The sequence below is a fragment of the Portunus trituberculatus genome, chromosome 27 (genome assembly GCF_017591435.1).
Source record: "Portunus trituberculatus isolate SZX2019 chromosome 27, ASM1759143v1, whole genome shotgun sequence".
In the NCBI taxonomy this organism is placed as follows: Eukaryota; Metazoa; Arthropoda; class Malacostraca; order Decapoda; family Portunidae; genus Portunus; species Portunus trituberculatus.
In genome coordinates this window covers 6,410,801-6,468,300 of record NC_059281.1, presented here as the reverse complement: position 1 = coordinate 6,468,300, position 57,500 = coordinate 6,410,801, and the positions used below count along the sequence as shown (strand labels likewise).

Here is a 57,500-nt window from a genome sequence, read left to right as displayed (position 1 = left end):
TCTCTCTCTCTCTCTCTCTCTCTCTCTCTCTATCTATCTATCTATCTATCTATCTATCTATCTATCTATCTCACCTGGCAGATAAACACTCCCTGATCCTCTGCGTCAGGTACGAGGGGCAGGGGTCTTGATGCCTCGTCAAGCAGAGACAGATCGTACTTGGCCCACGGCCCCATGAAGTCCCAGTTATTAATCCCATCCACGAAATTAGTCAAGTCCAGGTAGGGAGAGAAGCTGGAGGAGTTCCTGAGTCCTCCTCCATTTCCTTCTTCTCCTCCTCCTCCTCCTCCTCCTTCGGCGTCAGGTAGGGTCGTGGTGTTGATTGTGGTGGTGGTCTCGTCCTCCGCCGTGGTGAAGTGAAGAAGAGTCGTCGTGAGGGTAAGGATAAGGAAAATGGTTCTCTCTCTTCTCTTTCTCACCCATAACCACGTCATTTTTTCTGAGTCTTTCTCCTTCTCCCCTTTTTTTACTTCTTTTCTTTTCCTTTTCACAGGTTACGAGATTTTTTCTTTTTGTGTCCTTTTTTCTGTGGGTTTTTTCTTTTCTTTTTGTTTCTTACGTGGAAAGGTAAGGTGTGAGTATCTGGTTCACCTTAATTGGTTCACCTGTCCTTCTTTCTTTCCTTCCTTCCTTCCTTCCTTTCTTCCTTCCGTTTTTCCTTCCTTCCTAAACTTTTCTCTATTTTATTCCTTTTTTTTCCTTCTGCAATTAACCTCTGAAATAAAGACGAGTGATTAAGGATGGTGTGTGTGTGTGTGTGTGTGTAGCAGAGATCCCGAACGACACACACACACACACACACACACACACGATGCCTAACAAGCAGGGCGGTTCGACATTTACGTTTTCAATCCTCATTTAATTGTCTCCCTTCTCTTTTTTTTTTTGCATCTTTAACGAGGAACACATTTTTTCTCTCTTTTTGAATAAGAATCAAGAAAAGTTCATATAGAAGGAAATATCAGGAGACTTTTTCCTTCTTTGTTCATTTTCATTTTTATTCTGTCTTTGTTGGCTTCACTTAATACGAGTTAGTTTAAGTTTATTTCTTTTTCTTTCATTTTGTCACTTACTCCATTTTTCTTTTCTTTTTTTTATTTGCAACACAACCTCGAATATCACAATCTCTCTCTCTCTCTCTCTCTCTCTCTCTCTCTCTCTCTCTCTCTCTCTCTCTCTCTCTCTCTCTCTAATCAGGCTTAACAGCTTAGCGACACTTTGCAATTCGTTTGACATTTCGCACACCAAACTCTCTTTCAACGCTAAATTCAATGCGAACTGGAGCTGTATTTCCTTTTTTCCTTCCTCTTTTCCACTAAATTCCTGATGCATGAACGAGTCTACGATTTATATTGTGGTTGTATTTGACTATATTTAAGTTTTTTCATCACCTTTTTTTCTTTCACTTTTTTTTCCTTAATAATCGCTTTCTTTTTCTTTTCAAGTTATATTTTCCTTTCTTTTCTTCTATATTAAAGGATAATCTTTTTTGTTCTTCTTTTTCATTTTCATCGCACAGTTTTTTCCGTATTTTCTTTTCTTTCCTTTTAGAGATGCTGGTAGTTATCTTTTTCTGTTATTTTCTCCAACTTTATTTCCACTGATACTCGATTTCTTTTAGTCATTGAGTTTCTTTTCCTCTATTTTCATTTATTTTTCCGGTGTTAGTCAAGTTGTACCTGTTTCCAGAATAAACGAATGACAGTGATCGAGACTTTTCTAAACATAAGAGTATTTAAATCAACTTTTTCCTTCGTTGTCTTATGTCTCTCTCTATCTCTGTCCATCTCTTTCTCTTCTTTATCTCCTTGCACTCATTCTCTTCCTCCCTCACTTTCCATCTCTTTCTCTTTGCATTTTATAACTTCTCTCTTCATTTTTTCCCCCATTTTTTTATACTTCTTTCACTCCTCACGCTTCTGTCTCCCTCCTCTCTCAATCTTTCAAAATCTTCCCTCCCACTTCTTTTCACTCTCTCGCACCTTCGTAGAAAATACAAATAAATTTCGATTCCTCCTTCACTCGACGAGCGCGTGCGTGTGTCTGTCAGTGTGTACGAGGGTCTGTATGAGTGGCGCTGTGAGTGTGTATGTAGTCTTCCTCACATACACGTACACACACACTCACACACACCCGCACATCACCACCATCACCCCCTAAACCCCTCCTTCTCCCCTCCTACCACATGAAGTCTGCCACCTTTCCACCTTCCTCCATCTCCCCACACTCATTTCTTTACCTTCATCTATACATCTACCCTTTCCTCTTCCCTTCTTCCCCCATCACGGTACCAGTATCTCCCCCTCCCCCCTCCCCTTGAACTAGTGATCAGCTGTAAATACCTCTAGATAATATAGAATCGAGAAGGCAAAGGTTAATCAGGCAAGATAGATAGAGTTATGGACACACACACACACACACACACACACACACACACACACACACACACACACAGCAGTGCACAAGTGTGAGGAACATCTGTATGATCGCCACGATACCCCCACTCCACCTTCACCTCCGCCCGCCCCTTTAACCACCATTTACCCCTCCCGTGACGTCATTGACCCCCTCCCCCCACCTCTCCCCTAACCTTCATAAGCTGTTTCAGACATCTAGCTTCCTCACCCCCATTTTCGTTGTTTTTGTTTGTTTGTTTTTTTCCTATTTTCTTTATTTCTTTATTTCTGTGTATTGAAGGTGACGGTGGTACTGGTGGTGGTGGTAGTAGTAGTAGTAGTAGTAGTAGTAGTAGTAGTAGAAGTAGTAGTAGTAGTTATTGTAGTTGTTGTTGTTGTTGTTGTTGTTGTTGTAATAAATTTCTTAGAATAATGATAATAACAGAAATAATCATAATAGTAATAGCAGTAAGTAATAAACGTAATAATAACACAAAACACTTAATCCTCACCGAACAGTAACAATAAAGTCAAACACCTGTCACTAATTACCACCACCACCACCACCACCACCACCACCACCACCACCACCACCTACACAAAGTACTCACATAATCAGATCAACTCGAGAAGGAAAAACACACACACACACACACACACACACATACACAAAGACCACAAAAGTAGCATTCAAGAGCCGCCACTGGATTCTAAGTAGCAAAGAGGCCCCTTAACTGTCCAACTGCCTAATTGCCTCGGGGAAGACACGCACACACGCACACACACCAGACTAATTACCACTCAGTCTTCAAAGGATCCTGCAAACTGATCATAAAGGGGAAAGGAAAAGTCCACATTTGCATTTTAATTACTCGTGAAAGATGAAGAGGAAAGTTTTTTTTTTTTTTTGAGATCCTATGTCTTTATTTATTTATTATTTTTTCCCTCCTGTTGTGTTTATGTGCTCTCTCTCTCTCTCTCTCTCTCTCTCTCTCTCTCTCTCTCTCTCTCTCTCTCTCTGTCGTGTCCGTTCATTTTTTCCCATTGTTCTTTGAGTAAGCGTATTTTTTTCCTCTTCAGTTGTTTTTCTACTTTCGTCTTGCTTTCTGAATAATAATAATAATAATAATAATAATAATAATAATAATAATAATAATAATAATAATATAATAATAATAATAATAATAATAAACAAATAAATATCAAGTAGAAAAAATAACCAACAAATAATTTCCTTTTGTGTTTCTTATTCAATTAATTTATTTATTTGATTTTTTTTTAAAACCTTATCTCTTTTTTCTCCTATTCCTCTCCCTGCTTTTTTTTCCTCGCATTTATTCTTTCCTTTTCTATCTATTCACTTTTCTTAACGTTATAATTCTTGTCCTTTCTCTCCCGTATATTCTCATAATTTTCTTACCTTCCCCTTCGCTTCAGTTCAATTTTCTCTTTTCCATAACTTTACTTTCCTCCCGTTCTCTCCCCTCCTCTATTTCATTCCTTCACTCCTTCTATGCACCTCAACTTTCCTTCACTCTCTCTCTCTCTCTCTCTCTCTCTCTCTCTCTCTCTCTCTCTCTCTCTCTCTCTTTTGACACTTCTCACACCCCAACTCCCAAATCCTCCCCAACCTCGTCCCCACCGTCACAGTATCACGTCCACCTGCCCTAATGAGGATTACTAAAGGGGAACGTGTGTGTGTGTGTGTGTGTGTGTGTGTGTGTGTGTGTGTGTGTGTGTGTGTGTGTGTGTGTGTGTGTGTGTTTCACCTGACTAAAAATGAGCAAAAATGACAAAGTGAAATGATAGATTCTTTAAAGCATTTTTCTCTTCCGCTCATTATTATTTTTTTTTACTTTCTAGCATATTATTCGTTATTGTTATTACTGTTTTTGTTGTTATTATCATTATTATTATTATTATTATCATAATCGTTATCATCATCGTTCCACGCAAATTTTCACATTTTTCATCATTATTTTACTTCCTTCTTTAATAAACTTGTCAATATATTTCTCGCTTTCAAAAAAAATAAGAAATTGATAAAAAAAGTAAGCCTAATTCGAATCACATAATCAAAGAGAGAGAGAGAGAGAGAGAGAGAGAGAGAGAGAGAACCAAGGGCACTGAATATGTCTTCATGCCCCTGACACACATTCACGACCTTGCAGGCACCTCCCTCCTACATTCCCTCCTCCTGCTCTACTTTGATCGCCCACCTCATCACTCTCTAGATGATGATGGTACAGACGGCTGGCTGCCTACTTAATGAAGCAGCCTACCTACCTTTACTTACCTAGAGAGACACGTCAACTCACGGGACTTCAATAGGTAAATATCTCTGACCAGAAGTCGTGACTTATATCAAGCCACACCTTTCTTAACCCTACTTCATGTCCGCCTCCCCATCCTCACTCCTCACTCCACATTCCTCATACTCCCTCCCTATAATGTCCTTTTAACAACTCTCTCTCTCTCTCTCTCTCTCTCTCTCTCTCTCTCTCTCTCTCTCTCCTCAAAATGTCCCCAAATACACCTAAAACTCACTATAAACACCCAGTATACACCAAAATCACCCCGAACCACCCAAATATACACGTACACAAACCACTTACAACACTCAAAACTAACCCAAAACACACTCATAAAACCAAGCACACCTCAAAAGGCACCAGAACACACACAACACTCTCTAGAAACACCATTATACGCCAAAATCACTCTCACACACACCCAAGCCATTTAAAACACTCAAAACTATCATACAACACATTCAAAACACCATGCAACACCTCAAAATGCACCAAGACACACTTAAAACTCATTAGAAACACCCAATATAAATTAAAATTACCCCCACACAACCAAACCTCTTACAACACTCAATATCATCCCTTACCACACTGAAAAAGCCATGCAACCCCTCAAAATGCCCCCAAACATACCTTAAACTCACTAGAAACACCAAAAATATACCCAAATCATCTCAACACACATCCAAAAGATTCCTAACATGCACCCACACAGATTAAAACACTCAAAACACCATACATGGTACGTGGTACCAGGTGAGTAAACCAAATGAGTAAAATATGCCTAAAAAGCACAAAATACAATAAAAACACACAAAAACATACTCATAACATCCTGCAACACTATTGAACACACTTGAAACACCCCAAATATACCCCAAAACCAACAGTATGCATTATAAAGAACGTTAAGATTAAAAGGGATACTTACTTAAATATTACACCTTGGCTCCTTCTCCTATTCCGTTTCTATTTTTCATTTCTTCTTCATCTTCCTTCATTGTTTCTCCTTCATCTTCCTTCTATTACTTCTCTTTACATTCCTGAGCCTAGAAACACATCAAAACACTAGATATTAGACAAAATATTGAGGAAATGAAGGGTGACTTAAGTATTGTGGCTTGGCTGCTCTCCTCTTCCTCCTCCCTTTCTCCTTCTTTCTTCCTTATCCTCCTTTATTTCTCCTTTCTTCCTCCTTCTGCTACCAATATCTATACACCTAAACTTAGAAACACATGAAAACACGTAGAAATCACTAGATATTAGGCAAAATATTGATGATTCACCACCTGGGCTGTGATCATCGGAGAGAACGGGAATGGGGCTGACTCGGCTAAATTACGTAAATAATTTTATTTCAAAAATGACTTTCAGAAAAAACGAAGCCACGGCCGAATGCATGATATTTTATGACGTGATAAATATTTAAACTAGTTTTCAAAATATAAAAATATCTCCAGCTCAACTAGTTTTTTTTTAAATGTCTAAATTAATTACGTTAAAGGTATAAAATATTTTCAGCAATAACTTTCCTAAAACGTCTTGGAAAGTCAATCCATTTTCACTTGGCGAGTATTTTACCGCATTTCACGGAGTCTGAGCTATCTTTTAAGGCATTCTACAGCGAGTTAGTCCGAGAAGCAGAAACGTGAGCAAATAAAACAAAGAAAAATAAGACTTCTGTTCAACAGCACCAAACACCATTTCAAAGTCCGCATATTTCTCTCAATAGATTGATTTCACACTTGAAAGAGGACAGGCGATTCTTTTATACCATGAAGGCTCACTTATACCTTCAAATGAAAAACATCAAAATGGGAAATTGAAAATTTTGACCGTTAAAAAGCCTTTAACATACTCCATAAAACACCACTAAACGCCACATATTTACCAAATACAGGCGCGAAAAACACTTCAAACCCAACGAAACATTTATAGAAACCATAAAAACATACCATGGAAGCGTAATATTACCGTTGAGAAATATTTGAAAAAAGAAAGTATTTGACCCAGCAGGCTGCTGGGGGCTAGCTGATGGATGGGGGACAGCGGGGCGGAGGGGGAAGGCGGCCCGGAGGCAACACCTGGAACAGCGGTGATGGACCTCGTTGTCTTTATCATCTCACCAAGCCAAAATTAAGCCATATATAGGGAACTTTTGACTATGGGATATGAAATGGTAGATTGGTGCCTGCATTCTGACACAGATTTGGCTTACGGTAAGTGAAGGAAGCAAATATTAGATATTAATACTGACGCCTTGCTACTATAATGATTGTTACACCTATCACCTTTTAATATTTGCGTACTGTTTTCACTCTCATATGTAAAGGAAACCTAAAAATAAGTGAATGACCTTTAATAACTGTTACTACCACCGCCGCCACCACAAGACCACTACTGCCGTTTTAACCAGTAGAAGGTATGTCTGTGAAGGCACTATGAGTGTATAATAGTATGAATGTCTATAATAACTATCTATTACTAAATCTGTCATCAGTAAGATACTATACTTGTAAAAATATCGCATAATGATTTGATGGTTACTGTGACATCTTTCTCTTCGTTATCGTGTCCAGCTTTGGTTATTTGTCAAAGCAGTATATATCAAACTGTATCTAGTTGTACAGCGAATGTTGGCAGCTCCCGCAGGACAAGAAACGAGGTGCTTAAAAGGCAGACTATTTAATTTCTCTCATTCTCTATTTCTATCGATAGACTGATGATTTACCTGACTGAGACCAATTTAATCAGAGTTGTGATTTATGTGTATATATTTATTTTGCACTATGAAAATTTCGACAATATTATGTATGTAAATAAAACTGTGAAAGTGTGTATGATTTCAGTTTTGCGTGATGTGATGTGAATGTTTTCCCTCTTCATGTATATGTGCAATACGTAGTGATGCTACATAGCCACCCTGAGTGCTTGTGAGTTATCCCTCCCTCCCCCATGCCCTGACAAAGGACAATAGTTCTGAGATAGGAGTGGGATCCCTGTGTGAATGAAGCGTGTATGAGAACCTGAGTGTGTATTATAAAGTTTATATTTGAAAAAAAAAAAAATATATATATATATATATATATATATATATATATATATATATATATATATATATATATATATAGATAGATAGATAGATAGATAGATAGATAGATAGATAGATAGATATAGATAGATAGATAGATAGATAGATAAATAAAATAAAAAATAATTGTTTATAGAAATCCAAGAAACTTTAAATTTTAAAAGAATAAATAAATCAATGAAAAATGACCTAATACCCATGCTAGGGTAATGGCAAAAAAAAAAAAAAAAGACGTCATAAGAGCTAAGCCTGCCGAACTGCGAGTGGGACCCGCAGCCGTCATTCTCATGATTAAATGAAAAACATAATTTGCCTACACACACATAATTCATTATTTGGTGATTATATCATAACTTTTTCTATCGAATCATAACAATTATTTTTCCAGGCACCAAAGATTTTTCTAGAACATTGTGTTAAAGGTGTATATATCCTCGAGATAATACCTAAATTTGCGGTATTAGAAAAAAATATTTATCACATTCAAATCTACTAAGACAATGACATCGAAGCGATATAGGACAGCTCAAGCATGTATATTATTAAAGGAATCCATTGTGAGATAAGAGTATATCATTAGCTGAACAGTGCATCCATTTACATTCACTGTCATTCTGTATTCATCACAGATAATTATAAGTCTCTTAGGACCGGGAGTCAGTACTTTGTATTCTAAAATCATCCCAGCCAGTAATCTAGATGAATCCTGGGACACTACACCCTTCCCTGGTAACCGTCAAGCAATGCGCTGGGGATTCAGACTCTGGTATTCACTAGCCGTGCTCTACCACAAAGAACCGGTTCCGACGGTTCCACCCGCTCAAGGAACCGGTTCCTTGAAAACTTGAGTTTACGGTTCCTGACCACCACTACTACACACCCACAAAGATAACTGCCGTGTGTGTGTGTGTGTGTCACACATGTGTAGGAATCAAGAGACCAGTCACAAAGCAGTATAATTGGTGTTTAACTCTTAACTACCACCTGGAGAGAGAGAGAGAGAGAGAGAGAGAGCGGAAGGCAGACGTACGATATACATCAGAGGCAGGTTAAGCTTTGACCCAGGACAGCTACCATGACAGAAAAATATGACTTGTTACTTTTGTAAGAATTAAAGGTAAGAAAACTGCTTCATCGAGTAGAAAGGCGATTGTAGATGGGTGTTCTCCCAACAATAGTAGAAGGGTGATGATGATGGTGATAGTGAAGAGGTAGAAAAGTAGTGATAAAGGTGAAGATGGGAAAATTGAAATGGAGGTGATGGTGGTAAAGAGATGGGAAAATAGTGGTTATAGTGATGATGGTGATCAAGGTGGTGGTGGTATTAAAGGATGAGAAAGAATAGTGAAGATAATGATGACAATGGTGGTAAAGAAATAAAACTCAAAAGCTGAATGAGAAGTAATCATGAGCAACTCCCCAGAGAGAGAGAGAGAGAGAGAGAGAGAGAGAGAGAGAGAGAGAGAGAGAGAGAGAGAGAGAGAGAAATCTTACCAATCAATAACCAATATACAACACTTTCCTTCCTGTGATAAGCAAAGTCTGATATTTGTAAGACACTTTCCTTCTCACACATACTCAATATTTCCCTACCAGCTTCATGTCCAACCTCACACAGAGACTCAAAGAAATAGAAAGTCAAAGAAATCTAAGCCACTAAAAAGAGATGAATATAATAGACCAGTGTAATGAAATGAAACAAGAAATCTTGTATTACTATATTGTTATTTGTCCTAAGATCACATTTCACAGAGCATGTCTTTCTCTTTCACTTCTCTTAAGAGCTTTGGCTTTTGGTCCACAATTGCCACTCACCACCACACAATGCATTCTTAAAGCAATAAATCTCCATTTCTTGAGACTTGCAAAATAAAACCTCTAATTCAAAGACCTCTCCTTCACCAACTACCCTGAGCCTGGCAAGAGAATACTTATATATCAACAGTATTTTATGTACATTGCACATACAACAAAAAAGTTACACCAGATGAATTGAGAGAAGAAAGATCAATAACAAAGATTCTGAATGATGCTGTGCACTTATCACCTGTCATGGGGAGCTGCACTTGGCACACCTGGGAACACCTGGGCCATGGCGGGCATCTTACTGATACTGTCACCATAACATGAATGATACAAATTAAACATACACAGATCAGGAAAGAGGGTCATGATATTTCTTGCTACTGTACAAGGGAAAGACAAGTGCTCATCAACTGAGTGTAATTACTGAAATAAATGGATAAATCTGTAATTGGGTTGTTGGTGCTGAGTTAATAGGGAGCTTCAAAAGATTAAGTGTCTTTATGGATACAGATGATGAGTGGATTTAGGCATATGTGTATGGTTTTATAGACCTAATGACCATGCAGCTTCCCTTTACTTATTTCTATATGAGACAAAGTGGAAAATGTTAAAGCTATCAGGGTTATCAAGTGTTCTCATCATTCTAATAGTTTAACAAGGTTTCTCCATCAATAATTTTTAAAAAGCATTCATGAGAACTAACATGTGTGGCCTTTCACAATCAATGACAGATCAAAGTATCAAAGGCTCTTGTGATTGGTAATGAATGAAGTGGTCAAGAAAGGCTCGGTTAAATATAAATAATACACTGATTTGATGACAAAACAGCAAAAATAAAACAGAAAAGTGAACAATATGTGTACAGCTTTCCACATCTCATCACAGTCCTGTCACTTATATAAGGATGCTGGTGTTTCCTGTCATATCACTGCTGTGTCATCACTATCCATTCTGCCCCTAATGTAATAGAAATACTGTACATCTTCTACCATTACTAATAAGACTGTCACTACTACTATCCAATCTTTGCTACAAATATTTCTGTGATATAAAAAGAACCTTAAATTGACATTCTCACTTTCTCATTTTAGCACCAGTTTCTCTCTGCTCCACACACTGAAGTGAGGCAGAGCAGGATCTGACCCACCAACGTCTTCACTCAGCACACACCACCTCACACACCAAGCAAACCCCAAATATTCCAATTCCCTCACCACATAACCTAATTAGTGTGGCTTCATAAAAGTCAACCTACACATCAGAACCTCTCATCAAACACTTGCACTTAAACATCCATCCAAATATCAGATCCTAAATAAATGCACAGGAAGCATCTTTTGAGATAACTGTCTAAGTGTGAATCAAAAAATATTATCTGACTGCCAATTTCTCAATACCATGAACACAGTTTTCAAATTCATACACATCTAAGAGTAATTTTCAAGGGACTTTCCCTGGTAATAGCCCAGGAACTATACTTTAGTGTTTGTTTATCAATATCATGGTTTCAGCTTTTAAGTTTAATATCTAATGTATAGCTATTAAAAATCTTAAGTACTCATGAAAATCCAAGACATGAATGGACTACGAACAAAATTATGAGTAAAGACTTATACTACATAATTTAATAACCTTTTAATCTCTCCTTCCCCTGTCCTCTATTTCTCTCAACAACTTCTTTAGTATACATCATCTCCTCTCCTGCTGTGACATCTCCCCTGCCTCCCTCAGCTCTGTCATGCAGCCACAGGTATCACAGTGAAGCCCAAACACTGCCTCCCTGGTCATGGCACTCCTTCAGGCTCCTTCATAGAGGCTGGCCAGCAATTCCATAATCTTGTATCCCAGTGGAGGAATAAGGCAAGTCACTCAGTACCATAAAATAATGAAACAATACCCATGAACACCAAAGACACCTGGAACCATCAAACATATACAGATTAATTGTAATAATAGAACAAGCATGAACACACAAATGCACATGCACAAACACACACACACACACACACACACACACACACACACACACACACACACACACATGTATACATATATAAATCAATATACATAGACATACAAACAGGTACAGAAATAACTTTTGTATACACACACACACACACACACACACACACACACACACACACACACACACACAAAAGCATTAACCATCTCCCTGTTAACAAAAATAATACATATACACACAAACACACAAAAAACAGTACCACCATAAATAAGTGTCAACATTTCAACAACAAATATTTGTATACGGAAGAAAACAAGCAGAAGACAACCATCCTCTAGGTCTTCCCTCCAGACAGCAGCAGAAGCACCTCAGATGTTCCACCTGCCTCTTGGGGGGGTTAGCTGAGGAACAGTGGAACCTTAGACTCTGCCTCTCCCACCGTCCCATTTACTGATATGCCATTGCCTTCCTCATTGTCAATCTGTGAACACATGAAAAAGAATGTGAGAGGCAAATTTAGCACATTCTCTCTCTCTCTCTCTCTCTCTCTCTCTGTGTGAACGTAAGTCTTAACATGTTACCCGCGTCGTGGTACACCAGTGTACCAATGATTATATTTTTTCATGGAGAAGTGGTACACTGGTGGCACAAATGAGATTAAACAAAAGAATATATTTATAGATTTTTTTCCCATTTGTAAATAATGATTGGTTATTTCTCAGTGTTTCATACAGTAACAAAGGGTGTAGAGAAGTGGGAACAGAATCAAAGTCAAACACTAATTTGTATTTCAATATATTTTCAAAACAATATGTTGAGACTCAAAAACTCAATATAAAGTATGTTTTTTTCATAAGAATAGTAAGAAATTGTGGAAAAAAAAAATAAAAAAAATATAAGGTCCTATGCAGAACTTGAAATGTGAAATTGAAAAACATATATAATTATGAATTATATATATGAAAAAAAGTGAATTATGGCACTGAATTACTTTCAATAACATTCAAAGACAATTAATAAGAAAAATATAATTTTTCCATGTAAAACTGAAAATGCGACAAAAAAAAAAAAAAAACAAATAATGATAAATGCTACATCCATATGAAAAAATGCATTATGTCACTCAAATTTTTCCAATGATATCCAAAAGATAATTCATAAAAAAATACAATCTCCCGACGCTGAACGGGAAATGTGAATAAAAAACAAGACTAATGATACATATGAAAAAAAAAACACTATGCCACTGAAATCCTTTCAATAACATTCAAAGATATTGCAATATGTAGACTCAAAAAAACAATAATTTTTAGTACAGTAACATATATCCTGAAAATTTTTTTTTTTCCTTACAGGGAAAAGAAAGACATGTATTTTATGTATCATGCTTCTCTGCAAAGCATGTAATACATAGGTGTGGCTTATCCTCACACTCAGAGCAGAATGTGTTTACCCTTCTCACTTTATTTCTAGCTTCCTTGAAGCCTTCAGAAAGAAAGATCTTTTCATAGCAGCCACAACACCTTTTTCTTGTGTTTCTCTTAGGCCCATCTTTCTCAGTCAGTCTATGAGGATTTCTTTTTCTTGATATGACTCCAGGACTTTTTCCAGGTCTAATGTTATTAGGCTCTTCTCCAATGAGGGAATACAATAAAGACTCGAAATTGCAGCTGACTCATCTTAGCCCTAGGGAAGTACTGGCAATGGAGAACCCAAGCATTTACAACTGTTAATCCAGTGAGCAGTTCAAAGGCCAACTTTCTGTACCATTTTTTGCCTTTTCTTAGCAGACTGTAGTAGGATGTGTACTGGTCAAATACATCCACACCTTTCTTTGCCTTGTTGTATGCCATTACACTTTGTGGTTTGAAAACCTCTTCTCTACATCTGTTTACCTTGCCACTGGGAACTAGTTGATCACTGTGTTCAGAGACAGTTGAGATAGTCAGGACATTTCTTTTATCCCTCCATTTGAAAACTTTGACGCCATTGCTGTTCTCCCGTCCTTTCATTTCATTTTTTTTTTTTTTACTTTCAGTTACTTCCTTGGGAAGGTACTGTCTTGTGCTGCTTAGGGTTCCACAAAGGTAAGTTTTCTTTTTCAACAGGTATTCTGCTAGTGTCAATGAGCAATAGTAGTTATCAGCATAAAGAGTGGCGCCCATATCTAATAGTTCTTCACATAGTTCTACTGTTAGGCTTTCAGTGGAGTTTAGTCCCTGATGCTTTGTTTGACTGCCTGAATGAATCTTGAAATTCCATGTATACCCACTTGGAGTACACACCTTGTACAACTTGAAGCCATATTTATGTGCTTTCCCAGGAATATACTGCCTAACCTTACTTCTGCCTCTGAAGGGTACCATACTCTCATCAATCACAACCATGGGACCTGGCTTGTAAACAGCCTGGCAGCAGTCTCTAATGGCTGTGACCAAGGGTCTGACTTTGAATAATGGATCAAGTGGATCATCAACATCAGAATTATCCCTGAAATGTATACACCTAAGAAGGATTTCAAACTTCTCTCTTGTCATCACACTGCTAATATAAGAGCCAGCATACAACTTGCTTTTACTCCAATAGGAAGAAATCTCTGGCATACCAACAATTCCCATGTAAAGTATTATACCTAGGAATTTTTTTTATTTCATTCCTTGTTGTGGGTTTCCATGAAATGAGCCTTGACCTCCTTGTCAGTGGTGCTGCATTTATTTTTTGCTGGGCATATATATTTGTCTGACTGACTATTGTGTCCAGAAGATCATCGGTTATGAATAATGCATACATATCAATAGGCTCTGGTTTTCCTGTGACTGGGTTTACATGAGGCAAGATTACCAGTTCTTCTGTACCACTGAAGGCATAAGGACGCTGTTTGGAAGAAACAGGCCCCCATCCCTGTACAGGTGCAAGCCTACTGGTAGATGCAGATTCCTCATCATCTGTTTCTCCTAGTTCATCTGCTCCATTATTTTCTGTCTCTCCTGCTTCATCACTTTCTTCACTGCTACTCGAGTTGCTTACAATGGTGAGAGTAAAATCTTTATCAGAGGTGTCTTGGTCATCATGACTACCATAGAATAACGAAGGATCCATAGTCTGCAGACATAAAAATATCAGTAAATCAATCTAATGAAAACAACATAATTGCTTAGTACTTTCATAAATATCGTATGTGGTCCAATTTTTTTACTAGTCAACATATATTCTTATAATCATTTGCCCATTTACTTAAAATTAAGTAGTACACTAGTGGCACAAGACGCAACAGAAGACCAACATATTCCAATGTGGCAAATTGGGCCACTGGTGGTACAAAAGTTGAGTGGTGCACTGGTGGCTCAAGACACAATAGGGAAAGAAAATATTGTAGCACTGCGTGTTGGGCCACTGGTGAGACACAAATTTTATCAGTGCATACGAGTCATTGGGACGGAGCGAAGGTACCTACGCGATTTCTCTCTCATAGCTGCACTGTGACTGGCGGGAGAGTGGTCTGAAGGTTGCCGCAATTTTCGCAAGTGTTGGGTGTTGCCATATCGCGGGTAACGTGTTAATCATATTTTTTCAGCTCTCAAATTCATCATATTATTTTAGCCAATTATCTGGCCTCTCTCTCTCTCTCTCTCTCTCTCTCTCTCTCTCTCTCTCTCTCTCTCTCTCTCCTCCTAAATCTTCTCAAAAGTTTAACCGCATTTTGACAACAAAGTATCAAGATATCACAACTACACAGTACCACACAACATTCATTCTTTTCCTTGTTTTTCAACCTCTTAGCTAGAACATCCTGACAATGAAAAAATCTACTTCCACCTGATCCACCTCCCAGACAAGACATACCTGCAAGGAGCTGCCACAGGCAGGCAGTGGGCGGGACACTAGTGCTGTAGACTCGGGGATGATAGCGTCGTGCATGGCGTATGTCCAGGTCCACCACTTTGCCACTCCCTCAAATTGCTTCTTGTTGGACTCATACAGCTGTCCTATCTCAGGCTCCATACACACCTGTCAATGCATGTGTGTATATGAACTTGCTCCCTCTTCCTCCACTCTCCCTTTGTTCCCATTTCCTCACTCTCTTTTTCACTTTCCTTCTAATTTCCTTTGAGTTGCCCTTGGCCAGACCCTCTCTTATATGAAAAAAATAATAAATAGATAAATTAACTAAAAGGACATGAAAAAAATAAACATATGTGAATCAAAAGAAGTGAATGTGCAAGATGTATTTAGAAAACAAAACATCACAAGCATGACTCTGCACACACACACACACACACACACACACACACACACACACAATAAAATTACACACTAAAGTAGAAAAAAAAAAAAAATACAGAAATCACAATAAAACCACAAGAACAAATAAAAACATCATAACCAAAAGAGTAAGAAAACATTAAGAAAAGAATAACAAATGAAGAAAACCTGTTGAAATTTTCACAAACACACATAAAAAAAACACAATAGGGAAACAAAGTCCAACCTATGAAAAAAAATTAGTAAATTTACACCACCACAAACCGCCGTGGTACAGTGGAACCATGCGTGCTTTGGGATCCGAGGGGTCTCCAAGCGCACGGGTTCGAATCCTGTCCACGGTCTGAGTGCAGGTTGGGCTTCCTCACTCAGGGTAACGGTTTCCTAGCGGGTGGGCTTTGAGATAGGAGGTACCCTAAAAAGTATCCCCTTTAGCCCATAAATTCCCGTGAAAAGCCCACATGGTATAAATAAAAAAAAACACATCCCATCACCACCAACCCCACCACCACCACCAGCCTACCTTGGTGTATGGGTCAGTGAGGAGTGACTGGATGGAAATGAGGACTTTGGAGATGGTGAGAGCCAGTGACCAATTGTGCTGGATGGAGTCAATGCCAATGTCCCCATGACGTGACACATTGGGGTGGAAGATCTTGGTGATGAAGCACACGATGGGAGGACACAAGGGGTAGCTGATGGCAGAAGAGGAAGAAGTGAATAAAAGAAGAGACAAAGCATTATTAGATGATGAAGTACACTAATTAGGGGTGGAGTACCTTGTTAATGAAGTGAATTACAGGAGGACACAAGGAGTAGAAGGTAAAAGAGGAGGAGGATGGGAATCAAAATGGAGGCAAAATATTATTATATCAAGTACACTTTAAATTGAATTGCACTGATGGGATACCTTGTTAAAGAAGTGCATGATGAGAGGACACAAAGGGTACATGGTGAAGGAAGAGTAGGAAGGGAATGAAATGGACACAAAACATAAGAGGATAAAATACATTGAAGGAATTGAGATGCATTGATGGCAAGACACAGAGGGTAACTGGTAGAGGAGGAGAAGGGAATGAAGATAAGAGACAAAGAATTATCGGATGATCAAATACACTGAAATCATATAATTGTAATATGCAATAGAAATCATTCAAAATTTTACATGCTATGTATAGAGAGTTGATAGCATTCATGTGTACAAAATCCCACATATATTGCCTGCACTAATGTAGCAAATATTTGACATAACAAAAGCTTAAAGTCTACCAAATAAACCTCAAATTTAGCAGTCTCTTGATCATAATAAGAAATAAATATAATAATTGCCCAAACCCTTTTAAACTGTCATTGCAGAAAGGAAGTTAATTGTCACTAAATGCAACCAGAATAACAAGTCTGAACGCCAATTACCAAACAACTCCACTTCTATAACTTAGTCCACCATAAGACCTCAATATAAGCCATCAGACAGAGACCATTTTCAGATAACTAGCCTTCCCCTAAATAATCAATTACACAGAATCCTTTCTATAGTTCTCTGTATCAATAAAAACCCAGCACTGGCTCCTCCCATACTATTTAGTGATCCACAGGAAGGCAAACATTTACTTTCCTCATCCCCTCACTTACTTGAGATACTACTATCTGTACTCACCTGTGTGGTATCTGAATGTAGAGGAAGAAGGTGCCCCCCTCATAAGGAGAGCCAGCTGGACCCCTGATGGAAGCCTGCCAATGCACCGACAACTCATCCAAGGGACATGCCTGAATGCCCTCAGGTGGGTCTGATCTCAGCGCTGCAAGAATGACAGAAGCTAGACAGTATACATGTGGTGTGATATTAGTGAGGTTATTTAGAGTGTGAAATGTGAAATGGTTAAAATGTCACATTAGAGAGAGAAAAAGTGTGAGATGAATAGTGATATAGGCTATGAAGGTAAATGAGGCAAAAGGGCATAAAGGCAGTCTGTGATGGAGGGAAAGTACTACACTAAAATAGCAAGTACAAGGTGTTAATCAAGAGAAAAATCACTTTATGAATGGAGGAAAAGACAGATCCATCTTTTCTGCTCCATTTACAAATTTCAAGAGACAAACTCATACTACCATTCAGACACACTATACTCTTTCCTTTCCTAGTAAAAAAAAACACCATATATTTGACTGTAATACACATCATCACTGCCAGAGAAATGCAACTAGGGTGACAGTGAAAAGTATGACTCTGAGGGCTTCAAGGGGTGACAGGAGAGGAGCAGCAGCCATGACAGACAAGGGGACTCACATCTTAGTTCGTTGCGCAGGCGATTCTTCCTCCACGAGTTTTCATTGTTGAGTGGCTGAGTGAGCAGAGACATCTTGTGGAGGCACATGAAACATGGGGCACTCTCAGTCCTGCAGCACAAGATAGATGATGTTGTGTGAGTGAATCTTGGGCATGTCTGGGGTGTCATGGTTGTGAGTTTAGGGTACAGAATAGAAGAGGACATACTTACCACCACCTTCTTCTCAGATATGGATGACGAGGAAAAAGCATTCATCCTTTCCTCCTCTTCCTCCATCTCCCTCTCCTCATCTAATGTTATGTCCCCTCCCCTCTCCCACACCACACCTGTTCTACTGAGCATGCTATGAATTATATGTTAAGTTATTGCTATTTTTCTTTTATCAAGTGACTTATATTAACTTTTCAATAATCAACAGTAAACTTATTCATTGTTTGTTATTGTATCTTTGCACTCTCTCGTCATGCAACCCTGCCTTTTATTACAATTCGTCACCTGATGACACAGTGCAATCTTTCCATTAATCTAACATCACCTTCAAAATAAAACACATAATACATAATTAAATCAACTAAATTCACACCAAACAACGTGAAGTATTTTTGACTTGTATGACAGATAAACTGCAATATTTGGCAACCTGACAGTAAAGTCACACAAACAAAACACACACACACACACACACACACACACACACACACACACACACACACACACACACACACACACACTGGCGCTGGCTTCACAAGCCAGATGACTGGGGTTCGATTCCCCGGCCGGGTGGAGATATTTGGGTGTGTCTCCTTTCACGTGTAGCCCCTGTTCACCTAGCAGTGAGTAGGTACGGGATGTAAATCAAGGAGTTGTGACCTTGTTGTCCCAGTGTGTGGTGTGTGCCTGGTCTCAGACCTATCCCAAGATCGGAAATAATGAGCTCTGAGCTCGTTCCGTAGGGTAACGTCTGGCTGTCTCGTCAGAGACTGCAGCAGATCAAACAGTGAATTACACACACACACACACACACACACACACACACACACACAGTGTACATGTGGTGTGAATTACACACACCGCGTAGTGTAGTGGTTAGCACGCTCAACTCACAATCAAGAGGGCCTGGTTCGAGTCCCAGTAAGCGGCGAGGCAAATGGCCAAGCCCCTTAATGTGTGGCCCCTGTTCACCTAGCAGTAAATAGGTATGGGATGTAACTTGAGGGGTTGTGGCCTTGCTTTCCCGGTGTGTGTTGTGTGTTGATGTGGTCTCTGTCCTACCCAAAGATCAGTCTATGAGCTCTGAGCTCGCTCCGTAATGGGGAAGATTGGCTGGGTGACCAGCAGGCGACAGAGGTGAATTACACACACATACACACACACACACACACACACACACACACACACACACACACACACACACACACACACACACACACACACACACACACACTCGGGTTCAAGTTTTGGGAAGCGGCGAGGCAAATGGGCAAGCCTCTTAATGTGTAGCCCCTGTTCACCTAGCAGTAAATAGGTACGGGATGTAACTCAACAGGTTGTGGCCTCGCTTTCCCGGTGTGTGGAGTGTGTTGTGGTCTCAGTCCTTTCCAAAGATTGGTCTATGAGTTCTGAGCTCACTCCATAATGGGGAAGACTGACTGGGTGACAAGCAGATGACCCTGGTGGTCACACACACACACACACACACACACACACACACACACACACACACACACACACACACACACACACACACACACACACAAAACAAACATTCCAATACAATATTTCAGCCACACTTAAACATCTGTTCCCTTTCTTCACCAGCAGTGCAGCAGACAGGCAGCACTCACAGTTTGGTATAGATGCTCTGCCAGGGCACATTGGAGTACAAGCTGGAGAAGAGTGGCCAACGGCGGCGGGTGTAATGCTGCCACTGCTCCTCAGACACATAGCGCTGCACCAGCTGACTCCACCGCCGGCACACTTGACCCACCGCCCACAGCGTCATGTCGTCCAGGAAGTTGAATACCAACATCCACACTAAGGGAGTAGAAGTGGATGATGTTTTTATTTTCTTCTATTGATTTTTCTACTTTTTTATTTATTTATTTATTTATTTTATTTATCTATTTTTTTGTAGGAGCAGTACAGTCCAAGGGAAATATAAATTAGGTAAAAAAAAATTACCACTGAGCTGCTAGTCCCTATGTAAAAAGGTTTGTGTTTGTCTTATTCTTTAACATTGTATCCATGTTTATCTGCATCTATTTGTGTATTTGTTCTGTTTATTTTATAGTTTCATTTCTTTCTTGCACACACACACACACACACACACACACACACACACACACACACACACACACACACACACACACACACACACACACACCGGTAGCTCAGTGGTTAGAGCGCTGGCTTCACTAGCCAGAGGACCGGGGTTCGATTCCCCGGCCGGGTGGAGATATTTGGGTGTGTCTCCTTTCACGTGTAGCCCCTGTTCACCTAGCAGTGAGTAGGTACGGGATGTAAATCAAGGAGTTGTGACCTTGTTGTCCCGGTATGTGGTGTGTGCATGGTCTCAGGCCTATCCGAAGATCAGAAATAATGAGCTCTGAGCTCGTTCTGTAGGGTAACGTCTGGCTGTCTCATCAGAGACTGCAGCAGATCAAACAGTGAAACACACACATACACATACATATTCACAGCAAATTAAGATATACATGACAAAGTAACTTAGAAAAAAAAATGACATTAAGAGCTCTACTCAATCTGGTAAAAACACAATCAAATAAGAACAATTGGGTAAAAAACAGAAACACACACACATACACACTCACAAAACATACAACACACACAAGGAAACAAATAAAAAACTATCACCATATCTATCATCTTAACATTAGTAAGAGCTCCAGCCACCACCACCTCACCATAAACAGACACACAGCCTCACCTTCAGGAGGCATGCGGTGGATCAGCGTGGGGTCGAGGTTCTCAATGGGCCGAGGACTTGTGAGACGGGTGATCTGTTCCTGTAGTGCAGGCTGAACCAAGGCTCGGCCCTCAACACTCCTCACCGTTGCCACCCTAGCCTTCGCCACCCTGACACTGCCCCCTGCCGCCCCTTCCCTCCCAGCACCCCCTCGCCTGCAGCCATCCCGTCCCCCTATCAATAACCCATTCCCAGGTGACCCTGCACCACCAGACACACCACCACACACCCTAAGAAGATTCAGACCTCCACCAGCACCCCCAGAGATGTCTATTGCTACCCCAGACACCCCTTCCCCACTACTTCCCCCGCCAAGGCCTCCATCCACCCCTGCCTCCACTGCAACTTCCATGTACTCAAATTCATCGTGGTCCATTGCGGATGCTTCCTCCTGAAAGGCCTTGGGGTCCATGCCATGCTGAGGGAAGGCCTGGGGGGCTGCCTCAGGGGGAAGCTGCTCCTGTGTCTGGTAATAGTCACTTGGTTCTCTTGGTTCCTCGTTGCCCGAATCACCATCATCTGTTTTCTGCGGGTGTTGGGAAGGAGTGACTTGTTTGTCTTGGTGAAGGAAAGGAAAGACAATGAATGTACAAGAAGAGAATTATCAGTGATACAAAACACACTGACACACACTCACAAACTCACACACATGACAAATAAGTGAAAAGCATGATTAGAGAAAGTTTTGTGTAAGAAATTATACTTCAGGTTTAGAAAAGAAATAAAATAGCATGATATAAAAAAAAAAACAGGACATTACAAGCTTGACTTGATCCTGTAAAAATGTAAATCCTGGATAGATTCCCATACACACACACACACAAACACACACACACACCGCGTAGTGTAGTGGTTAGCACATTCGACTCACAATCAAGAGGGCCGGGTTCGACTCCTGGAAAGCGGCGAGGAAAATAGGCAAGTCTCTCCCCTGTTCACCTAGCAGTAAATAGGTACGGGACGTAACTCGAGGGGTTGTGGCCTCGCTTTCCCAGTGTGTGGAGCGTGTTGTGGTCTCAGTCCTACCCAAAGATCGGTCTATGAGCTCTGAGCTCGCTCCATAATAGGGAACACTGGCTGGGTGACCAGCAGGCGACCGAGGTGAATTACACGTGCACACACATAATTCACACACACACACACACACACACACACACACACACACACACACACACACACACACACACACATGGAAAAAAAGAAAAGAGGAAATAGAAAATCATAATATGAATCAGTGAAAAATTAACAGATCCAAGAACCCAGTCACTGAAAACACACACACACTCACTTACCTCATGGTAGGGGCGCACACTGGCCTGCTTAGAGGGATCATCAGGATACAGGAAGACATGGCAGGTGGCACAAAGCGGCTGGCAGAAGTTTGGGCCATAGTAACCATTGCACTGGAAACATGCCTTGTGCTGCAGTGGGGAGGAAAGGATGCCAGTGAGGTAGAATGTATGGTGACTCAAACTTACTGACAGAATCCTCCTAACATTGTAAATTTCTTTTATTTTTTAAAGCGAGAGGGGAAAACTGGTAAAGGCTAACAAAAACAATCAAACAAAGTGGCCCACTGAGATGCCAGTCCTCGAGGTGTCAAAAGAGTTAGCTAAAAGAATGGGATCAATATCTTCAAACCTACTTCTTAAATGTGCTCAGATAATATAATGGAATACGGAAGAAACAGAAGTAAAGATGCCAATAAACCCAAGTATTATTCTTAACTCTTGGACTGTTAAGCAGGAGTAAATGTGTCAGTACCATTATTCCTAACACTTAAATTGTGACACATGTAAAGGTGTCAATCAACTTAACCATTATTCTACCACATATATATATAAATACACGGACAATTTACAGTTTCACCCAACCAACGATTTTCTGATGTGGCTTATGTGTTTCTGGTGAGATATGTAGTGAATTGATTGATGTTCTACATCACTTCCGTCGCAAATGCTTAGTTTTCAAGTTATGACTTTTTCAACTTATGCCTACCTCTCATCCCCAACGATCTTGGGGGACCTGTGGGAAATCGAGGTTTTTGGGTGGGGGAGCATTAAAACGAGTAACACGCGTTGCAAAACAGGTCCAAAATCAACAAACTCACACCAAAAATCTGTAAAAATACATAAATTACACCTTTGATGGCGGGAGAGGCAGCGGCGCTGGCAGCTGACATGAGCCTTGCTGTGTTATTGTTAAGCAGCATTGCCAACGATTCGCTACATTTCTGGCTCTATCCGCTACATTTAGCAAAGCCCCCCCACCACCCCCACTGCAGGTACTGTATAAATGTGTGTTTAGCACGGTGTTGTGAGTGTTATCAGTCTAAATGCATGTTTAGCACGGTGTTGTGTGTGTTATCAGTATAAATGTGTGTTTAGCAGTGTTGTGTGTGTTATCAGTATAAATGCGTGTTTAGCCCAGTGTTGTGTGTGTTATCAGTATAAATGTGTTTAGCACAGTGTCTATGTTATCAGTATAAAATACATGTTTACCTATTATAACCTAAAACAAAATCATAACCAGATTTTCCCTAAATTAAACCAAAAACCACAATAATCGCATTCTTCCCAAAACCCCCTATTCCCCACAGTCCCCCAAGCTTGTTGGGGGAGAGAAGGGGGAAGGGGAGAAAAAAGGGGGGGAGCAGTGGTTCTGTAGTTTTATCATTACACTGCCTTCTTTTCTTTGTCTTAACTATTTTGGTCCAACGGCCACAATACCAAGAATGCCTGTCTTCCCTATAAGTACAGGGAACTTTACAGGATGGACACTGTACTTGTAAAGGAAGGACACCGTGACTTCTTAAAAAGTGGACTGCAGCTTTGTCGTCCAGATAGAACTCCTTGATAAACTTCCAGTAGTTGTAGGAACATCCACCACACAACGTAGCCATTCTGATACTGACTGGTAATGGGAAAGCCTAAACGAAGCAAATTATTACTGTACCGAAATTTTGAAACATGTATGAAGCTCTAAGCGAGTAGATGTTAATTTATTTAATTCCCGATGTCCCAAACTTCAACTCCAAGACTTAACTACTGAATAATTTTCACAGAAATTATCCTAATCTAACATAATAAATAACCTGCTTAGCCGGGGGGATACGCCGCCCGGACCCCCTAACCTATTATCAGTAACGGGCATAACAGTAACAATAATAATAATAACCGGAAGTTACTGATGCATTATTATATACTTTAATATATATATATATATATATATATATATATATATATATATATATATATATATATATATATATATATATATATATATATATATATATATATATATATATATATATATATATATATATATATATATATATATATATATATATATATATATATATATATATATATATATATATATATATATATATATATATATATATATATATATATATATATATATATATATATATATATATATATATATGATATATACATCATCATATATATATTACATATGATATGCAGTGTTATGCCCGTTACTGATAATAGGGGATGGGGGATTTCGCTAAATGTAGCGGATAGAGCCAGAAATGTAGCGAATCGTTGGCAATGCTGCTCAACAATAACACAGCAAAGCTCGCGTCAGCCGCCACCGCCGCCGCCTCTCCCACCGTCAAAGGTGTAATTTATGTATTTTTACAGATTTTTGGTGTGAGTTTGTTGATTTTGGACCTGTTTTGCAATGCGCGTTACTCGTTTTAATGCTCCCCCACCCAAAAACCCCGATTTCCCACAGGTCCCCCAAGATCGTTGGGGATGAGAGGTAGGCATAAGTTGAAAAAGTCATAACTTGAAAACTAAGCATTTGCGACGGAAGTGATGTAGAACATCAATCAATTCACTACATATCTCACCAGAAACACATAAGCCACATCAGAAAATCGTTGGTTGGGTGAAACTGCAAATTGACCAAATACACTTTAGGGGAATTATTGCAGTTTCAACCAATACACCACACATAACTATACACATTTTCATGGTCTAGATCACACTTCTACGAGCATTTTTAACCCCATTTTACCCTATCAGAAAATGGGGTTAGGTTTAGATTATGTTAAAACCCGCTTTACAAGGAGGTCCCCAAGCTTGTTAGACATAAGGAAAAAGAAATATAAGATAGGGTATATTGGTTAAAACTACAAATTTACCACTTTAGGATAATGCTAAACTCCTGTTATTTTGTTTTCTCATTAAATAATAACATATACTTGACTCTCAGGGTGAAAAGGGTCAAGATTCCATTCAAGGTTGATATTCTCTTTTACGTTCTAGCTTTCCCTTCCCTGAGACTAAAAAAGCCTTCCCACCACGACCCAAATTTAATAAAGAAACGAAAAGTAGATGAAAACACATGACGCAGCAGCTTTAGTGAATTACAACACCTATGACACCTGCGATTAACTGAACCAATGGCACTGTACCAATGAGATGCAATAACACCAACCAACACTGACACAGAAAGAGTGAGAATATGGACGAGACACACAAAGAAGAAGAAGAAGAAGAAGAAGAAGAAGAAGAAGAAGAAGAAGAAGAAGAAGAGGAAGAAGAAGAAGAACCACACGCACTAATAATACACCCTGGCTAACACTGAACAAATACACCTCTCATAGACAACACAGGCACGCACGCACAACACCCCCACCACAATGGTAACCTCCCCATAGCTCCACATTACCGCCTTAACACGCCTCCACACCCACGCCCACGCCTCCCCCATTATCTTACCGAATGGGTGAACTCCTCAGTAAACTCCGTCATCAGGAACAGTGGTCGGGAAGTGCCTCAGAATCCCATGCACGTAATTATTATCAAGACAGCGTCCAGCGATAAGTAACTGTGACTGTTGCCACCACCGCCTCTCATGCAAACCCCTTGTCCAATACCACAAATACCACCTTTACTTCAACAACGCACTGTTTCACTGGGTTTCATTGAAGGTTTTTAATGTTTTAATTTCCCATTGGTCTTTGTTTTGCACTAGAAATATTTGACTATACTGTGGGTTGCGGGCGATATGATGTTATATTTTCTGTCCTCATAACTGTATGCGTCTTACCTATTATTTTTTTTTCCTGAATTGTTTCGATGGAATATAGCATTAGAAAATATTTGCTATTTATTTTGCACTAGAAATATCTAAGTTATGCTATGCGATACAAGCACAATTAATTTTTTAGGTCAAGGTCAATCTGGTAACATTGCCATAGGACCATAACAACAACATCATCATCATCATCATCAATTCCAAAGCCCCATTTCACGTGTTCTATATATTTAAATCATTATATATATGTTAAATGATAAAATATGAATATAAAAACACTAATGGGATATCCTGTTCATCTTTGTGCCATACAAAACCTAATCTTCAACACGAGCTAAAATTAACAATGATCGAAGTACGTGTGGCAAGGCAAATATAGTCTATTATACGTTTGAAATTTCAAGGAATTTATGCTTGAGATACAAATAGGTACATACATGGATAGAACAATCGAGAGAAATGCATAGAAAGTATCAAATCAAAGGAACACAATATCAAGAGTGCTTTATTAACACCAATTAAACATTTGCAAGATGAAAGGAACAAGAGTAAGAGGAACATTTCAAAAGGAATAAGCGGATAAAATATATATAAATGAAAGCAACACAACAACAAATATGTTCAGTATTATAAACAAACCACAATGAAAACAAGCATAGGGTAAGAGGAATAAAATAGGAGCATCAAAGATAAAAACATATGGAGAATACGGAGAACAAGAGGAGAATGGGCATGTAAGAAGAGCAATAAATGTGTGAAGGGGATTATTATAACTAGGAGAGTAAGTAGCAGCATCCTAGAGTAACGTACATCTAAGAGGAGGCAAGGCAGGCGTCCCAATCTGGCCAGAGCCTCTCTTTAATCCTCTTGACGTAGCATACCAGGTTAGGGAACTCATCTGCGGAGAGAGAGAGAGAGAGAGAGAGAGAGAGAGAGAGAGAGAGAGAGAGAGAGAGAGAGAATCCAAATGCAGAAAATACAAATATAATCGAATAAACAATTATAAAAGTAGTAGTAGTAGTAGTAGTAGTAGTAGTAGTAGTAGTAGCAGCAGTAGCAGTAGTAGTAGAAGCAATAGTACAAATAACAGTACAAGTAGTAGTAGTAGTAGAAATAAATAAAAGTAGCAATAGTGATAATGATAAATAAACACATATCATGATGCACGTAACATACATGATTACCTGTGTGTGTGTGTGTGTGTGTGTGTGTGTGTGTGTGTCTCACCTGTCAGCATGGCGTGGTAAGGTGACCGCTTGTAGTTGCATAAAATATTCACCATCTGAGCAAACACTGTGCAGTCAACCTCGGTCATCTCCTCGCCCACCAGGAAACTCTTCTCACCTGTCATTACAAACGTGCAACAAATAATAACGACAGGTAATAGATATGCAACATCATTCTTATGAATACTTCGACACTTTCTCTCGACTAATTTTCATCATATTCTAGTGAAAGTTATTGGGGTTTTAGTGTGTGTGTGTGTGTGTGTGTGTGTGTGTGTGTGTGTGTGTGTGTGTGTGTGTGTGTTGGGGGGGGGTGGATCGTGATTGCTCTCAAGTCAAAGTCAAATGTTACATCAGCGAGGTTTCTACCGTAACGAAGTATAGTTTCGCTACCATTGTCCGTCGATTTTAGCTAAGTTTAGCCTAAATTAATTTTACTCCTAGAATTGCCTTCATGATCAACATATGACTTTATTAAGATTTTATTTGAGGAAAATGGCACCAAAAACATTTAGAAGATAATTCATTACATAAAGACAAAGAAACTTGACAGAAAGATGAAACTAATGATGATATTGACACACACACACACACACACACACACCTAAGTAATCAGATAGAGCTTGCAGGTCACGCCAGGTAAGCTTCCTAACTTGCAGGTGTGGCAGGCGACCTATTCCCTGGTGCCAGAGTGTGTTAGTTCGCATCCATGCATACACACGCAGTCCTGCCCGCATGTACCAAGGTGGCGGACTGGCACCCTCAAACAGATTCCGCCCACCGTCTATCTTGATCCGCCACTCACGAAGACACCTATTGGAGAGTACATAGGGACGGGAGGAGAAAGGAGGAGTAGGGAGAAAGAAAGAAGCACAGTGAAATCTTGAGGAAGAAATGGTGGATGAATTAGGAAGAGACATAACATTAATTATTTTGTCCCTCCTTTTTTTTTTTTTTTTTTTTTCTCCTCCACTTCATCCTCCTCCGCCACGTACCACCACCGCCATCACCATTACCACAACACTCATTAACAAGAACAAAAGATTCACATTCTTAATTTTCTTTAAAACTGCCACTCGTTCTCCTCCTCCTCCTCCTCCTCCTCCTCCTCGTCCACTTCTTTCTAATCCACTACCACCACCATCACCACAACACTCACTAACAAGAAAAAATCCCTTATAATTTTTTTAGAGGCCTCGTGCCCATCCTCCACCACCGCCACCACCACACTCACCAACATAAATGTTCCTCCACCAGCACAGTGAATGTTCTCGCCACCGCTTGTTCCACCGCAGTGAGGCTCGAACCAAGATCCAGGTTGAGTCTTCGCCGCAGCTCCTGTATCACTATGCCAGAGTCCGCCACCTCCTCTCCGTCCTCCATAGTGACCCAGGGAGTAAGCCAGGACGCTCCCAGTGGCTCGGAGTGATCCAGCTGGGAGAGAGGAGTAAAGGGAGTAAATGACAGGGAAAAAAGAGTGGGAAAGGACATGAAAACACCTATAAAAGCCTCAGTAACTTCCACTGAAGTCTGTTAATAGTACAGGAACCTTCTCAAACTATAACTGAAACCATGAAAACGTCCTTAATTATAAATCTCATTAACTCCCACTAGAGTTTGAAAAAATAGTAGCTGACTTCTTTTCAAGCTACCACAGAAACCATGAAATTACTCTGAAAACCACCCACTATATAACTTCCACGAGAGCTTGAAAGAGGATAGAATTTATGACAAACTATCAGTGAAACCATAAAAAAATCTCTTTTAAAACCCTCATAACTTCCAATAGAAGGTGACAAAGAAGAGGGCAAGATAATGATGAGGAGGAGGAGAGAATTAAAATGAGGAGTAGAGGGAAAGAAGTGTAGAGAAAAGTAAATGGATCGAAGGAAAGTAAGTGGAGATAGTGAGTGAAGAGGAGTTGGGATCGGTGTGGAAGTGGAGGAAATGTGGAAGAAGTAGTAAAAAGAGGAGGGTTTAGGAGAAATTGGGAAATGAAGAAACAGTTTAGGGAAGAGAATTAGGTGGCGAAAATTGAAATCGAGTTAACAGAGAAGTGGTAAGGGAAGTGAAAAGAAAATAATGAATAGATAAATAATGGTCGAGGAAGTTGAATGAGAGTGGGAGAGCTGACTGACTGACTGACTAATTGAATCATTGATTAACTGACTGACTGGCTGACTGACTGATGGATTGATTGGCTAGATTAAGGCCTCAAAAGAGAGAGAGAGAGAGAGAGAGAGAGAGAGAGAGAGAGAGCATCTCACCTGGTAGGGTATCTTGGCCAGTCTAAGGAAGGTGAGGAGTTTCAAAACGAAGGGAGAGATCGAGGGGGTCAGCGCCCCTGGTGGTGGGCAGTGAACTACCACGCAGCGCGCCTCAGCCCACACACGCCTGAATGGTAGTAGTAGTAGTAGTAGTAGTAAAGGTGACAATAGAAATGGTTGTTGGGGGAGTTAATAAGATGGATAAAAAATATTTCACCACCAACACAAACATCTCCTCCTCTTCCTTCTCTTTTTCTTGACATCAGTAGTCACACCTACCTCCTCCTCCTCTTAGCCAGGTGCACATACAGGTAAATAGCGGCGCCACACATTGTTACCACGCTGACGAGGAGCAGCACCACCGTCGTTACCACACCGGCCCCTCCGCTACTGCTGTCACCCCCTGCCATCTGCTGAATGATATAACATCTATTACTACTACTACTACTACTACTACTACTACTACTACTACTACAGATACTGGTGTCAGAAAGTGCTTTACGTACCCTGTGGGCTGCAGAAGCCGTGGAGACTGGCAATGTGTGTGTGTGCGTGTATCACTTGAGATTTGAGAGTAAGTAAGAGTATTTATCTTCTGACTCCTCTTATCTCTCTCTGGTTAAAGGTGTGTGTGTGTGTGTGTGTGTGTGTGTGTATATAAAGAGGGGCGTGACACGCACATATATTTCTTATTTTTAAATGCTTTAGAGTAGTTTATTCTAATACAATGACTTTTGTCAATGGTGTTTCACTTTAACCTACTGATGAAACAAAATCCCTCTCAAACTATCAATGAAATTATCAGAAACATAAAAAGATCATCACCTAAATTAAACTAAGACAAATTACACTACCTAAAGTCTTTTCTAAAACAATCAAGATAAAATAACGTTAAAATTAACCTCTTCAGTACCATGACGTGTTTCTATATTCATTCCTCTTTGTGTTTGGTGATGTTAAGCAGCTTCAGAAACTTATGTGGGGGATTAAAATAGTCAATTAAGCGACACTGGCCATTAATGTTCTGATCTCCAAATATCCTTAATTAATTGGTTATGTTAATAAAATGGTTTAATCGTACACAAATCTCAATTAAAGTAAAAATGTGTACTAGTAATGAAGGGGTTAATTGAGAATATGTGAATCTTGAATGGTCAAATCATAATGGAGCCTTTTAAAAAACAACCAGTTAAGATAAAACGTAGACATTCTGTACTGATGAAGTCAATGCTGCACCCTAACTCTTAAAAGTCATTCACCACACACGTTTATAAATTTCGAAGATAATTTATCTAGCGTAGCGTCTCTTCACATCATTCACCGCCCAGCGTCCATCACCACCGTCAAAGAGCTGAGAATTTTAAGGCCACTCGTATATAGTCGTACGCACCACATCCCACCACACGTACTGTACCACATCACACCCACTGGTTTGGCTTCCCTGAGGAGAACTTGCGAATTGCAGAAAGAAACATGTACCCAGACTAAAGTCAAGAATGTGGGAAGAAAAATACGCAGAGAGAGAGAGAGAGAGAGAGAGAGAGAGAGAGAGAGAGAATTAATTGGAACAGATGAGAATTAAGACATTAAACACAGGAGGAGGAAGATTAAAACAAAACAAGACAAGAAAATGCAAAGCCGATGGAAAATCAACCTGTGTAATGATTAATGATCGAGGAAAGTAAGGATAAATAAGAGGAAAAGAAACGAGAGAGAGAGAGAGAGAGAGAGAGAGAGAGAGACGCAAAGTACACAGATAATAGGTATGCGAAATAAGTCAACGAAATAAGAATAAGACGAAAAGGAGCACGAGATCTTTTTTAGACAACAAAAATACAAAGAGAGTAAGAGAGAACTTCAGAGGACACAAGAGGAGGAGGAAGAAGCGTCGAGGGAGGAGGAGAGAGAGAGAGAGAGAGAGAGAAGCTAAGCGGAGGTATCGGGTGGAGGGTTTGTGAGTTCCCTCTCAGTGGCTCATCCTTCCACCCTCTTCCACCTCTACTCCAGTCCCTGGCACGCCCGTCATGGCTCTCTTCGCCCCTTCCTCCATCGTGGACCTCTCAGACGATGTATTGCTGCTCATTTTTTCCTCTCTCAAGTCCTGGGACCTCCTTAATCTGTCGCGGTGAGCACTCAACTTGCTTCGTCCCTGAAATCAATCGCTCTTCGTAGGGATTTCCATATGATTGGGGTGTCTGGGCCTGAGTGTACTGGGGCTTTCTGGCCTGGTATGTGGTGGTGGTGGGTGTGGCTGGTCGAGGAGTGAGTGTAGGGTGGGTCAGGTCAAGCAGGGTCGCCAGGGTGGTGTGCGTAGGGTCTGATTGTTCTCTCCACGGTTGTGTTGCTCCGGCCTCTTGTCTGTTTCTGTGGCCTCCACTAGCCTGTGCAGGGTTCACTGGTGGCCCCTGGGTGTGCTGAGGTGCGGATATGACATTTCAGGAGTGGTTTGGTGGTGTGTGAGGCCAAACATTAAGAGGCTGTTATTGAATTGCTATGGGTTTTCCTTCTTTCCAAACTGTGGTTTGCTCGCTAAACTGTAATAACACTGAATGGAATGCTGGAAGTAATTACTGAAGACAAAGGTTTTCAAGTAACACTCGCCTAGTGATGGGGTGTGCCAGTGTTTGGTCCAGAACATAGCTTGTTCTTTGTTTGTATTTTGTGGTAGTTTCACATCAGTTCTATATTTGTAGTCGTGCACCACACATGAAAATTTGTTTCAGAAGTTCTTGTTTATTATTTTTAGTTTTCTGAAGCAGAAGCATATCTAGAATTGGCAGAGGTATATTAGGAGAAAAACAGTGGTATATTGTTAAATCTGATTATGATACTATAAGTGCTAGTATTTGAAGTGAATGTGATGTTTTGACCATGAAAAAGGAAGTGTTTGTAGCCAAAATGGAGGACACTTTGTAACAGTGAACTTGTTTTGCAGAAAGCCCACACAAATATAACATGTTGCATGGCCTCTCATTAATCACAGACCACTTAAATGAGTTAGTCAGTTAGAGTCAATGTAAGTTTGGTAGTCAGATGCTTGAAGTGACTCCCATGTTCAGGAAACATGATTATGTGATATGAATGTGCTTCACTCTTATTTAAATACACATGCATGATGGTGGCAATACACAAAGCTGCTACTCCTTGTAACTATTTCAGCTGTCTATACTGATTGCCTAAAACATATGTTTTTAATGCTTTTTCAACCAATGCAATATATGTAACTATAGCCCTTCTCAGGGTATACAATTCACTGTTTGGAGTATTTATAACCCAATTTGCTCTCTCGGAAATTAATTAAGAGGTTGCAAAATGTTGAGTTAGGTTAGTTTACCTTATGGGCGGGGGAGTCCAAGGAAGAAGGAAAAGTCTCCCTTCTTAATTAGGAGGTTACAAAATATCAGGTTAAGTTCATTTGCCTTTTGGGGATCCAGGGGAGGCAAAGTCCTTCAGTTTAGAGGTTACAAAATGCTATGATTGTTTCATTCTCAGAAGGACGTTTAGATGTTAGCTGAGGACAGTTAGCTACTCTGCCACATCAAACAGTTTCTCTTTAAAATGTTGTTTTCTTTTGCTTTTTTTAAGTAAAATTTGAGTATTAGGTATGGTTGATTTAGCCTGTCAAACCATGGCATGCTATGAATGGCTCAGATTTTAAGATAGTAGTCTTTTACATAAATATCACAACACTTGACAACATCGCTCGGCATTGGTCATACAGGTCAAGAACAGCTGGAGTGCTCATTGGTAGGATCAGGTCACTCAGGTCAGAGAAAGGGGTGGTTAGCCTCTCAGGTTATTCCCTTGCTGGCCATCACCTATGATAGAAGCAATGTCCAAGTGCTCCCGTATTCTTCACAGCCGAGAGAAAAAAGTTATTTGCAACATGAATACGTTTTTGTTAGAGAAAGCTAATAAATGTTCTATTATTACACCCTTCAGACCAGGGGGAACCTCTATAAGAAAAAAAAATAAACTCACCTTGACTTTTATCTCTCAGGTGGGATAGAAAATATTCACACATGAACAAAATAAATTATGAAAAAAATCTTGAATCACCTCAAATTACACAGTACTGAGAGAGAGAGAGAGAGAGAGAGAGAGAGAGAGAGAGAGAGAGAGAGAGAGAGAGAGAGAGAGGAAGGGTCACCTGTCCTTTCCACTGAGGTGTTAAGATGATAATTGATTCTGTGGAGACATGGCAATGCAGCTCATGGGGAATTCCTGTCTTTGATCAAAGCATTCTTCTGAAAATGAAACGACTGTAGGTTAGCTTAATTTACCTTATATAGGGAGTTCAGTAGTTTACGGGGCTATTAAAGGGAGAGCATTGGCTGAAACTGCAAAATCACCAATATTTTTGTAGGTCCTACAGCCAGGCCATTGTCTACATAGCTCTAATCTGATACATTACTGAATTAGCAAGAACTGTAAATAGTAGTTTTTATGTTCATTACCTTGTTACATGCTAGTAAGTTTTAAGTTTATTTTGATTTTTCTAATATCTCATGTTGGCAGCCATTTGTGGCTTCTCTGCACATCTTGCTAAACATGAATTTATAACTTTTACTGCAACCATTTGCAGGACTACATATCACTTAAACTCTCTTTATGAGCTTTATAATGGTACTGTTGTCATTATGATATTCCAGGTAAATCTCAAGTAAATAGAGGAAAACTGAAGTCAGAATTCATCTCGGATTACATGCAGACAGCCTGAGTCCTTAGCTGAAACTATTAGATTATCTAATCATTAGCCTTTTTTTTCTGCAAAAGATCAGTGTTGCCAATTTGTAACTTTTATGAAACTTGTACTCATCTTTGAATCACCAAAAATTGACACAGACCAGAATACAAGTTTTTAGGCACATTTGCGTATTTATCAACATTATGATGCACATGTGTCTCCATATTTTGAGAAGGTTAAAGATTACTTTTCTTTATATTTGTTATGTATATCTGAATTTCAAATGTAACATCTTTATATATATATATATATATATATATATATATATATATATATATATATATATATATATATATAAGTGTAAAGGTGGTAAGAAAACCTGGGCAGAATTAGGAATACTGTTTATTCTCTAACGTTTCGACAGAGTCTTCTTCAGATATATATATATATATATATATATATATATATATATATATATATATATATATATATATATATATATATATATTTTTTTTTTTTTATTGTAATGAATTTTGAATTTAATATCAGTTAAAGTTCTAATGCATGAATAGTGATTTCTAAATGAGGTATCTGTATACTAAGTTGCTTATCCATCTTTTCTATAAAGAAGGAATGAGTATGTCATTGGTGTTCTCAGTCAGGCAGTACAGGGCATTCTTTCTACATTCATGCTGGTCTTAGTTTATGAATGTTGTAGTTTATATAAATTCTAATTAATAATAACAACTCTTTTTTGCAGGACTTGTCAGCGCTTCAGCAAGGTTGCCAGTGACAAGTCTCTGTGGGGTGATGTTGACTTCAGCGATGGCTGCCTCTCCCTGCAGCAAGTGCGGCAGTGTCTGGTGTTCTTGCGGCCCAACACACGCCGAGTGGTGCTTCGTGGACACAAGAAAAAATTTGCTGGCACTCCCAAATGGAAGACACCACTCATCAGTGCCAGCCTTCTCAAGCTGATTGGTGAAAAGTGCCCCAATCTGGAGGAGCTGACCCTCAAGGAGGCATTTGTCAATGCCAACAAGGTCAAGATGACTGACTTTGCACATGTCCAGTCCATCACCAAGCTCTCCCTGGTGGATTGTGAGTTTGTGAACCTCCCCTCCCTCTCCAAGGATGCTTCCTACTTCAAGAAGATGCACAAAACTCTGCCACGACTGGAGGTGCTGGAGATTACCAAGTGTGGCTGGGTGGATGACTACGATGTGATGGTGCTGAGCAAGGCTGAGGTGGTCCGGCGGCTGGTGCTCAGGAACTTGCCTAAGGTGGGCCAGGCCATGGTCTACATAGCCCTTGGTTTTCGCTTTGGCTTCCAGAATCTTGAGGAGCTGGACCTTAGGGGAACCAGCCTAGAGGACAATGAGGTGTTCTCGGTGGTGCAGAATGGCAAGCTACGGGCGTTGTATCTTGGACCATTGGGGCCAGTCAAGCGGCTGGAGAAAGGTCCACTGGCACGGCACAATGTGATAATGCCAGATCCACGACGGCAGGAGGAGCGCCAGCAGGTGGTAGTGATCAATGTGGGCCCTAATGGTCCTCAGTGGCGGCAGGTGAATGATGAGGAACTGGATGACATGGGTTTAGACTGGGTGAGGAATGCCCGGGCAGCACAGCGGCGGCAGGATCATGAACTTGATGATGATAGGCACTACTTTATTGATAAGGATGGCAGGCCAATAGAGGAGGAGGAAGAGGATGGCTGCAGCAGTGGTAGCAGTGGCAGTGTGGCTCCCCAGGAGCGTGCTGCCAAGAGGCGCCTCCTGCCTCACCGTGGTGAACCTTCAGCCAAGCAAAGCAGGGCAAGGAGGCAACCTGGCCACTGCCACAAGGACTCTCCAGCTCATTCTGATGCAGAGGACAGTACACTGAAGGAAGATGAAGACGGAGAAGAGGGAGAGGAGGATGAAGAGGTGGAGGAGTTTGGCCCATACAGTCCTAATGTAGAGGAGGACCCAAATGACTCCACCTTATCTGATGCTCCACCAAGCCTAGATGACCACCTCTCAGATAAGCTAGTGCCAGCATTTGGCCAGAAGACGAAGCACCTGCACACGTTGGTGCTTGCTGGGTGTGCCATCACTGACCGTGGGCTGCAAGAGATTGTGCGCCTGGTCCCCTCACTGCGGCTGCTGGACCTCACCAACACACGGGTCACCAGTGGTGCCCTGCAGGAGGCCAGGGTGGCTCGGCCAGACTGTGTCATCCTAGGGGGCAGCACCAGGCCACCGCGCCACCACAAGAGCAGATGATGCCGACTGCAGGGTACCACGAGAACCCGGAAGTGACCAGGTGTTCTCACTGCCAAGCAAAGTTCCTCAGGTATTCAGGAGACGCTGTTGGCCTCCTCTGCTGTGGCAGCCGTGTCTGTGTGATTGGCTGATGCCACTCACTGACCTAGAGACACTGCAGTAGGATTGGGTGGCAGGAGGGGGGGGCAGCTAGAAACACCAGATTGTTTCTGTGTTAATTGTCGTTCAATCTCCGGGTTTGTCTTTAAGTGAAAAGTTGAAACTGGAGGTCCTGGTGCTTTGCCTCGCTCTTAGTGACTTACTGGAGGGAGTAATGTTGACCTGTGAATGTTTAAGTCAACTGTTTATTTGTATGCATAGAAGAGACATTACACTACTGTTTGAACAAGGATTATTAATGGCATAAAGATACCTGACCAGCCCTTTTTTTTTTTATATTATTTTTAGATTTGTTTTTACAGTTCTGTTCTTGCCATTGCTGATTCAGTTTTATGTTTAAAGCTTTAGCCTCTCAAGGTCTCTCCATATCTTATTGCCTAAAGAAAATTAGGATAAGTGATGTGTGGAAACCAATGGTTGTGTGTGTGCTTGAGCCAACTACTGTGACATCCCTCAAGTCACCTTTACATTTAGCACCTCACACATAATGTATGTCCTTTGATTCAATCACTAGTTGCTCTTAAAGGAAAGTTTTTGGTAAGATTGTATGTAATATTGTATTGAATCTCTGGGTGACTTTTGAGTGGAGGAAATGTGTGTGAAAATGTGTCTTGAGGACTGAGGTTTTGGCCTGGCTAGTGCAAGATGTGCCTCACTGCCTTGATTACCCCGAAGCACACACACACACTTGCAGGCATCTCACTTGGGCTGCAGTACAAGGAGCCAAGACACTGTGATGCAGTGCTCCCTTAGGTGAATGTTGGCCTTGCAAATGGGCTGAGGAATTTCTCATAAGGATGTATTGATGAAATCTTTGTATTTTATTATCTTTATATGTTTTATGAAATATGTATGTGTATATTATTTGTGAGGCACAGAAAACCTGAATGTATCTATATTGTGCTAGTAATGATTGTAGTAAGTTGGTGTGTTGCAATGAAGTGCAGCAGATTTGTTGCTTCACTGAGAGTGGAGAAATGATTGTCTGCACCATGTGCAAGACTGCTGTATTGCTGGGGCTCTGTGCTGCTATAGTAAGTGCCCCAGGCCCTCAGGGGACCCAGTTAGCTGTGGTGTTGAGTTGCGTGTGTGAGTGGCAATGAATGAGTGAAATGTTATCTATGCAGCAGAGCCTCCCTAAGTCAACTCACAGAGTAAACATTCACTTCTTGAACTTAGCCATTGTGTTAGCTGAAGGTCATGTACTTACAAAAAAGAGAGTCTTGTGATGTTATCACTCACTGACATTGAAAATTATTATGCAAGTGAAATGAATAAAAATGTAACATACATACCTTAATGAAAGCAAAATATGAAATTTAAGAGCTTTGGTTATGGTAAAATATGTAAGAATAAAAGTACTGCTGAGATTAATAGAAATAATCTTTTGAGACCTCATTTAGAATTTGCCAAATCTAGCATAGTGTTATTTGAAAATTGTCTAAACAACTATTGATCACAGTACCATGTCATTGAGTGAAGAGAAAGGCATATACAATTGATTTGTATTTTAATTTGTGAAGATTGAAATTGGCTTTGTCAGATTATGTAAACCATATGCAGGTTAGCTTACTTATGTTGACAACATACTGGTGTCAGTTGGTTGGCAGTAGTTGTACAAATAGTAATGGCAGGCAGGATGTAGTCATGGAAATAGTGGTGGTGCCTAGATGGTGTAAGATACCATTAAGAATAATTATTCCTGACAATTTTCGGGATAAATAACAGTACCAGCAGTGTTGACTTAAGGAGGCTTTGCACTGATATATGTATCACATAACATTTATAATTATTACGGACATATATAGCTGCAGATCTCGTGTAGTGAAGTGTGGAGAGGAGCATGAGAGCATGAAGTGAGGGTTTGCCCATGAGCTTGATGAACAATCAATAACTAAGCATCTTCCTGCAAAGATTCAGGATTAAAGTTATTGTAGTCCTCGGTCACTACTGCCTGGAAGGAAGACATGCGGAGAGGATTTTTATTCTCACATATACATGAAAGTGGCTCGATATTAGCTTTAGAATCTTGTGTATGACAATTAATTCAGAGACTGCCAAGAATTAAGACATTGTCACAGAGGAACGTTGTTTCTGGAGTTATCGTAGTATTCCAGCTATGGAAAATGATGATTTGTTGATCAGTTGAAGAAGTCATGTTTTTACTTGCATCTAAATTTTTCATCAATGAAGGAAATTTACAAAGTTGCATCTTGTTGCAGAAAATCCACCACTATGGTGACGTTATTTTCTGATGATCTTGGGTTAGCAGGGAATTCTTTGTAATTTGTGATGGGAGGGAGCATATGTTTCCCTATGCTGGAGGCCCTGGGCACCTGATGTCAGTAAAGCCTCGCACTCTACTTAGATGCTATTGCTGCTGCTGCCCTCTTCCCTCCTCACCTCATAGCCTTGTGAAGCACACTGTTAGTAAAGTGGCCATTCTCACCTCATCAGAACTGTTTCTCAGAGACCTCTGTGAATCAGTAGTATATTGGTCCATTGGGATTACTGTGGTGGCTGAGCAGTCATCTTCCGAAGCAATCGTCAGCCACACAAGGGGATAGAGGGTAGCAATGCATAACAATGAGTGATTTGTGTCAAAGGGGAAGAGGCAGATGAGCTCAGCTGTTACAGTAATGTGAGCTGGCTATAGTTCAATGCTATAATTAGGATGCATGATTGATATGAAATATACAACACACTTGTATGTATCCTATCTCATAACCAAGTAAACATTATATTGTCATATATGTAAGTACTTAAGGGTACACAATGCCTTCAGACCATACAAGTATTTCAACTCCTACGCAAACCATGAGTGTTCCTTCAATGTCTGCCATTATGAATGCTAGCAGACTGCTGAGTGGAGATGGTCACTGTGCTGTGTGCTGCTCAAAGTTCTAGTTCCCCTTTGTTTTCTAACTCTGACCCTCCTCTTTGCAGACACTTGCCTCAAGAAATTAAGCACTGATGTAGTGCCATCATGATAGCTATGCCATTCACAACTTGACCAATACGAATATTAAGTTATAATCAGATTGATGAGATGATTCACTGTGTTGTGTTGTACTGCTGAAAGGAGAGTCAGAAGTTAGGTTAAGGATAAATGATTTAAATAGGTTTCTTTCCTGAGCTTAAAATGATCAGTTTCTGAGAGGAGTTCCAGAACACATCATTATAGTGTGTTGGTAATGGAAAACTATTTCATGACACCCATAACTTATTACATCATCATCATCATCACCATCATCACCACCACCACCACCACCACTATCATCATCACCATTATTATTAATAGCAATTAAATGTTTGATGGCTTGTTTAATAAGTTTTAACAACTTGTTTATCATATTAGAGAAGTGCCTGACAGAATAGGCTCTTACCTACACTTGCAAATGGCATATTCCTTCATTCATGTAGACATCTTAGTTTTCCTGATCCCTGACCAGCTATGAGAGACTGAACTATAGGAGGTGTGTAGAGCCAAAGGGACAAACTTGCCAAAACAGTTTTGAGAGATATGAGACCCTAAAGTATTACAAATTGGATTTGCTCCTATATTGTCAATAAATATGTAAACATATACATCATATTAAACCTGTGGAAGAATTATTCCAAAAATCTATAAAATAAGTGTACCATGGGATGGGACCTTGATAATGAAAAGAAAAAGGTATGAAATACAGTTCTTTAATAAAAAATGGTAGGCTTATGAAATAATATTGGGAAAGTAGGTAAATATGTTAGGAAGAAAACATATTAGTAATTGCACAATGAATAATAAAATTGTCAATTTAATTATAACCATTTTCAGCCAATTTTCTTATTAAATGGGCAGTTAATTATATTTTCCATTGTCAAACAGTAACACTCACCACAATGAAGACCAATACAGTGCAGGTGTGACAGAGGGGGAGGTGGGAGATGCATGGAGGAAGGGAGAAGGATTAATGCTGTGAAGAAGCAAAAATTCCCTTCAGGAAATCAACAGATCACGCGGGGACGCCACGAAACGCCTGACTTCCGATCTTTCTAAGATTTCCAATCAGGGCAGAGAAAATCTAGTAGTTTTCAATGCCTCAAAAACTCAATTCCTCCATCTATCAACTCAACACAACCTTCCAGACAACTATCCTCTCTTCTTCAATGACACTCAACTGTCTCCCTCTTCCACAATGAATATCCTCGGTCTGTCCTTTGCTCATAATCTTAACTGGAAACTTCACATCTCATCTCTTGCTAAAACAGCTATGAAATTAGGTGTTTTGAGGCGTCTCCGACAGTTTTTCTCGCCCCTCCAACTGCTTACTCTGTATAAGGGCCTTATCCGTCCCTGTATGGAGTACTCTTCGCATGTTTGGGAGAGATCCAGTCACACAGCTTTGCTTGATAGGGTGGAATCGAAAGCTCTTCGACTCATCAACTCCCCTCCTCTGACTAACTGTCTTCAGTCTCTTTCTCACCGCCTAAATGTTGCATCCCTTTCTATATTTTATCGCTATTTTCATGGTAACTGTTCTACTGATCTTGCTAACTGCATGCCTCCCCTCCTCCTGCAGCCACGCTGCACATGGCTTTCTTCTTCCTCTCATCCCTATTCTGTCCAACTCTCTAATGCAAGAGTTAACCAGTACGCTCAATCATTCATCCCTTTCACTTGTAAACTCTGGAACTCCCTCCCTGCATCTGTATTTCCGAATTCCTACAACTTGTCTTCTTTTAAGAGGGAGGTATTGAGGCATTTGCTCCCCTAATTCTGGCTGACGGTTTTGGCACTTTTTGAACTCTGGAGAGCCAGCGCTCAAGTGGCCCTTTTTCTAAATTTCTTTATTTTGCCCTTGGCTGGCCCTCTTCCCTACGTTTAAAAAAAAAAAAACTGCTTTGAACAATGAGACAATATGTTAGTGAGTGGAGGTGCAGGAGGGGGATATCAGCTGGGATGCCTATTGACTGAGCTGGCATGCTCTTCTCTATGTTTGGCCAGCCACAGCACAAGGTGTAATGGCAAGTCTGCCCCTTTGCCACTGAAAATTGGTCTTACAAGACTTCTCTGATGTGCGAAACTTTTATTTATTTATTTTTTTTATGCAGAGGGAAACCAGTCAAGGGCAACAAAAGATTCTAAAAAGACCCACTTGAAGTGCTGGTTATCTTAAAGACTAGTAAAGAATGGTATTTAGCTGTCTGTATCTTTGCCCCATGGTTGAATTTTGTCTGGCAATCTGTGCTAAATTATAAAGTAGGATTACACCTATCTCATTCTACCCCTCAAAGATGCTGAAATGGTGAGTTTGCTTCTTTTTGGCTCTACTTGTCTCATATTAGGATGTGTATATAAGTACAGTCCTTAGACTTATCCTTCCTCTCTAATAATGTATAGGATTGTTTAAGCTAGTGACAGGCACCAGGACTACTACATTGTGATATATTTACTTGTCACAAGATGCTACAATAATGTGTGTATGGGAACTCCTATCTGTTACTGTTCTTATTATAATGACATCAGGGACTGCAGAAAATCCTGCTATTGTTATCAGCAGTCATAGTATTCGGGTAGAAACAAGATGCCTCTCCAGCAAATAAAGTGACGGATCCGTGATGTCTCTACTGGTTCCTTTCTGAAGACCCAGTGTGGAAGCAGAGTGCTTGACTGTTGCTGTCTTGAAGTTTGACATGGGTGCGTGTGCATTGGAGTGTGGGGTACCAAATTCCTCTAATGGTCCATTTGCTCCACCTCTATTAAATTTTATGAGGACAACAATAATGAATTTTTGGCCACTCTGTGGAAAGGAAGCATCACAACAGAGGATCTTGTATTGCCACTCTGTGGAAAGGAATCATCACACCACAGGATCTTGAAGAGTAGCTAAGGATCATATGAAAATGAGACATACTAATAAGCATTTGCTTTCAAAACCTGTTTGACTTAATTATGATTGAGGTGTGGTCAGTTGCTTCAATCCTGGCCAAGAGGTCTTTACAACAAAAATGTGCTGGCAGTAACTAGCTTGTTTCAGTAATATGCATTGGTATCTTTGGCACTTATAGTACTTGAAAAAGCAAAGTTTTACAGTTGATAATTTATTTTAAAAAATTATCTGGTAAACAAGATAAAAAAATTTGAAATTATCTGGTAAACAAGATAAAAAATTTGAACTTCAATGATATATATATCATTAAAATTTGTACATATAATTCTCTCTGTAGTGGATGGAGGAGTCATGCAAGGCCTGGCTACACTGAAGCTGGGCTATAATAGTACTGCCATTGCATTCCAAATATGACACAGTAAATGCCAAGAGGGATGATAGATGGGGACCAAGAATCCTTTCTTCTGAACCTACATTCCTAGAAAGGATATAAAAATAATTAAAAATATATTTAAAAACCCATTTAAGGAAAAAAAATTTCCCACTCAAAGTAGAAAGTTTAATAAGTGTAATTTGTAGCTCAAGGTTAAATCTTAAAGAGAGTTAAATCTGATGGAAATTTCACAAACAAAACTCAAAAGAAAAAGAGATGAAAAGCCGTCAGTCACTCAGATTCTCGAGAGAGAACAAACTGCGTGGCACTCTCGTAGTTCAGCATGTCATCCCTCAGTTTTGTGAGCAGCATATGATGGGTGCGGTGAAGCTTGGTCTTCTTGTTCTTGATGTAGCACTGGGAGGTCATCTTCACCAGCAGGTAGTGGAGCCACAACACATTAGTGTATGGTGTAAATTTCTCCCAGGTATTGCTGCCCAGAGAAGATGAAGCTTGGTTAGGTCTCATCAGATAACTCAATGCCACTACTAGTAAAGCTTAATTTTCCAGTTGTGTTATATTTTCTGAGAAGGAGGAAAGGTGAGGCATATGAGAAGCATCACAGTTGTTTCAAAAATACAAATTCTGTCCCTTTGTTCCTTACACCACAATTAACTTGCTACATTTGACAACAGCTTAATCTAGTTCACACACCCTTACTGCAACCCTGATTGTGGCCAATAAATAATCAAGCAAGTGTCAAACCTTTGGACTAACCTAACCTTATTGGAATCTGGATGAGGTAGTTTTTAAGTAAGAAGTACTGAAATGTTGGACTAACTTTATCTTTTATTACAATTATAATAGGTCAACGTGGATTCACTTTTCTGATACTTAACTTTAATCCTTTCACAGAATACCCACTAATATTTGAACTTAGAACAGGAGGAGGGCTACTCACTTGTTGGCTTGCTGCATAAGCCTGTATACTTCAAACTGATAATCTCCTTCAGATGTAAAGAGAGATGGGTCCTCTGCAAGATTGTTGAAGACACTGCAATGTGGCAGCTTGATTCTTGAGAGGGTGAAGTCAATCACCGTACCTTTCAGTCCCTGTGCAGCACAAACACATACATGAAGTAAAAAATACACTAGGGACAACTAATGAAGAGTGTAAAGGAAACACTAATAAAAGTATTAAGAACTAAAATAAAGGGTCGGATAAAACCCCACACAGTCATATGCATGTCATTCACACTTAGTCTTGTCGGCCTCTGGTGGAGAGGGTCTTGTGACTCTACTACACCCAAGACCTTTGGTATAGCACAGTTGGCCACATATGTCAGTAATAAAATGAATGTGCACATAAGTCAAATAAGCAAAGTAATGAGAAGAGTAAATAATAAAAGAAAACAACTGAACAAATACATCAATGAATGAATGTTGAAACAAAATAGAAAACAATAAAAGGGAATCTAATAACCAACAAATAACAGCTATAGTATAAACACCACATGCCACCCAGCAGGACTACACACTGACATGACACTACACTCACATGGGTGCTGAAGGAGTAAGTTTTTCCACCAAGCTTCAAGTAATAAAATTTAATAGGTCATACAAGGCAGGTTATATAAAGACATCATTCTTAATCCTCATAAAAATATGCATACTCACATAGGTGTTCAAGGAGTATGTCTTATCCCTAAGTTTGAAGTTTATTTTGGATTTCACAGTCTGGGCCACTAAAACGTTGCCCCAGTGAAGGTCCCGGTGCTCAAACTCCAGGGCTTCCTCTGCCACTGCTAGACTATAGGCAATCTGTGGAGGGCAGGGAAAGGCCAGTTATGCTGAGATTCAATTGTAAAGAATACTCTACAGTACCTTTATTTCATTCATGCAAAACCCCATCAAGTGAGGCCAGAAGTAGTATTTATCTTCTCTATTGTGGACCAAAAGATTGGTGTGAGTGAGTGTGAATGTGAAAGTTGTGTGTCTTGTCTAAGTTAATATCTTTCCAAAAGAGACAGGTATATGTATGTATGTATGTTTTATTCATTATTGTTTTTTCTGTGTGAAAGGAGACAATAATCAGATTTGTATGTAATTCATATTACCATTACTTTCCTTCAATTGGAAGGAAGACTAGCTACAGAACACAAAAAATACAACTCTCCTCACTGAGGGACTGCAACTCCAAAAATGTTAGAAAAAAAAAAAAAGCAAGCATTTTGCCAATAATATTCAAATACATTAAAATTCACCAGAATGCAAATTACATAACTCTGCTAAAGCATTTTAATCCCTTCCCAGCAGAGGATCTATGTACAGACATTTCAAAATCCGGACTTTTGTCGGATTGTTTATATAGTATAGATGTTTGTTCCGATTTTACTGCACTAAGTTGTAGCATGGTCTATATATTAAGGATTCCTTACCAGTAAAAAAATTCATAAAGTACAAAATTATTTGGCATCTCAAATACCCAAACACTTGCCAACATTGTCTCTCAAGGCCGTCACCACTTGTGCTTTGTCAGTGGTGGATGTGCTACACACATAAGATAGTACTGTAGATTTTTGCAAATTTTTTTCTATTTTCCTTTATTATTAGTCTATCATGTCAAGGAGAAAGAACTGTACCACATGCCAACAGCAATGCCTAAAAATGAATAAGTATGAAACAATTCTGTGAATAATACAAAGGAAAGTGGAAGTAAATTACATCAATGTCACAAGTCTTGGATATGAAAAACTCCAAAAACTCTTATAAATATATTGACATACATTACCATCAAACACAATTAACACCTAAATATAGATTCTATTATTTGTTCAGTTTTGCAGCAGAGTCTATATATAGATGTCAATCTGAAATACCCATCTGCTGGGAAACTATATACAGATGTATGGATGACAATCAGTAGAGTATATATATATATATATATATATATATATATATATATATATATATATATATATATATATATATATATATATATATATGATGTATCGGATATCCGCCTCCGCCTCCGCGGATATATATATATATATATATATATATATATATATATATATATATATATATATATATATATATATATATATATATATATATATATATATATATATATATATATATATATATATATATATAGATCCTGATATCTTTATTTGGTAGTACACTCATCTGTCCTGCCGCTGGGAAGGGGTTAATTCATTAGTAGGATTGGAATGTCTACAGTTATGTCAGAATAAGTAAAGTAAAATCTGACATACCAATTCTCAGTAGCTTTATATCTACTACTTTTCTCAGGACAAGTCAAATAAACCTTGCAAATAAATCCAGCCTATCTGTTGTTTGCATACCTCTAACCTACTTAAGATAAGTTTGAAAAACTCCAAATTCACTCAACCCATTTATGGGACTAGACTGACTAGTTTACTCAGTAGATGAAAATCCAACATTAAAGTTCTGATAGAAGTAATTCAATGGCCAGTCACTCCTTCTAACCTCCCCAGCCACTCACTGACCTGCAGGAAGACAGCCATCAGATCCCTGGCATTATTGAAGACATAACCCTCCAGATCCCGCCCTCCGTGGCCAAACTCCAGCACCACGTATAGCTGTGTATCCGGGAAAATGTCCGGACGATCATTCTCTGAGTCTGTGGGAAGATGGGAGGTGTGTTGTGATGGATTTACTACTGTGATATATAATGTGTGGGTTCTTCTTTGTGTGCAGAGGTGGGCGCGCGAACCTTTTTTTGGGTTCTGAATCCGAACCTGAATCTTCGCTGGTTTTGGGTTCCGAGCCTCTGAATAGCGAGCCCGATTTTCAAAATTTCGGTGCAAACATTTATTCCGAACATTTGTCTGCGAACCTCCGAATCTTTAAAAAAATAGCAAAGCGAACCTTAATTCCGATACCTTCCAAACATTTCCAAACCTAAAGCTTGGGTTTCTCGACCTCGGTGTGGATGTCACATACTTATCCATTGTCAGCGGTGAGTGTGATGTGAGTAGAGTAGTCTAGCCTCCTTGGGTGTCCTCTCCAGAGTGTTGTCAGTGCTATTGTACTATTGTAGCACTGTTTAACTAAATCACCATGCATGCGCAGTCACCGGCTGCATGTCACTAACAAGCGTTCTGATTGGCTGGCAGCCAGCTGCAGTCACAACATGACGAGTCTGTGTGGCACAGATAAATCAACGAGTTAAACACCACGAGTATATTTCCAAGTTCAAAGAAGGGCAGTCCAGGCAGTACTACTAGTCTTTGTTTCGCATTACTACACACACAGTCACACAGGCTTGCATATCGAGCACATTTCGAGCAGTGGTCATTTGAGACACACACACACACACACACACTTACACGCCCATACTGAAATAGAAGTAGAGAGAAGCGATAAAATAAAGCACAATACTAATGGTCATATGCATCTCTAGTTGTTACAGAAACATAGGCGTCACCACATCTGTATGCTGTGGAAAAGTTGAAAACCAATGTTTGGTCGTCTTTGTTTTTTCAAATTTTCCCGGGATACGGAGGTTCGGATTTGCGAAAAAAAGACGTTCCGAACCCGGAAGTCCGAATCTTTTTTGACGTCGGTCCGAATCCGAACCTCCGAACCCAAATCCGGGATTTTGCTGGTCCGAACAAATCCGCGGATAAAGGTTCGCGAACATTTGTTCAGAGCACCCACCTCTGCTTGTGTGCTATGATCTGATATCACCTAATGATAAACTGTTCTTCCTTCTCCTTTGCCTTTGCCTTTTCCTGCCTCTTTTTGGCAATGAAATATGCATTTTTATCCTTCCTTCTTTACCTTTGTTTCTATCATCTACCTAATCTATTCTAACTAAATAAATTCCTATAAAACTCTTTCTTCCCTACCTTTCAATTTAAAACATTTGACTTGCAAGTAAGATGTCATTTATCTTATGATCTGCATATGAAACTAAAAAAAAAAAAAAAAAAAAAAAAAAAAAAAATGTAAGGAAGAGGACCGGCCAAGGGCAAAAGAGAGAAAAGATGAAGATGAAAAAAAAAGACCCACTTGAGTGCTGGCTCTCTAAAAAGTGGAAACGTGTCAGCCAAAATTGGGAAGCAAATACCTCGATACCTCCCTCTTAAAAGAAGACACGTCATCGGAATTTGGAAATACAGATGCAGGGAGGGAGTTCCAGAGTTTACCAGTGAAAGGGATGAATGATTGAGAGTACTGGTTAACTCTTGCATTAGAGAGTTGGACAGAACAGGGATGAGAGGAAGAAGAAAGCCTTGTGCAGTGAAGCTGCAGGAGGAGGGGAGGCATGCAGTTAGCAAGATCAGTAGAGCAGTTAGCATGAAAATAGTGATAAAAGATAGAAAGAGATGCAACATTTCAGTGGTGAAAAAGAGGCTGAAGACAGTTAGTCCAAGGAAGGGAGACGAAAAGCTTTTGATTCCACCCTATCTAGTAAAACTGTGTGACTGGAACCCCCCAAACATGCGAAAAGTACAGATGCAGGGAGGGAGTTCCAGTTTACCAGTGAAAGGGATGAATGATTGAGAGTACTGGTTAACTCTTGCATTAGAGAGTTGGACAGAACAGGGATGAGAGGAAGAAGAAAGCCTTGTGCAGTGAAGCTGCAGGAGGAGGGGAGGCATGCAGTTAGCAAGATCAGTAGAGCAGTTAGCATGAAAATAGTGATAAAAGATAGAAAGAGATGCAACATTTCAGTGGTGAAAAAGAGGCTGAAGACAGTTAGTCCAAGGAAGGGAGACGAAAAGCTTTTGATTCCACCCTATCTAGTAAAACTGTGTGACTGGAACCCCCCAAACATGCGAAAAGTACTCCATACATGGGCGGATAAGGCCCTTATACAGAGTAAGCAGTTGGAGGGGCAAGAAAAACTGGCAGAGACGCCTCAGAACACCTAACTTCATAGAAGCTGTTTTAGCAAGAGATGAGATGTGAAGTTTCCAGTTTAGATTATGAGCAAAGGACAGTCCGAGGATATTCAATGTGGAAGAGGGAGAAGAAGAGGGGATAGTTGTCTGGAAGGTTGTGTCGAGTTGATAGATGGAAGAATTGAGTTTTTGAGGCATTGAAAACTACTAGATTTTCTCTACTCCAATCGGAAATCTTAGAAAGATCGGAATTCAGGCATTCTGTGGCGTCCCTGCGTGATCTGTTGACTTCCTGAAGGATTGGTCGTCTCTGAAAGGACGTGGAAAGATGTAGGGTGGTATCATCAGCATAGGAGTGGATAGGGCAAGAAGTTTGGTTAAGAAGGTCATCAATAAATAATAGAGAGTGGGTGACAGGACAGAATCCTGAGGAACACCACTATTAATAGATTTAGGAGAACAGTGGCCGTTTACCACAGCAGCAATGGAACACTCGGAAAGGAAACTTGAGATAAAGTTGCAGAGAGAAGGATAGAAACAGTAGGAGGGCAGTTTTGAAATCAAAGCTTTATGCCAGACTCTATCAAAAGCTAATCATATGAATTTACAAGGAATATATCTAGCTCATTTCTAAATCTTAGTTCTTCTGTACCCAGCATGTGCCATCGTTCACATCTAACAATACAAACTGAACACTCACTTTTCTCTTCATTGTACAGGTCCCACAGATGCAGGAGATCATGTGGGTAGCGTCCCTCCACACACCAGCTGCCCTGCACATGGACAAAGTTCTCTGTGATGCTCCTCTGCCTCTCAGGTTCCCTCAGGCCACTCAACTCCCTGTGTGGCATGAAGAATTAGCCTACCTTCTCCCATCAGGGATATTATAGGAATCTGTCTTTATGATGAGGTGAAGACAAATTACTCTAATGACACCTTTTGTTCCTAAACAAATCCACAACAGTAGACATCTCACACATGATACACACAAAGCAAGGGATATACTAAAAGGAAAAGTTTATTACTGCACTGACAAAGAGAGGATGAATATTTGAGAACACAAGAAAAACTGAAGAGGCCAAGTTTGAATGAGAAAACAAAGTAATCCCTCTCTACAGAAGTAAAGACACATTAGACTAGAACAGATGATAAAGGCAAGGGAAAAAAGTGGATAAAGCCAGAATCACCAGTGTAAGATTAACTTGCTAGTGTTTTTCATGTCACATGACTTGCTGCATTGGTTACACCAGGGCTTTTTCACATCACATGATGTTTTACAAATATTTGCTAATTATTTGCCTATCATGGGCATAAGTTAGTTTCCTGGGAGTGTCAGGCATGTTTCCCTAGAAGGTACAGGAATTTTGTATACTCTCCTGCTACCAGAGCTGTCTTTATTTATTTATTTATTTATGTTATGGCCTATTGTGCCTGTAGGCATACTTCAAGAGTATATGTGGGAAGCGCTGTTAAACTTCTGTCCATTAGTGGCACAGGCTATTTTATTTATGGTGGTACCCATATTGGGGTGTATATCATATGCGCATCTTTGGTGTAACCACCTAGAACCTGAGTATCATGGAGACATGTAGGTAACTAAACCACTTGACAAATGGCATAGCTTCAAAGGGATTCAAACCTATGCTTGGATGTCTGTCCGATCCCACGCTCACCACCTTATCCACTACGCCACCACCTCCCTTTCCACTACACCACCGCATCTCCTCCCCATGACAAGGAGATGCTTTCTGCATGAAGCCCCATTTTGAAGAGTACTACAAACTGGCATGATTCTAAGAACCATGAACACTCCACAACTTGAAATATGTAAATAAAAATATTGGAAAAAAAAAAAAAAAAAAAAAAAAAATAGTGGGAGAGAGAGAGAGAGAGAGAGAGAGAGAGAGAGAGAGAGAGAGAGAGAGAGAGAGAGAGAGAGAGAGAGAGAGAGAGAGAGAGAGAGAGAGAGAGAGAGAGAGAGAGAGAGAGAGAGAGAGAGAATTATCTTTGGGAATACCCTTTATGTAAACTAATATATCATTTAATGGGTTACATAAAATAATGATGATAGCAAAGCACACACCAACCAACATAGGGATAGAACATCATTTTGAGCACATCACACACACACACACACACACACACTCACATGGATATCACCATCTCTGACAGAATCTCCTCGAACTTTTTCTGGGGCTCTCCATTGACCAAGAAGTCCCCTTCAATGGGCATGATCTTGAGCACAGTGGCACCCACCAGGTTGGCAGCATCAGGTTGTGTCATAAACACCTCTCCATACACTCCTTCTCCTATCTTGCGGCAGCATGCAAGGCGGCTGTGGGGAGAAGGGATCTATATATATATATATATATATATATATGAGAGAGAGAGAGAGAGAGAGAGAGAGAGAGAGAGAGAGAGAGAGAGAGAGAGAGAGAGAGAGAGAGAGAGAGAGAGAGAGAGAGAGAGAGAGAGAGAGAGAGAGAGAGAGAGAATCGTAAAATGAAGAAAAGATGATCAATAAGGAAAAGTTGCATTTAACAAAATGAGATGGATTAAAGTATGTATTGCTGATTGTGAGCTTGCATAGAAATACCATTTCTTCTTTTCTATATTAAATGATTAAAGAACTCACCAAGGAATAGAAAATACTAATAAAAACCTAAAAATTACTTATAAAAGGAAAAGTAAGTATATTTTCAAAAGCAGTAGTAGTTGTAATACATACATTTACCAGCAATAGATATAGTGAGGGTATCTGTAATAATGTGGAGAAGAAGTCACATAAAGTATTAACATGAAGAAGTTTAGAATGTCACACATACAAGATCAAAGGCCTGTTGAAGTATCAGAGGTAGTGGTAACAGTAAGTACAGTATAAGCAACTGGGATATGAGTACCTATCGGTGAAGCAATGTGTGAGTGGCAAGGGGTGCTCCTGGCTGCACAATTCCAACACTTTCTGCCGGGGATCAGTAGGAGGTATTGGTGGTGCTGACAGGTCAACATCTTCAACGCAAAAACTCATCTGCAGTGCTGACCGCCGAGGAGAGTCTGTGAATGGCATGTGGTGGCCGTGGTCTGGTGAAGAAGAGATTGGGTTGACGAATTGATTAGTACATATAAGACAGCAATAAGAGCCACTTAGTCCAGAGGAGGAGATGGAGAAAAAAAGATATAAGTATTGTAAGGTTTATGGTGCATGAAAAAGGCTTCCTTCCATTTCTCTCTTGCACTATAAAAACATAAAAGCATCAACAAAACATTAAATGAATATACATGTGCAAGTGTCCTGCTTCTAACACTGCCCACATTGTTCTACCACCCTGTGCTGCACACTTCTAGTAGTTTTGTCTTGCCTTACCTCAGGGCAGACCTCTCTCCTGTACACCCAACAGTTTGGCACACTGTTGTTTACCTGAGCCCTCAACAAGCAAGCTGCAAACCTTCCTGGCAATACTACACAATACTAATAATAAGCAGAGTGATAATTTACAGTGCTCGTCATAAGAGTATGCCGCCCTCATGAAAGTGACATACTCTTATGACAATAAAAGACTCCCTCTCAAGTATAGCATGAGTTTATCAAGACAAAAGAGTATGCCTCACAGAATGGGCAGAGCTTTGTCTGGAGTCCCCCACATACAATTTGTCTCCTCAGTTGTGCACGTGGCACAGTGAAGTGGATTTTACAGTGATTTTTCCTGACATACACTGCATTTTCACCCACCTGTCAAGTAGAATAATTAAACAGCAATATAAATCAATGCAAGAGTGATGAAAAATAAATAAAACAAGAAGACCGTACTTGACACTCACTCAGTTCAAGAGGAAAGGAGGCCATGCGCAAGCCAGACATCTTCCTGCAGGGCTCTGGAGATCTGCTGGGGTTGGCCGGAGGTCGCATAGCTGTTGGGATAGGAACACAAAAAGCCTTTAACTTTACATAAGAATAGGTAACAGCCTACAGCTATTAAAAAATATATGGGCTATTGTCTTGATTTGTCCTATTATCTCAACTTCTACAGTGTTATAGAAAGAAAATGGATTAGTAGGGGTGAAGATTTAAGAGATCACTCACCAATGGAATCTTCTGCAGATGCAAGCGACATCTGAAAGAGGTAAGAAACAGTGGTGAGTTATTACTGAAGGAACACCAACTCTCTTATCCAGCTCTGAATGAGTCATACAATTAGATATTCAAAGCATACAACAAATTTCCTGCTTCTAAGAAAACCAACAAATGTGCACATGGTTTAATGACTTACTGCTCTTGCTCGGATGGCAATGGAACGCCTCCACCCTTTGCCTGGCTTGACTGACAAAGATGGCAAAGGACTGAAGACTCTTACATCCTTCCTGGTGCTCCTCTCATTCTCCAGTCTGACCAACCTCACAAACACCTCCTTCAAACTATATTCATTGCTGCATTCATTCCCTTCCCTTAGATGGGAGTCCTTGGAGGCCATGATTTCTTTTACTGAAGCATTCTGAATATTTTTTGGATCAATAAATGAGTCCTTCAGGTCTTCACAAATCTCAGTCTCTTCTGTGTGCTGGTTAGTACTGACAGGCACTGGTGGTTCAGCATGAGAGCTGTCTGGCCAGGAATCTAATGATGTAATAGTGCTACTCCAGCGGTGGAAGATAAAGTGGTCGTTTCTCCTCCTGATGGGTCTGAAGTTGATGATAGAGGAACAATCAGAAGAAACATGAGTGGTGGATGCTTCCTGGCTTGAAGCTCTGCTGGTGTTGTGATTGTGAACAAGTAGCCTTGAAGACCTCCTGATTGGGATTGAGACTTTAACGGACTTTCTCTTATTCTGTATTCTCAATGACTTCCTAGCTATTGGTGGAAGATCCAAAGGCTTTCTCATGCCTCTCCTGGAGACAAAGCTAGATCTAAGTGTCCTTTTCCTCTTCAAGACAGAAGATATTTCATACGGGGGAATGAAGTCCACGGTGGATTCATCAGTGTGTAAATGGCTCTCGGTTTCTTGTGCTGCAAACCTTATTGATTCTTTTTGTCGGACATTCCCTGTCTGGAGGTTTATATATATATTATTATCTTTTGAAGACCAAGATCTTTGGTCTGATGCACATGAACTAATGCTTATACAGTTGCTGAGGTCTGTATTATGTGACCCATCTGACTGAAATCCCAACAACTTAGACTGGCTCCTGGTGACCTTTGGGGAGAACCTCTTAGCCAGACATGGTGACAGACGCTTCCCATTTCTTGCTACAATGAATCCCTTGGGACTCTGTGTTGAGGAGGAGATCTGGGAACTCTCCAACATCTTGGCTGCCTTTCCACCTCTGGTTTCAATGATGATCGAGGAATAACTATCAAACAGAATCTGGTCAGAGGCCGGTTCAGTGCCATGTGCTGTGAGTTTCTGCTGTGGTGGAGACTCAAAGGACATCTTAGGTATCCTTGCACTCTTGAATTTCTTCTGAGATATCTTGATTGAGCTTGAGTCAATGTTTGGTGATTTTTCTTTTTCCGAGTTGCAAGTTTCCCCCGTCACATACTGCTGATTGCTGTCTTCCCTAAATCTTCCTGAGGATGCACAGGTTTCATATTTGCTAGGCAGAGATGGACTACCTCCCAGATCTCCTGGGGACTGCCCTCTATTTATTTCTATTGGTAATGAAGGGCTCTGGAAATCAGAACTGTTGTCTGTTACCACATCCTCTTCCCTGGGCACAGGTGACACCCTGATGTCCAGTGAGGAAGAGCCTTGGCCACTCCACTTACTCTGTTCTGTTGGGGTGCTGGTGTGCACACTGCTCTTGCCAGTTGACTTGCCTGTGACTGGAGGGCTGCCAGACTGCTGTGACACGTGAGGAGAGGCCAGGAGACCAGCTGGACTACTCTGGACTAGAGGAGTACGAGTTATGCCCAAAGAGTTTAAAAATCTCTGCACCAATGGGGATGGTTGAACATTGGGTACTAGAAACTGACTGCTAGGTGGCTCCCTCCTTTTTACATCTGCCACTCGCTCTGTGCCCAAAGTGTTCTTTGTCCTGTGTACCTTGGTTGATGTGTCTCCTATATTGATTTTTGATGTCCGTTGCCTGCAGAGCGCTTTTTTACGGGTGGTCTGTCTGAGAGTCCTGGTCTTGGGTGCGGGAGGAGTGTTTACACTGATCTCATTCTCAGTGTCTGCAATCTTGTCAATGGAAGCAAACATGTCAGGAGAACACACGGGTTGTATTGATGGTTTCTTTGAGGCAAACATGTCAGGAGAACACACTGTTTGTATTGATGGTTTCTGTGACCCTTTGAGAGACACATTCTGCTCTTTCCCTGGTTGAATTTTTTCATTATTTGACAATGAATTATTTTTACAATTTCTAAGTCTATTGGTCCAGTCTGAGGATGAATCTTCTGTCATGTTGGACACTGTGGACAGTAGAGACTTGAATAATACTCCACTACTGTCTATGTGCCCTTCACAGGTGGAGCCAGAGGTGGATGTGGAGGAATACAGGTGCTTGGGATTCTGTGGCTGAGTGGCAAAGCTGAGGAGAGAGTAGCAAGGATGAAGTGAGAATACAGGATACAAGTTCAATAACCTAAACAAAAAACTACTCTTAAGAATTGTTCAGACATTACAACACCATCCACAAGCTTTACTAGAGCTTTATATTACATTTTCATACTTAAAAAAATTTGTCTCTATCTATTTGTAGTGACATTACACAAAGTATATTTTGCCTATCACAAAGACAAGTAACGAAGAAAGAAGAATGAAGAGAAGAAAGGTAAACGGAAAATAACATGTTGATCCCTTCCAGGATGTGACATTACACAAAGTATATTTTGCCTATCACAAAGACAAGTAACGAAGAAAGAATGAAGAGAAGAAAGGTAAACGGAAAATAACATGTTGATCCCTTCCAGGATGCTCATATACCATTTATGCCGGAATATAAGACGAGTTTTTTTTGCCAATTTTGACGTTCCTATTAAGGGGCTGTCTTATATACCAAACATAAAACACAACCCTCTAACCCCGTGGCAAATATTAAGGACCACAGTACCTTGGAATTCATACTGCAGCCACACACCTGCATGTACATTATATATATATATATATATATATATATATATATATATATATATATATATATATATATATATATATATATATATATATATATATATATATATATATACACACACACACACACACAGGCAGCCCCCTCTTAACGAAGGGATTACATTCCTAAAAAACCCTTCGTTAAGCAAATTTTCGAACCAATCATAACAAGTTTAACCCCTGACTTGAGCTTCCATTGAGAGTAAACAAAGCGAGAGTGCATCATAGTACAGTAAAAGGTTTAATGAAAGTAAAAATTATGAAGTTAAAACATTTAAAGAGTTTAATTTAAGACTAAGTCATTATAATGTACACTAACGTATGTATGTAAGTAACTTTATAATGTTGATGATCTTAAATTTATGAAGGGAGGGAGAGTGGAGCGGGAAATACGTCACCTGGCAACCTGTGGGATGTAAACAAATGCGCATCATTGTACCGCATACAAAACTTATGTACCACATTTCCACACGGCTTTGCATTTTATACACTATAGGATCACGAGTTCAGGTGGTTCTTTTAGCTTGCAAGAAAGACATGATCTCACCAGCCTTCTTAATAGAGTCTGCTGACTTGAAAATGGTAGACAGTAGATGGAGTCAAGCCATGGTGAGAAGCAATGTTATTAGTTTTCTCGCCTTTCTCGTGTCTGTGAATAATATCCAGCTTCACTTCGAGAGTAAGAGACTTCCTGGTCTTCTTAGCAACGCTAAGCGAGATTGCAGGGCGTTTTGGTGGCATGTAGAGCGAGGCAAGGGAAGACGAGCTACTGCTGACGCTGTTATTGTTTTGAACTAAGTGAGTGAGTGATGCATGTTTTGTCCATGAGAGGCGCTGGTGTATTCAAAAGCCTGTCGGCTTGCGTGATATGGTGGGGCTTTCAAACTTGGAAAAAATTACCTGGATAAAATTTTGTTAAAGTGAGTTTGGTATTTGTTAACCCTTATGTTCCGGTGATTAAACTATTTTCCAATATCCCATGACGGGTAAAAATGGTAAACCTAGAAATTGTCAGAAGACTGTTTGAATACTAATAATTATTTTCTCTTTGTTATTCTGAATACAATGATGTACTTTCTAGCTCGATGTGACATCTGAAAGTTTAGTTATTGCCTTATCAAGGATTCCTCCTCCGCCCGCTGTGTGATCCGTCAAGCAGAAACAGCTCGGCGAGCGATGACACCGCGCAAACACACATGCGCACACACACACACTCTCTTTCATCTTGGAAGAGAAATTGTACACTTCCAATGAGAGAGAGAGAGAGAGAGAGAGAGAGAGAGAGAGAGAGAGAGAGAGAGAGAGAGAGAGAGAGAGAGAGAGAGAGAGAGAGAGAGAGAGAGAGAGAGAGAGAGAGAGAGAGAGATTTATTTATAGCCAAGTCATTTTACATACTGGTATATATGAGTATATCCAATCTTTACAGTTAAGTCAAGCTAGCCTATATAAAGTAGAACTTTATATATATAT

The 57,500-nt window shown here is 40.0% G+C and overlaps 6 protein-coding genes across 23 annotated transcripts in view; 1 reads left to right on the top strand and 5 right to left on the bottom strand.

Moving 5' to 3' along the window:
- LOC123509606 overlaps positions 1 to 2,128 on the bottom strand; it is a 33,821-nt gene extending 31,693 nt beyond the window's left edge. For 4 of the 6 annotated variants that reach the window (XR_006676235.1, XR_006676233.1, XM_045264038.1 and 1 more), the window contains exons 1-2: positions 1,983 to 2,126; positions 75 to 715 (exon numbers count right to left, since the gene is read on the bottom strand). The gene's annotated coding sequence lies outside the window, so the exon portion shown is untranslated. Of the gene's footprint in view, positions 1 to 74; positions 716 to 1,982 lie in introns of all 6 variants that reach the window. The other 2 variants (XR_006676234.1, XM_045264039.1) reach the window with 2 other exon arrangements.
- Positions 2,129 to 9,505: 7,377 nt separating this feature from the next.
- Positions 9,506 to 26,070, bottom strand: LOC123509376. The gene is made up of 9 exons (XM_045263644.1): positions 25,857 to 26,070; positions 22,398 to 22,526; positions 21,067 to 21,631; positions 19,964 to 20,153; positions 18,119 to 18,228; positions 17,489 to 17,630; positions 16,355 to 16,526; positions 15,412 to 15,576; positions 9,506 to 12,049 (listed from the first exon to the last, which is right to left on the bottom strand). Exons 1-9 carry the CDS (start codon positions 25,887 to 25,889, stop codon positions 11,966 to 11,968), a joined length of 1,590 nt encoding a protein of 529 aa, XP_045119579.1. The 5' UTR covers positions 25,890 to 26,070; the 3' UTR covers positions 9,506 to 11,965.
- On the bottom strand, positions 12,069 to 15,405 carry LOC123509377 (piggyBac transposable element-derived protein 4-like). The gene has a single exon (XM_045263645.1). It carries the CDS (start codon positions 14,184 to 14,186, stop codon positions 13,191 to 13,193), a length of 996 nt encoding a protein of 331 aa, XP_045119580.1. The 5' UTR covers positions 14,187 to 15,405; the 3' UTR covers positions 12,069 to 13,190.
- Positions 26,071 to 26,666: 596 nt separating the features above from the next.
- On the bottom strand, positions 26,667 to 30,953 carry LOC123509378 (failed axon connections homolog). Of its 6 annotated transcripts, none has more exons than XM_045263649.1 (7): positions 30,935 to 30,953; positions 29,948 to 30,078; positions 29,669 to 29,795; positions 28,636 to 28,835; positions 28,006 to 28,214; positions 27,403 to 27,519; positions 26,667 to 27,073 (listed from the first exon to the last, which is right to left on the bottom strand). In XM_045263649.1, the coding sequence occupies exons 2-7, from the start codon at positions 30,076 to 30,078 to the stop codon at positions 26,988 to 26,990; spliced, it is 870 nt and encodes a 289-aa protein (XP_045119584.1). In that variant the 5' UTR covers positions 30,935 to 30,953; the 3' UTR covers positions 26,667 to 26,987. The 6 variants fall into 6 exon arrangements, with proteins under 6 accessions (XP_045119584.1, XP_045119581.1, XP_045119585.1 ...); XM_045263646.1 differs by lacking the exon at positions 30,935 to 30,953 and adding an exon at positions 30,175 to 30,304 and having other exon boundaries at positions 29,948 to 30,081; XM_045263650.1 differs by lacking the exon at positions 30,935 to 30,953 and adding an exon at positions 30,175 to 30,304 and having other exon boundaries at positions 29,951 to 30,081.
- Positions 30,954 to 31,535: 582 nt separating this feature from the next.
- Positions 31,536 to 40,364, top strand: LOC123509375. Its single transcript, XM_045263643.1, has 2 exons — positions 31,536 to 31,793; positions 35,116 to 40,364. Exons 1-2 carry the CDS (start codon positions 31,693 to 31,695, stop codon positions 36,617 to 36,619), a joined length of 1,605 nt encoding a protein of 534 aa, XP_045119578.1. The 5' UTR covers positions 31,536 to 31,692; the 3' UTR covers positions 36,620 to 40,364.
- Positions 40,365 to 43,196: 2,832 nt separating this feature from the next.
- LOC123509532 overlaps positions 43,197 to 57,500 on the bottom strand; it is a 45,625-nt gene continuing 31,321 nt past the window's right edge. For all 8 annotated transcript variants that reach the window (XM_045263885.1, XM_045263888.1, XM_045263889.1 and 5 more), the window contains 10 exons: positions 53,190 to 55,449; positions 53,003 to 53,033; positions 52,741 to 52,830; positions 51,822 to 52,002; positions 51,071 to 51,256; positions 49,622 to 49,761; positions 46,558 to 46,691; positions 44,702 to 44,845; positions 43,986 to 44,137; positions 43,197 to 43,517 (listed from right to left, as the gene is read on the bottom strand). In XM_045263885.1, coding sequence (XP_045119820.1) covers positions 43,316 to 43,517; positions 43,986 to 44,137; positions 44,702 to 44,845; positions 46,558 to 46,691; positions 49,622 to 49,761; positions 51,071 to 51,256; positions 51,822 to 52,002; positions 52,741 to 52,830; positions 53,003 to 53,033; positions 53,190 to 55,449 — 3,520 coding nt within the window. In that variant the 3' untranslated portion in view covers positions 43,197 to 43,315. The remainder of the gene's footprint in view (positions 43,518 to 43,985; positions 44,138 to 44,701; positions 44,846 to 46,557; positions 46,692 to 49,621; positions 49,762 to 51,070; positions 51,257 to 51,821; positions 52,003 to 52,740; positions 52,831 to 53,002; positions 53,034 to 53,189; positions 55,450 to 57,500) is intronic.

Bases quoted from the DNA above. Each gene is read 5' to 3' on its own strand.
- LOC123509377 (XM_045263645.1), bottom strand. From the start codon at position 14,186: ATGGGAATTGTTGGTATGCCAGAGATTTCTTCCTATTGGAGTAAAAGC.
- LOC123509376 (XM_045263644.1), bottom strand. From the start codon at position 25,889: ATGACGGAGTTTACTGAGGAGTTCACCCATTCG. The intron at 22,527-25,856 runs GTAAGATAATGG...TCCCCACTGCAG, and splicing joins CTGAGGAGTTCACCCATTCG to CACAAGGCATGTTTCCAGTG. The intron at 21,632-22,397 runs GTAAGTGAGTGT...CAACACCCGCAG, and splicing joins GTGTGCGCCCCTACCATGAG to AAAACAGATGATGGTGATTC.
- LOC123509378 (XM_045263649.1), bottom strand. From the start codon at position 30,078: ATGGCAGGGGGTGACAGCAGTAGCGGAGGGGCCGGTGTGGTAACGACG. The intron at 29,796-29,947 runs GTAGGTGTGACT...ACTACCATTCAG, and splicing joins CTGGCTAAGAGGAGGAGGAG to GCGTGTGTGGGCTGAGGCGC. The intron at 27,074-27,402 runs GTGAGACACACA...CTCTCTCCGCAG, and splicing joins TTACCACGCCATGCTGACAG to ATGAGTTCCCTAACCTGGTA.
- LOC123509375 (XM_045263643.1), top strand. From the start codon at position 31,693: ATGGCTCTCTTCGCCCCTTCCTCCATCGTGGACCTCTCAGACGATGTA. The intron at 31,794-35,115 runs GTGAGCACTCAA...TCTTTTTTGCAG, and splicing joins GACCTCCTTAATCTGTCGCG to GACTTGTCAGCGCTTCAGCA.